Source organism: Triticum aestivum, chromosome 6A (assembly GCF_018294505.1).
Source record: "Triticum aestivum cultivar Chinese Spring chromosome 6A, IWGSC CS RefSeq v2.1, whole genome shotgun sequence".
Classification (NCBI taxonomy): domain Eukaryota; kingdom Viridiplantae; phylum Streptophyta; class Magnoliopsida; order Poales; family Poaceae; genus Triticum; species Triticum aestivum.
The window spans coordinates 556,825,625-556,897,124 of NC_057809.1; the positions used below are offsets into that span (position 1 = coordinate 556,825,625).

The 71,500-nt window shown below is 46.9% G+C and overlaps 4 protein-coding genes across 9 annotated transcripts in view; 3 read left to right on the forward strand and 1 right to left on the reverse strand.

The window, feature by feature from the left end:
* Positions 1-10,278: 10,278 nt before the first annotated feature.
* Positions 10,279-13,732, reverse strand: LOC123128466 (pterin-4-alpha-carbinolamine dehydratase 2, mitochondrial). 6 transcript variants are annotated; one of them, XM_044548474.1, is made up of 7 exons: positions 13,539-13,732; positions 13,311-13,432; positions 13,100-13,223; positions 12,257-12,325; positions 11,791-11,851; positions 11,523-11,685; positions 10,279-10,590 (listed from the first exon to the last, which is right to left on the reverse strand). In XM_044548474.1, exons 1-5 carry the CDS (start codon positions 13,642-13,644, stop codon positions 11,829-11,831), a joined length of 444 nt encoding a protein of 147 aa, XP_044404409.1. In that variant the 5' UTR covers positions 13,645-13,732; the 3' UTR covers positions 10,279-10,590; positions 11,523-11,685; positions 11,791-11,828. The 6 variants fall into 6 exon arrangements, with proteins under 6 accessions (XP_044404409.1, XP_044404408.1, XP_044404407.1 ...); XM_044548473.1 differs by having other exon boundaries at positions 10,279-10,601; XM_044548472.1 differs by lacking the exon at positions 11,791-11,851 and having other exon boundaries at positions 10,279-10,601; positions 13,311-13,396.
* Positions 13,733-13,848: 116 nt separating this feature from the next.
* Positions 13,849-16,686, forward strand: LOC123128465 (lysine-specific histone demethylase 1 homolog 1-like). The gene has a single exon (XM_044548468.1). The coding sequence runs from the start codon at positions 13,972-13,974 to the stop codon at positions 16,438-16,440; it is 2,469 nt and encodes an 822-aa protein (XP_044404403.1). The 5' UTR covers positions 13,849-13,971; the 3' UTR covers positions 16,441-16,686.
* Positions 16,687-62,713: 46,027 nt separating this feature from the next.
* Positions 62,714-68,328, forward strand: LOC123128467 (probable pectin methyltransferase QUA2). Its single transcript, XM_044548475.1, has 8 exons — positions 62,714-63,722; positions 63,814-63,943; positions 64,773-65,013; positions 65,419-65,641; positions 65,733-65,902; positions 66,026-66,329; positions 66,907-67,045; positions 67,639-68,328. The coding sequence occupies exons 1-8, from the start codon at positions 63,097-63,099 to the stop codon at positions 67,786-67,788; spliced, it is 1,983 nt and encodes a 660-aa protein (XP_044404410.1). The 5' UTR covers positions 62,714-63,096; the 3' UTR covers positions 67,789-68,328.
* Positions 68,329-70,033: 1,705 nt separating this feature from the next.
* Positions 70,034-71,500, forward strand: part of LOC123128468 (5'-adenylylsulfate reductase-like 3) — a 2,687-nt gene continuing 1,220 nt past the window's right edge. The window contains exons 1-2 of the mRNA XM_044548476.1: positions 70,034-70,402; positions 71,342-71,500. The exon at positions 71,342-71,500 is cut by the window's right edge and continues 29 nt beyond it. Of these exons, the coding sequence (XP_044404411.1) occupies positions 70,217-70,402; positions 71,342-71,500 (345 nt within the window). The 5' untranslated portion in view covers positions 70,034-70,216. The remainder of the gene's footprint in view (positions 70,403-71,341) is intronic.

The following is a 71,500-nucleotide window of genomic DNA, read 5'->3' on the forward strand; positions in this document are numbered from 1 at the left end:
TTGGCGTGGAAGGCAAGCTTGGTGACCGACAATGAAGATTCCTTCTTATGTAACCGACTCTATGTAACCCTAGATCCCCCCCTGGTGTCTATATAAACCGAAGGGGTTAGTCTGAAAAGGATATACTCATTACCATAGTCATACAGGCTAGGCTTCTAGGGTTTAGCCATTACGATCTCGTGGTAAATCAACTCTTGTAATACTCATATTCATCAAGATCAATCAAGCCGGAAGTAGGGTATTGCCTTCATAGAGAGGGCCCAAACCTGGGTAAAACATCGTGTCCCCCGTCTCCTGTTACCATCAATCCTAGACGCACAGTTCGGGACCCCCTACCTGAGATCCGCCGGTTTTGACACCGAGAGGGCACAACCCACGAGGGCGTGCCAGGAGGCCCAGGCGCGCACTGGTGGGTTGTGCCCACCTCGGGTGCCCCCCAGACCACCTCTTTGCTCTATAAATACCCCAATATTCCAGAAACCCTTGAGGGAGCGACAAAATATTCATCCAGCCGCCGCAGAGTCTAAAACCACCAGATCCAATCTAGACACCATCTCAGTTGGGGTTCACCACCTCCATTGGTGCCTCTCCAATGATGCGTGAGTAGTTCTTTGTAGACCTTCGGGTCCGTAGTTAGTAGCTAGATGGCTTCATCTCTCTCTCTTGATTCTCAATACCATGGTCTCTTGGAGATCCATATGATGCGGTGTGTTTGTTGGAATCTGATGAACTTTGAGTTTATGATCAGTTATATCTTTTTGTATCCATGAAAGTTATTTGAGTTTCTTTGATCTTTTATATGCATGATTGCTTATAGCCTCGTATTTCTTCTCTGATATTTGGGTTTTGTTTGGCCAACTTGATCTATTTATCTTGCAATGGGAAGATATGCTTTGTAGTGGGTTCGATCTTACGGTGCTTGATCCCAGTGACAGAAAGGGAAACGACATGTATGTATTGTTGCTACTAAGGATAAAACGATGGGGTCTATCTCTACATAGATAGATCTTGTCTACATCATGTCATTGTTCTTATTGCATTACTTCGTTCCTCCATGAACTTAATACACTAGATGCATGCTGGATAGCGGTCGATGTGTGGAGTAATAGTAGTAGATGTAGGCAGGAGTCGGTCTACTAATCTTGGACATGATGCCTATATAATGATCATTGCCTGGATATCGTCATAATTATTTGAAGTTCTATTAATTGCCCAACAATAATTTGTTTACCCACCGTTTGCTATTTTTCTCGAGAGAAGCCACTAGTGAAACCTACGGCCCCCGGGTCTTCTTTCTCATATATTTGCCTTTGTGATCTACTTTTCTCTTGCATTTATTTTCATATCTATTAAAACAAAAATACAAAAATACCTTGCAGCAATTTTTCTTTATTTATTTTATTTAGCGTTCGATCTATCAATTTACTACAAATTTACCTCATGTCTGTTTGCCTATCTTGAGGCGCCGTACCCCGAAAGGGATTGACAACCCCTTTAACACGTCAGGTTGCGAGGATTTGTTATGTGTGTGTAGGGGTTGTTTACGTTGTGTTGCTTGGTTCTCCTACTGGTTCGATAACCTTGGTTTCATATCTGAGGGAAATACCTACCGCCGCTGTGCTGCATCATCCCTTCCTCTTTGGGGAAATACCGATGTAGCTTCAAGCGACATCAAACATCCCGCAACTAGCTCATTAGTCACTTTGTTTGCAAGGCTTCTTATGATGTGCATTACCGAGAGGGACCAGAGATATAACTCCGATACTCGGAGTGACAAATCCTAATCTTGATACATGCCAACCCAACAAACACCTTCGGAGATATCTGTAGAGCATCTTTATAATCACCCAGTTAAGTTGTGACGTTTGATAGCACAGAAGGTATTCCTCCGGTATCCGGGAGTTGCATAATCTCATAGTCAAAGGAATATGTATTTGACATGAAGAAAGCAATAGCAATAAAACTGAACGATCATTATGCTAAGCTAATAGATGGGTCTTGTCCATCACATCATTCTCCTAATGATGTGATCCCGTTCATCAAATGACAACACATGTTTATGGTTAGGAAACTTTACCATGTTTGATGAACGAGTTAGTCTATGAGAGGCTTACTAGGGACACGATGTTTTGTCTATGTATCCACATATGTATCAAGTTTCCGGTTAATACAATTCTAGCATGAATAATAAGCATTTATCATGATATAAGGAAATATAAAATAACAACTTTATTATTGCCTCTAGGGCATATTTCCTTCATTATACTTATTTTAGGTAAATCGAACGTTAAGTATGCGTAGAGTTGTATCGATGGTCGACAGAACTTGGAGGGGATATTAGTTCTACCTTTAGCTCCTCATTGGGTTCGACACTCTTATTTATAGAAATACTAAAATTTATCCCCTATACTTGTGGGTTATTAGTTAGGTTGTGCTGCGTTAGATAGGTCTTGGGCCGGCTTGGCTTGAATAGGTTTTCTCCTCCTTTTTATTTTTTGTTTCATTTTTCCTTTTAAAGTTTAAATTTGATTTACAAACCAAATTCAATCCAAATCTTTTTTGGTAAAACTCTACAATGGTCCAATTAATATCTGGGGCTCAGGGAACTCAGTTCAAATTATTTTGACCCTACTTGTTGGATATTTTGAATATTCCCTAAAATGATTTAGGGTTCAATTTATTCCCTAAATTAAGTTAGGGTTTCAAATAATGTTTGGGGCTTAGGAAAAAAATATTTGGGGCTCAAATTATGTTTCCTTTTCCCTTTTAAAGTTTAAATTTGATTTATAAACGAAATTCAATCCAAATCTTTTTTGGTAAAATTCTACAATGGTCCAATTAATATTTGGGACTTAGGGAACTCATTTCAAATTATTTTCACCCTAGTTGTTGGATATCGTGAATATTCCCTAAAATGAATTAGGGTTCAATGTATTCCCTAGATTAATTTAGGGTTTCAAATAATGTTTGGGGCTTAGGAAAAACTATTTCTGGCCAAAGATATTGAAGAAAAGGCCGCACGTATTTTGTAAGCTCAAATTTGGCATTTTAAATAATCATCTCTAGAAATGATTTTAGGTTTTTGAATGATTTCAAAATTACTTTGAGCTACAAATAATAGTCAATTCAATCAACTCCTAGTCAAAACTAGCTAAAGGCAAGAAATCACGGGACAAAATGGAAAAAGAAAGTAATTAATTAACCCTAATTTAATATTTCACATTTCTAGATTTTGGGACGCAACAACTTTGGGTCGAGTCAATTTTTTCCCTGTAAAGAGAATCACAAAACTAAAGCTGCTGGAAAATCACAATACGCACGCAAATTCTTCAGGCGCAGAAGATGCACCCCAAATGATGTCAGGCATCAAGTATCAAAGCATATATGCAAAGGGGGTGATAGCAACAGACAGATTCATAGATAAGCTAATCCTCGCCGCTAATTAACAATCCAGAACTAATCCAATCCAGATGGATAGGGCTCGCAACATGGACTCTGAAAGGAACTGTCGCCAGTTCGGCCGCCGGGCCCAGCCCCCAAAAGCTGGCGTTGTTTTCCCTCTCCATCCATCCATCGATCGTGCATTAACAAACGCAGCTGAATCGGCCGTCCCCATCAATGACGAGCCCCGGCAAATCTCCTTTTCCCTGCGAGCACTGACCTCGTCTCTCTCTTTCTAACAGCAAGCGAGCGACCACGGGCTGATATCGGTCTCGTGGGATTTGGAGACGCAGCAGAGGGACGACGACGACGCACTCCAAACCAACTCCGACTCCAAAGCGACTAAAATCCAACGCGCATCCGGCTCAGGTTTTTGTTGGGCCGCACGATCGCCTCCATCGTCGTCCTCGCGTCATCAGTGCGTCCTGGCTGGCCGGGCAGCGAATGTCGCGCGGGAGCGTAGCATCCTGCGCTGGCTCGCCCGTTTGGCGCCTTCTCCCGCTTTCTTTTCTCAGCCTGGCGTCCCTGTCGACCAGCCCACGAAGTTCGTTGCGGTACGTTACGGGCTCGCAGCTAGCGTCCGCCCGTTTAATATGCTCTCTCTGCGTAGTTTAATCGCTGGTGTGGTGAGGCCGCGTGCTGGCTGGCGTGCGGTGGCGCCCGGCCGGAATCGAAGGCGAAGCCGTGCCCGGCCGAGGCCGTGCTAGCTGCGTGCCTGCGTGCGCCTCGTCCCACTGTCATCCCTACAAGATTTGTACGCCCGCGAAAGCGAATCTCTACAAGATTTTGTACCGGCGCGCGAGCGGTACAGATGATTTTGCTGGCGGCCAGCGGCAGATCTGTGCAGGTATCTAGCGCTACCATCATACTGCCGGCTAGCCGGACAGCTGGCTGTAGCGTGGTGCGTACCAGATCGCGGGCAGCGCATCCTCCGTAGTGGATTTTGAGCCTGTTTGCCTTTTTTTTAATTCGGAAAATAAAATTAAATTTTAAAAGAATTTTAAAAGAAAAATAACTGTCTTGTGTGCATCTTCCAAATTACCATGTCTAGCTTCAAGGGACTAAAATCATCTACTCCCTCGGTGAAGAAATATAAGTGATCTAAACACTCTTCTTTTTTTACACAGGGAGTACATCCGGATCCCATATCAGCGCCGCACACCACTGCCTGGTCATTGTCCGGATGAAAAGATGCCACCCAGTCGGACGCCCCATATCCGGCCCAAACGCCCGGACTAACTAGCACTCCACATATTCAGCCAGGGCGGATATTGAGACGCTCAAACACGCCCGACACATCGGATCCGACCCACTCTGATCCACCCAACCCCGCATAAAATGGACCCTATTCGCACTCGAAACCCTAACCGCATTCCACTCCACTCCTCTCTGCCCACAAGCTCCCATCGATGATCTCCCGCATTCTCCGTCATGGAAGGCAGTGAATCTGAATCCTACACCTCCCGACCTGTTGACCCGGAGCTCGTTCCATGCGGCCCCAAAGAGAAGATGGTTGTCCCGCCTTGCATTTTGCCGTTCCCGGGAGGAGTCTGCCGGACGGCACGGTCGGACTCCATCTGGTGGAAATCCATTGCGTCCTTCCAAATGGTGCATGGATCCGGCGCGAGACATGTCTACGCTGACTCATCGAAGGCAGTGCGGCCTGTCTGGCATCCGAATGTCATGGCAGATGCGCAACCGCTTCGTTGGCGTGCCGACGTGGAGTTGAATGATTGGGCATCATTGGACGCAAGTATGACACGGGGTGCCACCGTGCGAGGCAGTGGGCGTGGGAGGCCGCGACAGCCCTCGTGGAAGACGCTGGCGAAGCGGAGTCGCACTCTTTGACGCCGCATGTGGTGCCCGGCAACCCCTGGCGCCACAACCGCGTCGTGGTGGGCATGGTCGGCTCCGACCACGATGGATCCATCATCGACCTCAGATCCACCAGTGACGTGCAGGGCACAGGCTCCGCCGAGTAAGTAGAGCATGGGAGACGACGACGCCATGAGTCCCGTGAGCCGGTGTGTGTCCATGTCCTACTCTACCTTGCCAGTGGCCGCACCAACTCTTCGAGGGGTGCAGCTAGCCACCAGACATGGGCACGACGGAGCCGGATGAGCTCCACTTAAGATTAGGTTTCATGTACATGCAAATGCATGGATTTGATGATTCGTAATTGAGGTATCTGGTTGTGGAAAAGATTTTTAGTTTGTTGCTCGTTTGCTGTCTCGGGCGCGTCCATATTTACCTTTTGCTAGTTGGGGGCGGAATTTGCTAGTTGTGGCTGTAGATGCTTTAAAGAAGCGCTTGTGGGAGGCAACCCATATTTAGAGCATCTCCAATAGCATGTGTATATTTGAATGTCTATATATTCATATAGACAATGGTCTAAAAGGATTCCCTTATATACACGTCCAGTTTTGCATCAGAATGTCTATATACATGGACCATGACAGGTGGGCCGTCGCTGGGGAGAGGAAGAAATCATGACTGCAGCTGAGTTTAGATGACGCCTTCACAATGTCCAGGCGTGGACATTGTCGAGGTCGATTTAGAGGATGTGTATATTTGGACGACCATATAGACAAACTGTTGGACGTCTGTTTTGGGCTTACATCGTGGAAAACGAGTATAGACATCCATATAGACAATCTATTGGAGATGCGCTTACCTTTTGTTTTTGTTTGAATAAAGTGGAAACTTTCTATGCTAATATAGCAAAGTTGATTTCTTGGTCCACATCTTATTTTCTTCGAATAAAGTACCAGGTTATGTAATTAGTTTAAATGTCTAGACTATGTTGATAGTGTTGTTCAGTTTTATGTTGTTTGATGTTCTTTCAGAAAATGGTATAAATTCCACGAGTATGATTTCTACTTGGAACTTTTACTGAACAGAGCCACTTATGTCTAGTATTTATCCTAATTTTTTAAAGTTTTTAAACAATGAAAGTGTCCTAATTAGAAGGGGAGCCTTGGCGTAGTGGTAAAGCTGCTGCCTTGTGACCATGAGGTCATGGGTTCAAGTCCTGGAAACAGCCTCTTACAGAAATGTAGGGAGACTGCGTACTATAGACCCAAAGTGGTCGGACCCTTCCCTGGACCCTGTGCAAGCGGGAGCTACATGCACCAGGTTGCCCTAAAGTGTCCTAATTAATTATGTTTTTACCTGCTGGGTTGTTTTGACAAATTCTAGTGTGACTTGTATTTGCTATAGAATTGCATAGTTTTCTGTTCCTCCTTGACGAAGAGAGCTCATTATTATGTAATTTACTGTAGTTGTTATACCATGCTGCCATGATTTGATTACAAAACGTGAAGCTATTTTATAGTATTATTTATGGACTAACTCAGACTCACTGTTTTGTTTAAGTTTTGTTTGGATTTTAACTTCTTTAGGGGTGCTATCACAATCAAGTTCTGTCCAGTGCTTCCTCGGTGACCTCCGGTGCCTGATGGCATATATATACCCCAAGAACACCCCTTATTTTTTGACTGATTTTTTGTGCCGGCGTCACTCCATGTTCCAAGGTGATCTTTATTTTTAGCCTTTATCTGACACTCTACTTAAGGGGGGAGGTTCTCTGTCTTCGACCTCTACATCAATCATTGTTGCTCTGATGCGGGAGTAGTCCCCTTTCAAGACTGAGGGTTTGTGGTAGTACCTATGTGTCATGTACCTCTCTTTCTTGATCATATCGGTTGCCACTATGATTAGGATCTAGGACATTGATGATTAGTTGATTTTTATGATATACGATCTTGTAATGAGTATGGACCAAATCTTGTTCATGTTATGTTTTTTTACTTTGGGAGTTAATAAGATTACATGATGCATATCTAAGACTAAGTATGATGGCATATTGTAATAGTTCTTTTATGTATACTGCCTACTACCTAAATCATGGTGTTGATATCGTTAAAAAAATGTAAAAAATGGTCTTAGATTTTGGGACGGAGGAAGTAATAATTATGGTGTAGTGTAATCATTCCTTTTGAAATTTTGATGCAAGCAGGCCAGGATTGTTGATGGAACTAGTGAACTTCGAATACCTCCAGGCACCCAACCTGGTGAATGGTGATGTATTGGTCCTAGCGAAGAAAGGGGTTCCATCGTTGAAATAGGCCATCTATAGTTCTATACGTGGTGATCATCTATTCGTTGTGAAGGTTTCTATACCCAAACGTGTAAGGTGAAAACACACTTTCCCTCTTGAGCCTTTTTCAATATACACTTGTACTTTCTCCGTCCGAAAATACTTGTCATCAAAATGGATGAAAAGGGATGTATCCGACGGAGGGAGTACTCTGCAGCCACAGAAGCACTCGGCCCTTATCTCTGAATTTCTACTATACAGTGGGCGTGAAAAGGAGTTACTTGAGGAAACTTGCATCGTTGAAAAATGGTGGTTTTGCCCATGCGCCTGTTCCTTTTTATTGTACTGAACCTATTAATGATTATACTGATTTTTTATTGACTTGGTTCTGCAATCAATTGCATTTACGTTATCTCGTGTACTATGTCCTCATGTTGACCAAGTTCTCTGTCGAATTCTTTCAGATCCATTGTCAACGGGGCATCCAAGTGGCTGAAGGACAACCTGTAGCCCCTGCAAATATTCACCGCGCAATGCATTCTCTTCAACGCCAGTTATGGTGTTATCCAATCTGCAATTCTTCAATTCATCGGGATTCGACGAGCTGTTGCATGCATGTGTTCTGTTGGAGGCTCATCTTTTACGGGCAGTGAAGTGGCAACGGAGAGGTTTAGTGTCAACTAATTTTATTGACGCATATTTCTTTTGTTTTGAGATACCCTTGTAAAGCATGGATTTTGCTGTAGGCGCACTCATATTTCCTAGAGCATGTAACAGTCGTCTGATTCACGGCCGCTGATATCAAGCTCGATGAAGCTTACATTCTTTACCAAGTGAATATCCTCGTCGCTCCAAATTCAGAATAAACAGGCATCCGCATCTTCAAGTGCAGTTTTTTGCAATAGAACACAAGATTTCCGGACAGAATACAACTTTTTTGCATTCTGTTCTTGTTCGTCTTACAAGGCGTCTTGAGTTGCAAAATGAAAGTGAATAAAGACACATGATATTATCTGAACTTGAAGGTGGTACAAGCCCTAGTCCCGTGTGGAAGTGGAGCTGAGCTTGAGCAAGATGAGGACGGCGGCTGCCATGGGCAGGGACACCATGAGCAGCGACTCCACGATGTTGGGCCGCGTGATGTCTGGGAGCAGCACGCTGCCGTACTTTACAGCCGCCGCGCCGCCGACGGACCCGAGCCCCGGCGTCAGGAGGTAGCCGGAGTCATCCTGGTTGAACGACACACGTGAACCAGAGGGAAATCGATTCAGAAACCAAGCAAAATTCGGCTAGAGCTTAAAGGTGAACCTATATTGATTTGCCAATTTGCTACGCAGTACAGTGTAAATATATTGCGGCAGCAAGCCAAGGAAACTGGTAAGAGATTGTGCGAATGTAGTGCTACCAGCATTCCAGGGCGGAATGGCTGCCGAACCTGATGCTTGCCTCGGCTTGTGTCATGGGAAATTTCAGAAGAGTTATATGATTTTCCAGAGTACTAAAGTTGACATCAGTTGGGTTTATACCACGAAAACAGAAGTCTGGGTAACTGAAGGACAGCCATCTTTGTTGTGCAAGAATTTTATTACAGACTCTTACTGTCCTGTTCGAGAACTGAGACATAGTAATTGATAAAAAGAATCAAATGCTACCATGAGTTATTAGATAAACCAACAGAAAATCCAAAGCCTAAAAATCAGACAAAGTCACACACACACACACACGAGCAGATCGCTTCATGTATTGTACAAAGAACAATGTCCTAAGAAACCATACCTACAACCCATCGAGCTTGCTACAAAGGAAATCCCAAGGACAACCTGTATGCACTCATACGCAAGCGTCAATTCCGGTGTTTCCAATTTTAATGATAGGCTAATCAAAATGAGAGGCCAAGCAGTGCTTGGTAATCACAGTGAGAAGTCTAATTAAAAAATGTTAAGTGCAAGAGAGGCAAGGTGACTAATTAAACAGTGGCCCATATCTAATATAAATAGAGAGCCCAGTTGGCATCAACTTCGATAGGAGTAGTACCCGGAGACAGACCATTAGCCACAAATCGTTAAGAAGATTTGCAGAATGAAACATGTTATCTGCACACAAACCAAAGCCCTTGCTTCATATACTTTCTCATCTTCTTTTTCAGAGCCTTGAGTGTCATGTCCCTATCTTCAACATTAACTGATAGAAGCTTTATCTCAGCCTGCATCTTCTTTACCATCAGCAATCAAACTCAGTCCATCTTGTCGTGAATACATTTCAAACATTCAGTAGCAGCATTCTACACAACCTCATCAATATCCCCAGATGGACTGTCATGGATCTTCATGGGTTCTGACATCACGGACCAGTGCATACTACTGACAACAATAGAACTGCAGCTACTACTGACACCCGAGCAGCATTTTTATACATGGCCAAAAGTCCAAAGAACAGTAAGATCCACTCACATGAACCCTAGATCGACATTACAGAAGTAAGGAATTTATAAGCGGCCAATAGCTCGTGTTTACCTTGTTCATTGGTGGCACCGTGGTAGGGATTTTCCCTGTTCCTGTCCCAGGCGCGGCGGAGAAGAGCTCCCTCCGTGCGCTCATGGTCCAGTGCACCAAATACAAAACAATAGAGTATGCAGCCAGATGCTCAAAGCAGCGGACAGTTTGATACCGAAAGCAATGGATCAAGTAATTGAACCCATGAGCATCTGGCCAAATAAGCATTGTCTAGTAGATATCAAGTTCAGGAAGGCAGTTCTATAGATCAGGATTAGGAATACATTCCGCAGGTCAAAAGACCATTCATAATACACATTGGGGAAGAAGGACCATACATAATGATAGCAAGGCCTTTATTTATACAAAAGACCAACGATAATCAGGTAGCAGTATACATAGGTAAGTGTGCAATGCCCCATTGCTCCTCACGGCGAACAAATACAGAAAGCTTACTGGCATGACTCATTAACAATAAAATAATATCAGAAATCCTCCTTGAACTTCTCATGAAGAACCAATAGCATCGCCAAACCATCATTTATCCCAGAATATATACTGGACGAATCCTACACACAAGTCAATTGTTATAACCAATGAATAGGAAATGCCGGATACAGCTGAGTTGTTATAACCAATGAATAGGAAACGCTTCTTCATCATACTAACTCTAACAAACTCAATGTTTGTGGTAGTTTATCATTTTTTTGGGCAACTTTTCCGTGTATAATTTTCATGAAGGTTACTATTGTATGAGAAATAAAAAAATGCAACCAGGGACTTCAACCTTGGTGAATATGACTCTCCTTTCTCCTTACAAATTCAGAAATGTGGCTATTCTTTTTTGTGTTAATCCTACGACTCATCTTACTTGAAGCTAGCTCACAATAATTTATTTTCATTCATAAATTCCTAAACGCAAATTATCCTTTCTCCCTGACATGCTTAGTCATGGTCGACCCTACCCATTGAGGCCAAGTCCATGTAATCTTTGCCTGCAAGATCGGATTCTGAAATATTTGAGTTCAGATAGGCCCTTCTCACCACTTCCGTTCTTGCCCATCAGCATGAAAGGTAATCTATGTAGGATCCAGGTCAACTACTGCATCAATTTTTTTGTGGTATATCCTATCCAAAATGCTCTAGTAACAAAACTCAGTCGTGTGTTGTTTCTTCAAACTGTGTTGGATTGTAAAATTTAGTTCGTTAGGAAAATCTCTACTAGTTGTAGTGATATTTTTGGGTCAAACTTCAAATCCAAAATGCTATCATAATGCAAAACAGATCCTAAAAAGGCTACAATGTTTTGGTGGCACGCTACATCATATATCTATGCAATTGCATACACAGTAAGCAAGCCGCCTTCAAACTACGGAATATATTCAGAAGAACAGAAAAGTATTGGTGACAAATCGTATCATCAGAGAAATGCATCACCCAGGACAGATAGATATGATCACAGGCGAAGTGAAACTCAACGGCCGAAGTACCTGCTTTTGGAGCGGCATATGCAATTGTGACAAAATACAAAAGGATATCTTTTGATTCACGAGAGCTACTCCTGGGCAGTAGCTTTTTTCTTGCTCAAAAGGTCTCCTAGCTTGAGTTCATTGATCTTTGCAGCAAGGATGAAATCATTATCTGTTAAACCACCTGTTACCACAATAAACAAATAATTATAAACAAACGTGCCTGTGAGTCCTTTATTGTGCTTTTATGTTTTTTTAGCACCAGTTGACGATGAATGAACTGTTATACTTGGTATTTTCACTCCGTATTGTATGGCTCGTTCCTCTTCATTTAAGTTGATTGGATTTCCCTATACGAAAATAAGTTTTATCACGACAATGGCCAACTGCCAATAGGCATCAAGCGCCTACCTACCAATTTTGCATGATCAAAAGACCTCTAATTAGTTCACATCATATCATTGTCAACCTGTCAGAGTTCATAAAACAGCAAATGAATAACTAGTACTAGTAAACCATCGCTGTTCGGAATAGAATGCAACAAAACAATTGGTTTTCCAGGTCCAAGGGATTTAATAATCTACTATAACAATGCTGCTCCGTTATTCTCGGAAATCAACAGAGGTGACTATTATTACAATTTCAAAAAGTAGTGAAATAAGTACTCCAGTTTTAAAAAAGAGATTTTAACTAAAGATAATACGTGAAATCCTAGAGTTAAATCTGAAGTCAAAATAACCATATGGAATACTTACTGACTGAGTGAGTCCACACATCAATTTTCACATTATTCCAACCAACAAGATGAAGATCTGGGTGGTGACCTGGAAAAGCATATCCATTTAAAGTTTTAAACATAATTTGCCAAGATTGTTACTGAAACAAAAAAAAAGTGCCAAGAAATTCGTTGGATTCTGGGTGAAATACAAAGTTTCTTGGCCAATTTCAGGGGTATTTTCCTTTAGAAATGTAGAAATACGATCTCTCATCATGCTAAATATAACTGCAAGACCAAATGCAACACATAGGTAGCAAAGTTTGAACAAAAGTAGTTTGATTATGACACCATGGATATATGAGGGGAAATATATCTTCTGAAAGCTTGGAGTCGTCCGTTGATAACATAACAGTTTAGGAGGTGCCACGTTTGGTGAGGACTGGGTAGCTATGCTGTCTATTATGTGGAGTCCAGTTAACAACACATACAATTAATATCACTGTGAAGAAGTGAAGATACTGGCATACTGAACATATATACTAGTTAGCAGCATTTACTTGTTGCGGTCTGTATGTGCCAAATGATATTGTTAAATATTGCAGTGGGGATTTAGGACTGTAGGACAGGAAGTGAATAACTCCTCTTTGATAATACTCCATCCGTATCAAAATACAACACGTTTTTTGATACTCCCTTTGTATCAAAAAGCGTCTTGTGTTTTGATACATAGGAGTAGTAAGCAGTACATCGACTTGCTGTGGCCTGTATGTGCCAATGATATTGTTAAATTCCAATGCGGTGAGAACAGGGGAGTTTAGAAAACTGAATTCTGAACAACGAGACAACGTGAATATGAAGAACAGAGCGAAAGAAAGGAGACCTTCTTCCTCGGCAACAGCAGCAACAAGCTGAAAGAACTCAAGCCCTTTGGCAAAGTTCTTCACCTTCCATGCCCTGTGCAATTTCGGAATGCCACCCTCATTTTTCACCTCCCAACCAGCCACCTGTTTTCAAGGGAGGTCAGTCGACATAGCTGGTCTTAATCAAGTTTTTTTTCTTTACTATAGCAAAGCATGAGAAGAAAAGAAAACCTGCTCTAGCAACGTTTTAGCAGAATCTTCTGACATGGCTTGTAAATCCTTTGAATTGCATGAGACACAGCTCCTTTTTGATAATTCTGCAAAAAAAAAAACGCATGCTTCTTTTGACAGGACTGCATAGTGATCCGTGGCCTCAAGCTCAGAAGCACACATCTGGGGAGGCCTAGATCGAGAGAGATTTAGAAAACGAACGGGGCAGCGGCGGCGGCGCGCGCTCACCGACTTTAGCCGCGGCCTCGTCCCCCGTCGCCTGCGAGGCGGAGCGGCCAGTGGGGGCGGACGCGCTGGGTGCCGCCTGGTCGCGGAGTAGGGTGCGCCCCTCCATCCCTGAGCTCCGGGGAGACAGCGGCGCGGTGCCGTGGCACTCCAGGTGAAGCTTCTATGTTCAGAGTTTTATTTTTTTGAGACACGTGTTCAGAGTTGAGGGAACGGTTGCGTCTACTAGGCACGGAAACGGAGAGACGTAAAGTACGCTTTCATCCATGTTTTACGGAAATACGAGTAGTACATTCCATAGGGCCAGCCACCTCTTCCCTCCCGAGTCCCGACTCTGCATTCGCCCCGTACAGTTCTGGCCCTAAACCAACCCCTGAACCCTCCCAATTCCCAAATCTAGTCGCCGACCTCGCCGCATCCTTCGCCGGAGACCCCAATGGAGGAAGGCAACGGGGCGCAGCCACCGCCCTTGCCTCCGCCCGAAGCCGCGGGGCATCTAGCTCTCGTCCCCATGGAGCAGGACGAGGACCAGGCAGCCGCGGCGGAGCCCATGGAGGACGGCGCGGCCGGGGGAGACGCCGCGGAGCCCATGGAGGAGGACGCGCCCACGTCCTCCCCGACCCCGTCCGCCCCCTCCACCACCGCGGCCGTCGACGACTCCACCGTCGCGCGGAAGCGCCGCCGCCGCAAGAAGCAGTTCCCCGGCATGATCCCCACGGCCGGCGTCCGCGTCCTCCGCGCCTCCTCCTCGTCGGGGGCCACCGCGGCGCATCTCGCCGGCATCCCGCGCCGCCGTGGCCGCCCGCCGACCAACTCCTCCCTCCGCCTGGCGCGGGAGCTGGATTCCGAGGCCACCATCGCGCTCGCGGCGGGGTTCCCCGCCGATACCCTCTCCGAGGACGAGGTCGCCGCCGCCGTCATCCCGCTTATCGGTGGCGCCGACCAGGCCAACTACCTCGTCGTGCGCAACCATATTCTCGCGCTCTGGCGCTCTAATCCCCTCTCCCCCGTCGCGGCCAACGCCGCGCTCGCATCCCTCCGCGCCGAGCACGCGCCCCTCGTCGCCGCCGCACACTCCTTCCTATCGGACCATGCCTACATCAATTTCGGCCTCGCCCCCTCCATTGTCTCCCTACCACCAATCCCCCCTCCCTCCCATCCTCCCCCTTCTGTCCTCATCGTGGGTGCTGGCTTTGCTGGCCTCGCCGCCGCACGCCACCTTATGTCCCTTGGCTTCAAGGTTGCCATTGTCGAAGGCCGACTCCGCCCAGGTGGCCGTGTGTTTACTAAGACAATGCGGTCCTCTGCAGCAGACTATCCTGACATTGCTGCTTCTGCTGATCTGGGAGGCAGTGTGCTCACTGGTATTAATGGGAACCCCCTTGGTGTCATAGCACGGCAGCTTGGGTTCCCACTTCACAAGGTGCGGGACAAGTGCCCGCTGTATCTTCCGGATGGCCGCCCAGTCGACCCTGACATGGATGATCGTGTTGAGGCTGCCTTTAACCAGCTTCTTGACAAGGTTTGCCAGCTGCGGCAGGTTATCGCAGATAGTGTTCCACACGGTGTGGATGTGTCACTTGGCATGGCACTCGAGGCATTCCGGGCAGCGCATGGTGTTGCCGCTGAGCCAGAGGAACGGATGCTTCTTGATTGGCATCTGGCCAACCTGGAGTATGCCAATGCCGCTCCTCTTGCTGATCTCTCCATGGCCTTCTGGGACCAGGATGATCCATACGAAATGGGTGGCGACCACTGCTTTATACCTGGTGGCAATTCCCAATTTGTCCGAGCACTTGCTGATGGCGTCCCGATATTCTATGGACAGAATGTGCGAAGGATACAGTATGGGTGTGATGGTGTGTTGGTCTACACTGATAAGCAGACATTCCGTGGTGATATGGCGCTCTGCACTGTTCCCCTTGGTGTGCTTAAGAAGGGGGACATTGATTTTGTGCCAGAGCTGCCAGTTCAGAAACGAGAGGCCATTCAGAGATTGGGTTTTGGGCTTCTTAATAAGGTTGTGATGTTATTCCCTTTTGACTTCTGGGATGGTAGGATTGATACATTTGGGCATTTGACTGAGGACTCTAGTCAACGAGGTGAATTCTTCCTGTTCTATAGCTATTCTTCAGTCTCAGGAGGTCCACTGCTTGTTGCCCTTGTTGCTGGGGAATCTGCTATCAGTTTTGAGAAGAAGTCACCAATGGAAAATGTCGAGAGGGTGTTAGACACACTTAAAAAAATCTTTTCACCCATGGGGATCGAGGTACCAAACCCACTGCAGGCAATATGTACTCGATGGGGCACTGACAGGTTTTCATATGGATCATATTCACATGTGGCTATTGGGTCTTCCGGTGATGATTATGATATTTTGGCTGAGAGTGTTGGTGATAGAATCTTCTTTGCCGGGGAGGCAACAAATAGGCGGTACCCTGCAACGATGCATGGAGCTCTGCTTAGTGGGTACAGAGAGGCTGCCAATATTGTAAGAGCCGCTAGAAAGAGAGCAAAAAAGGTTGACTTATCTGAGAAAATAGTTGTCAGTTATGAAGCCAAAGATATTGTTCAAGATGACAACATTGATTTGGATGATCTCTTCCGTACCCCTGATGTTGCTTTCGGTGGCTTCTCAGTTCTGCATGACCCATCTACATCTGAACCTGATTCAGCATCATTGCTGCGTGTTGGAATTGGTGCCAGAAAGTTAGGCTCTGGTTCACTTTTCCTGTACGGCCTAATAATGCGGAAGAATGTAACTGAGCTAGCTGCAATGGAAGGCGACGAGCAGCGGTTGAGTACACTGTACCGAGATTTTGGGACAAAACTGGTGGGATTGGATGGCTTGGGTGATGCTGGGGAAAGCCTTATATCACGGATAAAGGCTTCTTCTAAGAAGTAGCATCCAGTCAAGATGTTGGAATGGTTGACTCAGCTGTAACAGTTGTCAGCTCTGAGCATTTAGTTTGCAAGTCCAACATAGCTACTGACCTTTCAAGTAATTCATTCATTTCATTGATTGCTATATACCTCTCAATTCTCATCAAGGTGTAAGCTGTGGCATGTAATACTGGTTAAACCATGGGTAGTCATTGAAGATCATATCACCATGGGAAATAATGGAATTCTTATCAGTACTTTCTGTTCAGACTTGATACACCTCTCTGACATTTCTATGACATTGTGATGCAATATTTTTTTTTGGTGATGTAGCACTTGCTAGCATTTTCCAATTTGGGTGTGGTTATATGGTATTCCCTCTGTACTAAAATGTAAGACTTTTTTAGTTTTGCATAGGGCATAAAAAACGTCTTACATTTTGTTACGGAGGGAGTTGTTATGACTCTCGATATTGTTCGGAATATTTCTCCAAGTTGCCATTTCTTGTTTTGTTGGTGCTTTGCTTTTATTTCAGGATTCAGTCTCATTGATTTATTGTGTGTTGTTGCTTATTCTGGAAGGTGTGTTTTTATGAACTGCAAAGCATGTTAGTGTTTATTATTCATTGTCTTCAGCAAGCTGTAGGTAGAGGCTCTTCTAGGTGACAGCTCAAGAATTTGTTTGATCAGATGGTCAGTGTGATATCCATTCTTTCACCATACAACCTACTCCCTCCGTCCGGAAATACTTGTCCTAGAAATGGTTAGGACAAGTATTTCCGGACGGAGGGAGTATTAGTTTGACTATGTTTGCAGTAAATGATTTTTGAAGGAAATGCTGGAAACCTATAACTTCTCCAAGAAGCAGGTAACCAATCTTTTTCTTTTCTGAACTTGATTCTAGTAAAATGCAGTACTCCTGTTGGCTTATCCAACTGAAACTATTTATTGTAATTTTGTCAAATAGATACAACATCACTTAAATTTACTGAGCTCCCTAAAATAGAGCCTTTTGATTATCTAACTATGATTTTGTTACTACCATTTTTTGCTGAGTTTGATCCGGAACACAAGACCTGTATGTTTTGTTATATGAGATATGACAGAACATATATATGATATTGCGTGCTGGCTAACATGAGAAATGACCATGCTCTTGATCTGTGCTCAGCAGTTTGTTGTGATAAAATTACTCTCAATTCAGGGCTTTTACGATGGTAGTTAAGACAAATAGTTTTCTTGACGGTAGTTCTGATTACAATGTTTCGACTTGTTTGAATAATGTCCTGATTTTAAGGTTAACGTTCTCACTTTATCAGAATAGCACACACATTATATAACTGTGCTGGTTGGAGGCACGCTTAAGGTTCACAAGCTTGCAGTGCCACTATTAAATTTGCATCAAGTTTAAAATACCGAGCCTGTCCTGGAGCAAATTCACACCTGGTTGTTCAATTCGTAGCAAACCATTTCTGATATAAGCCCATGCTTATGTTAGGATGTTTGAAACTCAGTACATTCTTCGCTGTTGATTGCATGTTTCTGTTTGATTCACCAAGATGGTATATACATTATCGGTCAGTAATTTTTAGCTCTGTTATGTCATGCTAAAAATATTATCGGTCAGTAATTTTTAGCTCCGTTATGGCATGCTAAAAATTGCATGCTGGCTAACATGAGAAATGGCTTTGTTCTTGATCTGTACTCAGCGGTTTGTCGTGATAAAATTATTCCAATTCAGGGCCTTTACAATGGGTTAAGACAAATAATTTTCTTGACAGTAGTTCTGGTTTCAAGGTTTTGACTTGTTTGAATAATGTCCTGATTTTAAGGTTAACGTCGTCACTTTGTCAGCATAACACACATATAATAGCTGTGCTTGTTGGAGGCATGCTTAAGGTTCACAAGCTTGCAGTGCCGCTATTAAATTCCCATCAAATTAAAAATAATGAGCCTGTCTTGAAGCAAATTCACATCTGGTTGCTTATTTTGTAGCTAGCCGTTTCTAATATAAGCCCATGCTTAGTTTGAAGCTCAGTGCATTCTTTGCTGTAGATTGCATGTTTCCGCTTGATTCACCAAGATTGTACTCCCTCTGTTCCGAAATGTAAATCTTTTTAGAGATTTCACTACAAACTACATACGGATGTATATAGACATATTTTAGAGTGTAGATTCACTCATTTTGCTCTGTATGTAGACACTTGTTGAAATCTCTAAAAAGACTTATATTTAGGAACGGAGGGAGTATATATCATCTTATATTTAGGAACGGAGGGAGTATATATCATCGATCCGTAATGTTTAGCTCTGCCATGGCATGCTAAAAATTGTGTAGTTTGTTGCTTTAGCAAGAAATTGGTCTGCTTTCAGATTGGAAGCTTGAGCCAAAATATACTTCCCAGGTTTTGGGGTTTTCCTGCTGAAAACCTCCTCCTATTTTGGTCTGCTCTTATCGTTATTATGCCTTGGAACTTAAAATGTGGTTGTCCGTAGCAGTTGGAAGGAGATGACGCTCTCTTCTTGTTAGCACCTGAAAATTTCGAGGTTACTTGGAATTGTGTGACAGGCACGTGATGTTGCCTGCTTTAATTTCTCATTGCTTTCTGGTAATGAACCAAGGCATGCTTACGTGCAGTGCTGTTTTATCCCTGCAGATGTACTGCAGCATGGGTGATCATTCTAGAAAGGTACTACTAGCACCGGGTTCTTTCTTTTGAATTGACCATCCGCTCTTTCTAGTATCTACGTATATCTTAGAGGGCATGTTTGTCAGCAAGCACGGTCGCTTTTCTGTTATCAATTTGCTCCACCCTCGTGTTCTCCCTCGTATAACCTGGAGGTACATGTCTTTTCCGGTAAAAAGTTTGAGTTCGGGGCAAGACCATGAGACCGTGCATTGGCTCCGGCACTGGTCTGCAAAATATAAGACGTTTTTGCAGCTCCATTTGAGCTGAAAAAGCGTCTTATATTTTGGTACGGAGGGAGTGTTCAGCCAAAATAATACTAATATTTGTTGCGCTGATGTTGAACTGCCAGTACTACCCTGCGACAAGACAATGTCCCATTCTGAAGTCTCAGTCCATGTATACTGACCGAGTCACTGAGATGACTGTTTGTGCAATCAGAAAAGAAAAAGGATGAATGTTCGTCGTTGTGCATTGTTCACTGCTGTTCGCTGATTTTACCCACTGGCAAGCGACCAAACTCAGAGTACTTTCTCGCGATCTGCCTGCAGGTGGAGAAGCCTCTCCCGTGTTAGGCCCGAGCCAACCGCGATTGGGTTTCAGCTGCTGCCGTGGCAGGCGTGATCATCATGCAACATCCAACGCGTTGGTGCAATCTTGGCCGCATCCCACATGCATGCGCCCAACCGCAACGGATAATAAAGTGGCCATCCACCAGCCTACTGTTTGACATTGACGCCCGTGTTCGAAAATCCTAGCTGTTCTCTTTTGTCCATCTTGTATCTACTAGTGCTCGACACTCAGGCAGCCCTCAGATAATCCGACCCGTGATCTAGTATATGGCATCCAACGCGGCGGCAGATAGATTTGGGCACCGTGCGTTCTTGGCCGCATCCACCGTGCCGTGCTGCAGCGCTCGGGTAGATTCGCGGCAAAATCCGATCCGGCATTTCCCAGACGGGACGACGCGCCGTGCACTGCTCCTGATTCAACTGCTCGACAGAAACCAAGACGGGAAGAAATCGTTTTGCAGCTCCGAACAAGCAGGGATGGGACGAGTCCGGACGCCTGATTGCGTTCAGCTTAGGCCAACTCCCAGTGCACGGCCCCAAATGAACATTTGTTTGTCCGGACTCTATTTGTTTAGATAGAGCAATAAGGTCGTGTCCGGACCTGTCCTGAAATGCGGTGGTCGTGCGCTCAGTGCGCGGACACATCCTTTGGCCCTTTCCTGTCCATCTTCTTTTTCAAATGCCAACTTTCAAAACCATGCCCTAGTTCAGGCCAACGGCCCTAGGTCACGCCGGCAACGCAACCAACGGCCTACACGTCCTCGTCGGCAACACAGTCAACGGCCCGCACATCCTCGCCGGCAACACAGCCAGCGGCCGACAACAAAGCCAGCCTACAAAAATGAATAGTTTTGTCGCCGGTAACACAGCCAGCGGGCGGCAACACATCCAGCCCAAAAATGAATAGGTTTCTTGCCAGCAACACAGCCAGCGGCCCAGCGGTCGGCACCCATGCCAGCCTTCAAAAACAACGACCACGGTCGATCAGACGACCTAGTTCAGGTCGTCGGCGTCGAACATTCCCTTCTGCCTAGCCTCGAACCAGCTTCTCGCTCATTTTTGTCAAGTCCACGCTCATGATCGCAAGGGTCACCTCCTTTGCTTTGGTCGCGGCATTGGTGGCCTCGATGTTGAGCTGCCTTTGCCTGGCTGTGACATTGGCGGCCTCGATGTCGAGCTGCCTTTGCCGGGACGTCTCCTCCATCTCAAGCTTCTTCCTTTGGAGCTCTAGGTATTGCTTCATTTGCTCGTCCTTGCTTTGTCACTTCTTCTCGTTCCTCACGTCCTTTTAACATGCTGTGCAAAATCTCATGCAAGGCCATGGATGACGCATCACGTTTCATCCACCTTGGAGTTGGTCTTGCCCCTCGGCCTCTTCAACGCCTCACTATCTCCACTTTCGGCCAACGCGACTGTCTTTTTGCCTCTCTTCCTTTGAAGTTCACGGTATTGATCCTTGAACTTAGGGCAATTGTTGATGATCGTCCAACAATGTGTAAGAGTGAATGGCTTGTCATTGTCCCGGGCCTTGAATGCTTCCAAAGATTGAAATGCCTACACCACATGATCAACAATAATTGAACATGCAAACATATACAAGGCCAAAGTCTTATGGCCGTAGCAACGAAAGAACTAGGATGAGGAGAGCATACCATGACCCCATGTCAAGACCACTCACGGGTCGTGCTTCAACGGGGTCGTGCTTCAATGCTCTCAAGTGCGGCACAATACTTGTTGCATTCTTGTTGAATGAACAACCACCTTTTTTGAATCGAGGTGATGCCACAGTCGCTCGTAATTTGGCAGGGCTCGAACATCTTTCTTTCATGGAATATTTTTTGGACGAGAGTCCAAAAAACAAAGCCCTTTTGTTGCGCGCCGGTCCTCGGATCTTGGCTAATCTCCATCCAACATTGGCAAATAAACTTGTCCTCGTCTTGTGAATATGAACCCGTGTGAATGTTCTTCCTTTTTTGTACTTCCGCTCTTTGGGTGAGTTCGTCGATGAACAATGGCTCGCCCTCAATATCAATATCAATGCCTTCTTCATCAACATCACCTTCGCAATAGATGTCATCATCTTCATGCCACGAGTCACCATGGTCGTAGTTAGCATGGTCGTGGGCCTCTTCATCAGCAACGTACTGGGTGCGGCCATCCTGACTTTGGGTCTCGTCGGGACTGTAGGCACCGCCATGCCCACCCTCGTAGATCACATTCTCCATGAACTAGTTGTAGAAGGGGTCGTTGACTGTTGACATTGGTGTTGGCATTTCGTCGAACAGGACGCCGGGTGACGACATGGTGCCCGTAAACGGTGCTCGTGCTTGCTTTCTTTGCATCTCGACGGACGGGCGGCCGCCGCTGCTGGACCCCGGCGTGACGTTGAGGTCGATGACGGCCGAGGGGCGCGGGATGGACGGCGCGATCACGCCAATGTCCGGCGACCCTGAAAACGGGGTCTGGCCATCGTGCCTTGGCGGGGGAAAGTCGGGCGACATAGGCGTGGTCTGCGACGTCGGCGACGGGTAGTGGTGAGGCCTAGCGACCGACGACCGTGTGCTCGCCGGGCCGATGACCGCACCAGAGAAACATGCCGAACGGCAAAGGCCAAGCATGGGGAGGGCGTGCGCTTTGTTGATGATGGTCTCCTTCTCCTCGACCTCGGCCTTTGCCGCCTGTCCGCGCGCTGTCCGTTTCACCCCCAAAAAAGCCTAAACTTGGGTCAGAAATGGGTCGAAAGCGGACAGAAAACGGACAAAAATCCGTTCGCGCCCGCGTGCAACGCACCCGGGCCAGAATATGATCGCGCGCTAGAGTTGGCCTTAGTACTACTCTACCGTGGAGTAACAAGTAGGAGTAGGTACTACCAAGTGTAGGGCAGCGATTGTTACTTTTTCGCTTGTGAATTTTTCATTACTAGATTTAAGCACTGTAGTAATAGAGAAGCAAATAAAATTACCCATAAACTTGCTAAGTTAGCTGAATTTCTTCAACTTTTGACTGGTTTGAGGAGCCTTTGAGTGAAATTGTACTCCTCCTCATAAATCGATGTAATTGTTATTGAAATGAATAAAGATCTGTTTTTTTTTCAAAAAAAAAAGTGTAGAGCAGCGATGGACAGACATACGGATGTTGTGTCGGTGCGGCCTGCTACGTCGTCGTCGTCGTAGTACTGTGCGGCCAGCGAGAGGACCAGTGTCGGGGAGAATTATTTGGGATGTAGTAATACGAATGTAGTCTCACCGGCATGGGATGGATGGATGGTCCAACCTTGGTAGGGTTCGTGTCGCACACTTTACAATTAATGCCACGATGCCTGTTCCATCCGCCTCTAGCAACGTTTCAGTTTTATTAGTTTCTGCATTCGTCTGAATTTGTGGCAGCACATGCGTATCCGATGCTAGATGGCGATGACCGTGAATTTTGTGATAGAGAGATGAGCTCGCACATGTGATGTTTCAGCTAGTACTTGCCGCAGTCGATCCCGGTTGACCGACCCACTCGCATAGACTTGCTACCGAGCACTACAGGCTTTCCATGGCTGAAAAGGCACAGAGGCTGGCCAGATCGGCCGGAGGACAGCGCCGTACGTAGCCTAGCTTTTATGGAAGCATCACTGCCCCACTGACCTTGGGCTATGCCATTCACGGCCACGGCTCGTTTTCAGTTGATCAACCACCTTCCTCACCAAAAGGTGGCATACTCCCAAACGAAAATGGCAGCAACTACTACCCAAGCTAGTGTGTTAGCGACGAGCCCACTACACCCACGACCGGAGACGGGCGTCACGGTGATGGTCGGTCCGGCACACTGTCACTGAGCCGGGGAAGGCTGGTTGGGTGCGGCCGTGCGGACGCATCGCACGATCGAGACCGTGATCACGGCTCCTAAGCACTCGATCAGCGGGGGTTGCCCACCACGGGGTGGCCGGAATGTTCGGCCGATGGATGGTGCCCGTACCACCACCGCAGGCCAACACTTTTGCGTCTTTGCGTATGCATGCACGGGAATGGTTTTGCCGCCGCTGGCCGCTCGTGTCTCCGACCGCGGGCGCCCGGGCCAGCTAGCTAGTACGCGCTTTCTGCCCGGGTTTTTTTTTTTGAATAAAGACACCCAAAGGACATCTTAAATCTGATTATCATCGAGGAAAACAAAGGCCCGGGTTGAAAAAGCGAGGATCGATCGATCGATCGGGATCCGCACAGGCGCATCCGCAATCGCATCCGGACTTTATCCAACTCCCGAATATATACTGTTGGTTCCGTTCCAGATTCGCAAGAGAATTGCTGGGCAATAGTATATCGAGAAAGAAGAACTTCAAAAAAAAAAAGTATATCGAGAAAGAAGATTCATGGTGTGAAAATACCTCTTATATTTCGGGACAGCGGGGTATATATAAAGAAACGACATGATTTTGACAATGCATTTCGTATTTGAGAAATTCCGCTACTGCAAGAGAAAATGTCGTCCTAGCCATCGATTGCTAAACGGAAGAATCCTACTATGTAAACATAGTATGATGACATGATTTTTTTTCAAAAGGACATGATTGTGAAACAATATACTTTTTATATATGTAATATTCACCACTTTCAGATAAAGGTATTTCTACCACGAAAAAAAAAGACCCTAATAAGTGTCACATGTGTGGCATGAACACATGGCAACTTCGAACGTTTTTGCTGGCAAGTTTAGTGACGTGAGGGTAATTTTAGTTGTCAAGCATATCAATTTTCTTTTCGGATGGCAAGTTTCCCTGTTTTTAGTTTGTTTTTTCTTTTCAGATGGCAACTTTAGTTGTAAAAAACGCCAGGGCCAAATTGCTTCGTGCCATACACGTGGCACTTACCATTTGGGAAAAGACATATGGATTCACCTCCCCTTTGCCTGTCGATCCGACGGTCGGTGGCGGGGAGGGAAATTCGGATGCCTCAGCTTCAGCTAATAGACAGGTTAGAGCTTTAGTCCTCGCAGGAGCGGCGCTCGGACGAATGACAACGCTTCTTCTTCAAGTCAGTCTTCCGGGCTTTGATCCTCCTCAAGTTTGTCCATCAAGGCGGATTAAAAGGAGCCCTGTCTTAGATTTCTGCCACTTCTTGGGGGCAGGAGTTATGGTTTATCCTTGTGCGTACACGACATCAAGATTCGATGTTATGTTCTTTAGACCGATTTAAGGGTTCAAGGGCGCTGGTCCTTAGGGGCATGTGTGTCGGTGTCAAAACCGGCGGACCTCGGGTAGGGGGTCCCGAACTGTGCGTCTAGGCCGGATGGTAACAAGAGGCAGGGAACACGATGTTTTACTCAGGTTCGGGCCCTCTTGATGGAGGTAAAACCCTACGTCCTGCTTGATTAATATTAATGATATGGGTAGTACAAGAGTAGATCTACCACGAGATCAAGGAGGCTAAACCCTAGAACCTAGCCTATGATATGATTGTTGTATATATTGTATATCTATCGACTAGCCTGGCCTCGGTTTATATAATGCACCGGAGGCCTAGGATAACAAGAGTCCTAGCCGAATACGCCGGCGGGGAGAAGTCCTTGTCTTGATCGCCAAGTCTTGTGGAATCTTCCTTGTATGCGGCAGCCGTCCGAACTGGCCCATGAGTATACGGCCACGGGGGTCCTCGGCCCAATCTAATAGATTGGGAGACGGCGTGGTGAGTACCCCCTAGTCCAGGACACCGTTAGTAGCCCCCTGAACCGGTCTTCAAGTTAGGGACGCTCCTCGATTCTTCCGAACTGTTCTTCATCTTCGGTTGCCGGTCTTGAAAACTGGTTCAACAAATCTTCTTTATCTTCGATCTTGAGGATCGCCGAAATGCATTCGACGAGTTTACACGTCGGGTATCCGAGGAGCCCCTTTAAGTTTCCGGCCTTTATCAATGCCTTGTTTATTTTTATGCCACACCTCGGGTTTGAAGTTGTTCCCGGGAGGCAGGGTCCTCTTGCGTCCGAGCTCCAACGCCGGACTGCATTCGAGGTATCTTTTGCAGCCGAGCACCAACGCCGGACCGCTTCCTAGCTCTAGCGCCGGAATGTATCCGAGCTCCAACGCCGGACTATGTATCCGAGCTCCAACGTCGGACTGTATATCCGAGCTCCAACGCCGAAATATATCCGAGCTCCGACGCCGGACTGTGTCCAGGCTCCAATGCTGGACTATATCCGAGGTGTCATATCACCTTGGTTCAAAAAAGTTGAAGGATTTTAGCCGAGCTTAATGCCGGTAATGCCCTCTATGGAGCCAGCCACTAGCGCCCGAGCTTTATGCCGGACTGCTTTCGAGGTGGTGCACCACCCCGACTATGGGCCGTTTTTTTGTCAATATTTTTTATTGGTGCAATTTATTCTCTGCAAAGATATATAGCCAGTAGCCCTCAAGGTGTGTATCGGTCTAAAACCCGAGATGCACATGAAGGATGACATAAGACCGCTGATCCCAGTAGCTGCTGAGACTCAGGTTGATTTGCAAAATCGGCCTGAGGATCAAGTCCTAGCTCGGCAGAATACTTCGGGACACAAAAGCGGCATGCTCAGTCCTCAAGACTCAGGTTGGGTGCGGCCGACCAACCCGAGGATCAAAATCTCCTCGTAAACTATATTGCACATAAAATTTTCTGCATTGGACAAGCAATGCAGTAGCCCCCGAGACACTGGTCGGGTGGCAACACCAGATCAGGGGATCGATGTGCCCCTTTAATATTTGCAAAAAATAAGCCCGAAGCCCACTAGCCCCCGAGCCTTAATGCGGGCACAGGTGGCCGAATTAAGGATCAATATCCATAGTAAAATCACAAATTATGTGTAATGACTCTATGTATCCAAGTACTTTACGTCATTAATGCTCGGATCCGCATTGTACAAAACTTTGTTGACCGACCATCGGCTTCCACCTCCTTGGCCAGTAGCCGAGGAGTGTTTGTCCTACTTTATAAAGCCTTTATGAGGGCAAAGATTTACGACAAACAAGGCAATCTGGCCACACGGTTTTATAAACAAAGGTACACAGAGATATATGTTATATTACTGTTTAACAGAAGAAATGTATTCCAAAGAAAATAGTCCCGCTATCGGTTCCTTTCTTTGGGTTGTCATGCTAAGCATGATCATGAAACCTCAGCTCGAATGTAAGAGCAAAATATCGAGGATTTAGTTTGGGAGGCCAGTTAATAGCCCCCGGTAGTGTTCGGCGACAGTCGAGGTCAAGCCGTAAACACTTCAGCCAATGTTATGAATGGCCCGTCATAGTCATCGGATCGCTGACCAGTTTACGCTTATTGTGACAGTCAGTTTTCAGCTTTCTCCACTAAGGTGCTTAACCATGTGAGCTGGAAGCACAATCGTAGTGGTTCTCCCTTTGCACGCCTAGCCGAACAAAACGGAACGTAGGAAGCAAGTGCAGGAGCCGGGCAACCCAACTATGACCGAAGACACAATTCGAAACCGATGCATATATAGCAATATCTGAGAATGTTTTTGCCGAATCCCTAAAGGTATCCGGCGTTGCACTGCGAGACTAATGCTGGAAAAGCACAAATAGTTTAAAAGTTCCAAAAGGCTTGGAAAACCAAGAAACGTTAGTAAAAACATGATGTCCGAACAAGATCAAGTGTTCGGTGCCAATCCGAAAATTGGTCTTAGAAAAAAAGAGTGCTTCTGTCGTCCTTTAACATGACACATCCTATCTCAAGACTTCGAGCGGGTCAGCCTACGGCTTCAACCTCCTATCCCGAGGGCGGAGTACTTCTCATTAGGCCAGTTTAGCAAACTAAACTCTAGCGGCTTTGAGAGAGAAATTAGGCTCCCCGGCTAGTGACCGCACACTCGCGTCGAAAAAAGGAGTGATAAATAATAATAATAGAACTTTGCAACGACTGAGAAGAAGAACACTTATTATAAAGCGGCTCAAATAAACTTAAGAGCCCCCAAGTGACTTGGGTAGAAGAATGATTGCATGTACCGAAGTACTTATATCATATCTATGTTCAACCAAACTTTAAACGCATCTTAACCGACCGTCGGCTTCTCCCTCTTCGGTTAAGGACCAAAAAGTGTTATGTACTCCATCGGTCGAGAATATCGACGGTGTTTCCAATAACCAGGCAATCAGGCCATAAGGCTGTAACACACAAAGCGCGCTCAGGGAACTTATGCTATATTACTGCGAAGAGTAAGAAGCATCTTTGAAGAAAATAGTACCCCCACCGATACCTTTCTTCGGTGCTCATTGTTATTATGAGACTTGTGCAATAGATTTTTTGTACTCATGAGTTCCGTTGTGTGCCGACCATCATTGAATAACTATAAGAGTGCTAGCTTTCGGCTTCACCCAGTCTGAGGTCCGGCTCGGGTGACCCGATCGTGACAATCGCAGAGGTGCTCCCTTTACTCCCTAGTCGAACAATCGGGAACGTAGGGGTAAACACAGGAGCGAGGCAACCCAGCTTGCAAATCGCTTAAGTCAATATGGTGCATATTGTGGCGTAATACACGAACAAGGAATGAAGCCGTACAAGTATAATCATATGCAACAGGAAAAGCTTCATAAAGGAAGCCCCCAAGTAAACGGGGTATTTGAATTTATGCGTCACAAACAAAGTTTGGACAAGGAAATTTTTTAGAAGCAACTTTTTTCCAAAAAAGTATAATGCTTGGTTGAACCGAACGCAAGTTAGAAATTAAAGCTTTGAGCATGAAAGCGACTTAGCTGGTTAATATGTTCGGTATTGATGACGCGGTCAGAGCTTGATGCGGGGCAAGGTTCCATCCCTCAAGCCGGTCCCAAGGTGGCGGAGCGGAGAGCTTGACACGCCGAAGTGGTGACATAGCACGATCAATGCAGACCGGCAGAGTGACGCCGAAATCCCCGGATCATTTTCCTGTGCACAAAAAATAGTGCAAACCGGAGATAATAGTAATAATGATAATTAAAAAAATCATTGCATAATAAATAATTTATACAAAGTGAGTAATAAAAAAATATAGCCTGGCACCGAAGTCAATGTCGATGCAGGGCGTCGGCGTGATGCGGTAAAGGCGTGGCAAAGCCTGAATTCATAGGTCGGTCCGGGCTTCGAGTGCGGCGTTCGCCGGACTACGTACGGAAACTGACCGAACCACCATGCGACTGTCGTTAATGCGGCCACCATTTGATAGACCTATGTACATATGACGGACAAATCAGAGTAATAATTCCTTGGGAAAAATGAACCCAAATAAGCAAAAAATACTGGGATTAATAGCACCTGGTTTATTTGTTGTAGCAATCCGAAGGAAGATTATTCCTAAAATTGGGACCCGCTCCGCACACCCATTGCCTGATGGGCGATAAGACGACGGCATAGCAATGCTGGTAAAGGTTGACTCGCCAAGGCAAAGCCCTCGGCCCAGCTAACGTGACGGAGTTGGTCGGCTAGTGACGCCGAAGTGTCCGGAGTAGGTTGATGAAGAGATGGCGAAGCCCACGGTCCAGCCGAGATGTCGAAGCCTCGATGTCAGCCGATGAGTCGAAGTAGGTCGGCGTGATGGACACCAGCTTGAAGAAGCAATAGTGCGGCCCTGTCGATGCAGGTCGTGACGTGGTCGATGCCGGCTTGATGAAGCGACTGTGCGGCGATGCCGGTATGCCCGCTCCGTGTAATCCGTGGGGCGGCGATGTTGGTGATGATTTATCCTTCGCGATGCCGGGCTCTTGTTCGGCTTGCCGAGATGATGATCCGAAGAAGTTGAGCTCGGTTCAACAAAGTGACGCCGTGTCTAGCGCAGGTCGGCATCCATGGAGTAATATTGCCGGACTGGTTTGACACCAGCATGATGTTGAAGATCATGTTCAAAAGATCTTACAGTTAGTGGGATGTGTTCGGGAACAAAACACAATACCCCATACAAAACTTCCTTCAAAAGGGATGTCCGAAATCCTGTTCATAAAAAAGATGAACTCGGGTCGGATTCGTTTTCGCGCAGAAAACAGATCCGAAAAGTGATGCACTAATCGGAAGGTTCCCGGAGTTTGGACGGTCGGATCGAGCCGAAATTTTGAGAGGTGGTAGATAATGGAATTCCGCAGCCGATCAACGATTGGATCTTCCAAAGGACGTCTGAACTAGAAGCTGGACACCATGCCCTAAACTCATCCAAATTCCCGTCCAGATTTGACAGGGCTCCGGTATATCATGGATTGCCAGAGATTCCTCCATCGGAACCCGACGAAATTTTCCAGGGTTGTTGTAGACTCAATTCCGCACAATTCCACCAAAGCGATCGTCAAAGCGATACTCTAGGAGGTGGTGGTGGCAGATACGAGTTCGCTGTCTAGAAAAACAGCACGGTCGCTTGAGGGCAATGTTGACGTTGAGCCCCCGAGCTCCATAGATGATTCCTCCGTGATCTTGATAGAGATCGGAGTTGATGTTTGATGAAGGCCCTCGTCCGGACATGGTGATCCGAACACGGGGCACAATTCTTGGTCGAACCAAGGTGACCAGTCGAGCTGGTGACGAAGATGCCGAAGTCGCAGTTGATCTGCAGGCGAGCCATAGATCCTTTTGTCGATCACATAGCGGAACCCTCAATGAAAGCACCAATGTCAGTGTCAAAACCGGCGGATCTCGGGTAGGGGGTCCCGAACTGTGCGTCTAGGCCAGATGGTAACAAGAGGCAGGGAACACGATGTTTTACCCAGGTTCAGGCCCTCTTGATGGAGGTAAAACCCTACGTCCTGCTTGATTAATATTAATGATATGGGTAGTACAAGAGTAGATCTACCACGAGATCAAGGAGGCTAAACCCTAGAAGCTAGCCTATGGTATGATTGTTGTATATATTGTATATCTATCGACTAGCCTGGCCTCAGTTTATATAATGCACCGGAGGCCTAGGATAACAAGAGTCCTAGCCGAATACGCCGGTGGGGAGAAGTCCTTGTCTTGATCGTCAAGTCTTGTGGAATCTTCCTTGTATGCGGCAGCCGTCTGAACTGGCCCATGAGTATAAGGCCACGGGGGTCCTCGGCCCAATCTAATAGATCGGGAGACGACGTGGTGAGTACCCCCTAGTCCAGGACACCGTCAATGTGCATAAAGACTTTTCAGATGCACTAGTAGAAAAAGGGTCAAACGTGAAGCACATTAGTGCCGGTTTGAATTTGAGCCGGCACTAATGTGTGCATTAGTGCCGGTTCCAATGGCTAGCCGGCCGCTCTCATTAGTACCGGTTTGTGGCGAACCTTTAGCACCGGTTCGTGCCACGAACCGGTACTAAAGTGAGTGGTGGCAGGATGTTGTCAGTCTGGGGCCCCTCCAGCACCTTTAGGGTGTGTTTGGTTCCAGTCACGGGCCAGAATGTCATGGGTCGGACCCATTCCTGGGCCTCATTCCAGCGTTCGTAGGCCAACCAAAGCAGAACCAAGTCCTCCCCGCTTAGCGAATATTCGCCTCAGATCCGGAATGCGCCAAGACCTCCAAATCGAGGAAACCACGCGGAACGGCTCTTCCTTCCTCCCTCTCCTCTGCGCCGCCGCCCCAACCCTATCGCTGCTCTCCTCCTTCCCTCCATGCACAGGTGCGCTGCCACCCCTCTTCCTCCCTCCCTCTCCTCTGCGCCGTCGTTCCTCTCCCTCTCTGCGCCGCCGGCCATCTCCCTCTCTGCTCTGACGCCCCTCTCCAGCTCTCGTGCGCCGCTGTCCCTCTCCCTCTCTGCGCGCCGGCCCTCTCCTTCTCTGTGGCGCCGGTCCTCTCCCTCTCTGCGCCGCCGCCCCTCTGCAGCTATTCCGCGACGCCGGCCATGTCCCTCACATTCGCGCGCCACTGTCTCATCTCCCTCGCTCTCCCTCGATCCATTTTCTCACCCCCTCACTCGATCTGCAGGTTAGAAGGGGAAGAAGGCAGGGTCTCATCTCCCTCGCTCTCCCTCGATCCATTTTCTCTCCTCTCTGTTGAAGGTACAAACTCATCTTCCTCTCCCCTTGTATATGTTGATCTCCATATAATTTTTTTGCTCAAATTGTTGTTGTGTAGTACATATTTTTGTTCAATTTGCTGTTGTCCAGTACATCTTTGCAATACGTGGTGATGTGTAATAATTTTGATAGCATGCATCAATCGTAGATGGTCAAGAAGATGAACAAAAGAAAAAGGATGGTTAGGGGAGCCGATGCTTCGTACATGAACTAGACGTGTGTGGCTGTCAAGTATTACTTGGACATGTATGGCTCTATTGCACTTTGCTTGCTTTTGGAGAGCTTCTTATGTGAACTACACATGTATGACTGTCAAATGTGTTTAACTATGTGCACCATGTTGAAATCTGTGTTTTATGTGTTGTCATTTATATGTTAACTTGTCAATATATACTGTTATGTTGTCTTTCTTGAAAATACAAATGATATGCTGCCAAAATTTAGAAATTTATGTCATTCCATTTTCCATTCCGTGCTTCCAACCAAACACCGAAACAGAACCAACCCATTCCTCTCTTTTGCTCTTACCAAACACATGAATGGAATGGACCCGTTCCTCTGGAATGGAGCCATTCCATTCCATGACAGTTGGTTCCCCAACCAAACACACCCTTAGTACCGGGTCGTATCACGAACCGGTACTAAAGGTCGTCCTACATAGACCCTTCGTCCACCCGAGCTCGCTCTGTTCTTCCCCTTTCCCCTCTCCTCTCTGTTTTTTCCCCTCTTCCTCTCAAGCTCATCAGACATTTTGCCCAATATTTGTCAAGATTTGAAGGCCCCCATCCATTCAAATGATCACAAAGGTTAGCAACTTTGTCCTTTCATCTCTCATTGCTAGATTAGCTCGTGCAATGCTTTATATAGTGATTGATTTTTGAGTTTAGTAATTTTGGAGGAATCATATATATGTGCTAGTATTTGATTTATATGTAATTTGAGGTCAAAAATAACACTTAGTTTGCATATGTAGGTGTGGTTTACTTAGTACCTTCTAAATCTCCGTCGTAACCACCGTCGATCGCTCGCAACGTCCCGTCACCGGCACCACCTTGTGGTGAGCCTCTTGTTCATGAAGTTTTATGTAAAAAATTGATGTTTGTGTGATTTGGATATATAGTTACTCGTATAATTATCTTACCCATACGTTGTTTGTTATACATAGTGCCATGGTTTTGATATCCATCCCCGTCGGCCCTCATCCCCGTCGGCTGAGGCAAACAAGCGGGCGGATGGTTTTATGCCTTGTCCATGTGCTGGCTATAAGAATGGTCACAATTACTCTACGTCAAGAACCATTCACGTCCACCTGTTTGAGTCCGGTTTCATGCCCCACTATAATGTTTGGACCAAGCATGGAGAAAGAGGGGTTATGATGGAAGACAATGAAGAAGAAGAGGACGACGACAGCTATCCTGGCCATGGGTTCCCTGAATACGATGATACAACAATGAGGGAAGAAGCTGAGCCGGTAATGCGGGAAGAAGCCGAGCCGGCAATGCGGGAAGAAGGTGAAGAAGAGGCATCGGATGAGCCCGTTGATGATCTAGGTCAGGCCATTGCCGATGCAAAGAGAAACTGTGCAAGTGATTTGGAGAAGAAGAAGTTGCAGCGCATGTTAGAGGATCACAAAAAATTGTTGTACCCGAATTGCGTAGGTGACAAGAAAAAGCTGGGCACCACACTGGAATTGCTATAATGGAAGGCAGAGAATGGTGTATCTGACAAGGGATTTGGAAAGTTGCTGGTAATGATAAAGAATATGCTTCCAAAGGACAACGAATTGCCTGAGAGTACGTACGAAGCAAAGAAGGTTGTCTGCCCTCTAGGGTTAGAGGTGCAGAAGATACATGCATGCCCTAATGATTGCATCCTCTACCGCGGTGAGTACGAGGATTTGAACGCTTGCCCAGTATGCGGTGCATTGCGCTATAAGATCAGCCGCGATGACCCTGGTGATGTCGACGGCGAGCGTCCCAGGAAGAAGATTCCTGCCAAGGTGATGTGGTATGCTCCTATAATACCACGGTTGAAACGTTTGTTCCAAAACAAAGAGCATGCCAAGGCGATGCGGTGGCACAGAGAAGACCGTAAGAAAGACGGAAAGTTGAGAGTATCCGCTGACGGGTCATAGTGGAGAAAAATCGAAAGAAAGTACGGGAAGGAGTTTGCAGATGACGCAAGGAACATATGGTTTGGTCTAAGCGCAGATGGCATTAATCCTTTTGGGGAGAAGAGCAGCAACCATAGCACCTGGCCTGTGACTCTATGTTTGTATAACCTTCCTCCTTGGTTGTGCATGAAGCGGAAGTTCATTATGATGCTAGTGCTCATTCAAGGCCCTGAGCAACCCGGCAACGACATTGATGTGTACCTAAGGCCATTAGTTGAAGAACTCTTACAACTGTGGAATGGAATATGTGTACGTGTGTGGGATGAGCACATGGGGGAAGAATTTGACCTAAAGGCGTTGCTGTTCGTGACCATCAATGATTGGCCTGCTCTCAGTAACCTTTTAGGACAGACAAACAAGGGATACCGCGCTTGCACGCACTGTTTGGACGATACCGACAGTATATATTTGGCTAATTGTAAGAAGAATGTGTACCTGGGACATCGTCGATTTCTTGCGAGCAGACATCCCGTAAGAAAGAAAGACAAGCATTTCAAAGGTGAGGCGGATCACCGGACGAAGCCTCGCCACCGTACTGGTGCTGATGTACATGATATGGTCAAGGATTTGAAGGTGGTCTTTGGAAAGGGTCCTGGTGGACAACCTGTTCCGAATGACGCTGACGGACGCGCACCCATGTGGAAGAAGAAATCTACATTTTGGGACCTGCCCTATTGGAAAGACCTAGAGGTCCGCTCCGCAATCGACGTGATGCACGTGACGAAGAATCTTTGTGTGACCCTGCTTGGCTTCTTGGGCGTGTATGGGAAGACAAAAGATACACCTGAGGCACGGGAGGACCAGCAACGTATGCACGGAAAAGACGGCATACATCAGGGTCATGCAAGCTACGCTCTTACCAAAGAAGAGAAGGAAATCTTCTTTGAATGCCTGGTCAATATTAAGGTACCGTCTGGCTTCTCGTCAAATATAAAGGGAATAATAAACATGGCAGAGAAAAAGTTCCAGAACCTAAAGTCTCATGACTGCCACGTGATTATGACGCAACTGCTTCTAGTTGCATTGAGGGGGCTTCTACCGAAAAACGTTCGATTAGCCATTGTGAAGCTATGTGCATTCCTCAATGCAATCTCCCAGAAGGTAATCAATCCAGAAATCATACCAAGGTTAGAGAATGATTCGGTGCAATGTCTTGTCAGTTTCGAGTTGGCATTCCCACCATCCTTCTTCAACATCATGACGCACGTCCTAGTTCACCTATGTTAAGAGATTAACATTTTGGGTCCTGTATTTCTACATAATATGTTCCCCTTTGAGAGGTTCATGGGAGTCTTAAAGAAATATGTTCATAACCGTGCTAGGCCAGAAGGAAGCATCTCCAAGGGCCATGAAAATGAGGAGGTCATTGAGTTTTGTATTGACTTTATTCCTGACCTTAAGCCGATTGGTGTTCCTGAATCGCGGCATAAGGGCAGACTGGATGGAAAAGGACGCTAGGAGGGGAACAAATAATATGTATGGACGGACATTCTCTCACTGAAGCACACTACACAGTTCTACAGAATTCCGCCTTGGTGGCTCCGTATATGGATGAACACAATAATTTGCTACGCTCCAAACACCCGGAGCGGTCTGATGACTGGATTACACGTGAACAAACCAGGAGTTTCGCCAGCTGGTTGCAGACACGTACCATGCATGATGCCTCTATTGAAGATGACCTGTACTTGCTGTCCCAATTACCATCTTCGAATATAATGACTTTCAAAGAGTACGAGATAAATGGTAATACATTTTACACGATCGCCCAAGATAAGAAGAGCACCAACCAAAACAGTGGTGTCCGCTTTGATGCAGAAACCAAGATGGAAAAGGAAACATATTATGGTTATATACAGGACATATGGGAACTTGACTATCGATGTGGTTTGAAGGTCCCTTTGTTTCGGTGCAAATGGGTCAATATGACACGAGGCGGGGTAACGGAAGACCCGCAGTACGGAATGACAACAGTGGATCTCAACAATCTTGCGTATGCAGATGAACCATTCGTCCTAGCCAATGATGTGGCACAGGTTCTCTATGTGAGGGCCATGTCTACCAAGTCGAGAAAAAGAAAAGATAAGGAAGCGAATGCATCGTACGATGAGCCAAAGCGGCACATAGTTCTTTCTGGGAAGAGAAACATCGTGGGAGTGGGTGACAAGACAGGCATGTCAGAAGATTATGAAAAGTTTGATGAAATTGCTCCATTCACAGTGAATATTGACCCGAGCATCCAGTTAAATGATGAAGATTTTCCATGGCTACGGCGAAAAGGGACACACGCGAAGAAAAAGTTTCACACCCAAAGATCTGGGATGTGATCGGCTTCACTATCATCACTTTCTTTTGTGTTTCACACCCACGAGGGAATCTTTGTAATAGTTAGGGTAGCTAGTTATGTGTTTTGGCATTTGAAACGCGAAGAAATTTTATGTGCAAGCAAATTGTTTCATGCATTTACTGATTTTTTCAGCTAAATGACCCTGAAATTGAAAAGCATTTCAAATGAACTCAGAAAAGGTTGAAAGTTGGCATGGTATCATAATTTCACCCACATAGCATGTGCAAAAAAGTAGAGAGGGTTACCGCAAAAACTAGATGCACTTCGTGTACAAAATGGACAATCTCTTTCAAAGTATCAGGGTTTCGGACGAAAACTCATCCGTTACAAAGGCATTTCATTTTTTAAATAACCTAAGCATTACCAAATTGAATATAATGATAAAACACACTAATATTAAACATAAGAAAAAAGATCACTAAAAAAACTATTTTCAAAGTTAAGTTATTCACAAACTAGTGATTCACACAAATTTCAAATAATTCAAAATTTAAACTATTCAAATTTGTAAACTACCGGTACTAACAGAAATTTTGTAATTTTTTGTACCTAAAGCAAAAATATTCACAAACAAACTCTTAATACAGCAAAAAACAACTCTAAAATAAATAAAACAAAAATAAATAAAGCAAAAAAATAAGAAAAAGAAGCCCACCTACTGGACCACAGCGGCCTGCATACGACTAGAAACCCAAATTCTAGTTGGGCCAGGATGCAGGCCCGCTAGCCCAGTAGGCCCAACAGGGCATCGCAGAAGAGGTAGGCCCAGAAGGCCTGCTTAAGAGAGGAGCTCGAGACAACAGCGACGGCGGGGCTTATAAGCAGGTGCGAGTGCCCCTCGGCTAGCGAGGTGGGACTAAACTTTTGCGCCCCTCGCCTGGCAGCGCACACCCTTTAGTATCGGGTCGTGGCTCCAACCGGTACTAAAGGGGGGGTCTTTAGTACCGGTTGGAGCCACCACCCGGTACTAAAGGGGTGTCGTTCCCGCCGCTTGGTGGTGGCTCCAACCGGTACTAAATGTTGTTCTATATAAGAAAACACTTCAAAAAAAATTGTCAGTTTCTCATCTCTCCCTGCTTCTTTCTCCTCTGCCCCGTCGCCGCCGCCCCCGTCGTCGTCCGTCGCCGTCCGTCGCCGTCCCCGTCCCCGTCGCCGCGCCGCGCCCTGCCCCGTCCTCCCGTCGTCCCCGCCTGACCCGTCCTCCCGTACATTGTCCCCGCCCGGTCCGTCCCCGTCCCCATCGTCGCCGCCCCGTCTCCGTCTTCGTCACCGTCCCCGTCGCCGCCCACCGTCGTCGCGCCTCGCCGATGAGCTGTGCCCCGGCCGCCAACCACACACACACACACACATTTTTATAGAATTGTTAGCAATCTTTCTGTTTTTTAGTTATAGAATTATTAGAAATGTTAGTTTTAGTTATAGAAATGTTAGTTATATAGAAATGTTAGTTATATAGAAATATTAGAAATGTTAATTATATAGAAATGTTTTTTAGTTATAGAAATATTAGAAATGTTAGTTTTAGTTATAGAAATATTAGAAATGTTAGTTTTAGTTATAGAAATATTAGAAATGTTAGTTTTAGTTATAAAATTTAGAATTTGCATATATGAAATCACAATCCATCATTTAAAAAATGTTACTTTACTTTTGCGGCATATAGTATTTGTTGTCGACGATGCCCGGCCCGCATCCTCGCCGTCGACCCGTTCGCGACGACGTCCTGCTTCAGAGGACCCATGTCCGGGACTGGGCTCCGCCGGGCTGGCACTGGGAGGTGCTACCTTCAGGGGCGCGACTCTTGGTGAGGAACCTGGCCCCGGGTCCCGTCGTCGACCCTCATCTCCTTTGGTGGCGTTCGCGTGGGCCACTTTCGGTGCGGAGGGAGCCGGCCCCGCCGGAGGTGGTACGTCGCCGTGTCAGGGAGGAGGACGAGCACGTCCATCGCTACATGGCTGCTATGGACGTCAGATTCTCCAATACCTGGCAGGTTCTTTTGAGAGATCACCCGAGCTATGATCCCGTGATGGTTCCTTCTCTTTGGGTGTCCACCGCTCGCACCTCAGGAACCGCGAGTGGCCTAGATTACTCTGTGGTATTCGATCTTTATTAGCTTGCTAGCTAGCTAGCTAGCTAGCTAGTGATGTATTCGATATTATATCTATTATTCGAGACGATGTATTCGAGATTATATCTATTATTCGAGATGGTGTATTCGAGATTATATCTATTATTCGAGACGACGTATTCGAGATTATATTCGATGATGCTTATTATGTACTATGATTGATTCAGTTTTTCCTTATTAATTGATTGCATCCATGCATTGTAATTTGAATATATTTCTTTTGGATTAGTTGAACAAAACCTATGGCGGACAATACCGGCAGAGAGGGAGAAGAGGCCCTGTTCAATATCATACGCAATCCTCGTAGGCGAGATGATGATCAGAATGAAGAAGATTATGACGGCTCCGAATATCTAAACAACACCGGGGAGGGTGATATGATATTCGATCGCGACGACCGAATTGATGAAGTAATGAACAATGAACATGACGAAGAAAATGTTGATCTTGAAACAACAAAGACCGGCGAGGTATATATATTTATATAAGCAGGCATCTGGTGATCATCACATGTTTTAAATGACTTGAAGATATATTAACGAATCGATCTTTCTTCTTTCAGCCATCCGGATCGAGCAAATCTTCAGGCAACAGGAAACGTGGCCCGAACAAAAAGTTGAAGGAGGGCGTAAAGTACAATATCGAGGCCATCAGACCTAATGGCGAACCATTAGCGCCTAAGAAGATTGAGGACAAGTTCATTCGTCAGTGCGGAGTTCTTGTGAAGGACCAACTCCCGATCTCCCTTCAAGAATGGAGAGAGCCAGCAAAGCCACGTCCAGGAGTTACTTTTGTCGACGACGGACAAAAACTTCTGCTTTGGGAAACGCTCATGGAACATTTCACCCTACCAGATCATTTCACAGATGCAGATATGGAGAAAGTCAAGGACGCTGCTCTTAGGAAGATGGCGGTTGCATTCAAGAACCATGGGATTCATGAATGGGCCAAGTACGTCAACGGAGGAAGGAAGACTCCAGTATTCGAGGGCACGCTAGAGAACCAAAGTGCTCATTGGGACGATTTCGTGAAATTCAAGGATTCGGAATTATCTAAGGAACGGTCGAGAATAAACAAGGCCAATGCCGCAAAAAGGATAAGTTCCATAAGCTGGGGCCAGGTGGCTATGCGGTGGGAATGCCTAAGTGGGATAAGTCTGAGAAAGAGATGCTGGATGTATGTGTCACTCCAGAAACATTGAGCTGGCCCCCCAGGTGCGGGACTTGGTTCTATGCGCATGGGGGGAGTTGGACCCGAAGACAGGCAAAGTTTCGAAGAAGGCATGTCTGGACGGAGCCGAAGATAAGCTACTTGTTGCAATAGAAGAGGCTCGATCGGGGTTGTTCGAGCCCAACAGAGAGAACGACGAGCTTACGCGTGCCCTGGGAAATCCTGAACACCCGGGAAGAACACGAGGCATGGGCGCTATTCCGTGGTATGAGGATGAGGGAGTCCTGAATTAGGGGGTGTCCGGATGGCCGGACTATACCTTCAGCCGGACTCCTGGACTATGAAGATACAAGATTGAAGACTTCGTCCCGTGTCCGGAAGGGACTTTCCTTGGCGTGGAAGGCAAGCTTGGCGATACGGATATGTAGATCTCCTACCATTGTAGCCAACTTTGTGTAACCCTAACCCTCTCCGGTGTCTATATAAACCGGAGGGTTTTAGTCCATAGGACAACATAAACAACAACAATCATACCATAGGCTAGCTTCTAGGGTTTAGCCTCTCCGATCTCGTGGTAGATCTACTCTTGTACTACCCATATCATCAATATTAATCAAGCAGGACGTAGGGTTTTACCTCCATCAAGAGGGCCCGAACCTGGGTAAAACTTCGTGTCCCCTGCCTCCTGTTACCATCCGGCCTAGACACACAGTTCGGGACCCCCTACCCGAGATCCGCCGGTTTTGACACCGACATTGGTGCTTTCATTGAGAGTTCCTCTGTGTCATCGCCGTCAGGCTCGATGGCTCCTACGATCATCAATAGCGATGCAGTCCAGGGTGAGACCTTCCTCCCCGGACAGATCTTCGTCTTCGGCGGCTTCACACTGCGGGCCAATTCACTTGGCCATCTGGAGCAGATCGAAAGCTACGCCCCTGGCCGTCAGGTCAGATTTGGAAGTTTAAACTACACGGCTGACATCCGCGGGGACTTGATCTTCGACAGATTCGAGCCACTGCCGAGCGCGCCGCACTGTCCCGACGAGCATGATCTAGCTCTGCCGCCGAACAGTGCCCTGGAGGCCGCACCCGCATCGACTTCGACCCTTAATTCGGAGCCAACTGCGCCGATCGAGGATGGGCGGTTGGACGCCGCCTCGGGGGCTGCGATCCCAATGGCAATCGAGCCGAACACCAGCCCCGCACTCCGTGAGACTCGTGATTCCAAGGAGTCGGACTCCTCTCCGGACTCCGAACCATTCGCGCCTCTGCCGATCGAATCCGATTGATCATGGAGTTTACTGCCGCGGACATCTTTCAGCACTCGCCCTTCGGTGATATTATGAAATCACTAAAGTCTCTATCTTTATCAGGAGAGCCCTGGCCGGACTACAGTCAGCAAGATTGGGATACGGACGATGAAGAAATTCAAAACCCACCCACCACCCACTTTGTAGCCACTGTCAACGATTTAACCGATATGCTCGACTTCGACTCCGAAGACATCGACGGTATGGACGCCGATGAAGGAGACGATGAAGAACCAGCGCCTATTGGGCCCTGGAACGCCACCTCGTCATATGACATATACATGGTGGACGCACCAAAAGATGACGACGGAGAGCGGAAGGACGCACTGAAGGCTTGTTCCCTCGAAAAGTAGTCAAAGCGGCGACGCAAGCGCCGCCCCAAATCCTGCCTTGACAGAAATAGCGATCACACAGACCCAACGCTGGAGCAGGGCGAACCGCTGCTGGACAACGACAATCCGGATAATCAAACCGAACAAACAAATTCTATTAAGGATAATGGTCCGGACGACATAACGCCGGACAGGCACCCGGAGCAGCAGAATGCCCGTAAAAGGCTTGTTGCCACCGCGAGGAGTCTGAAAAAGCAGAAGCAAAGGCTCAAGGCTGCGCAAGACACACTCCAAATCAGATGGAGTAAAATACTCAACACAGCAGCGATGTGCGACAATCGCCCCTCCAAGAGCTACCCAAAGCAGAAGCTGCTACCTGAATTCGATGAGGAGGCCTCAGACCCCCCACAACCAAATATCAAAGCAGCCACCTGGTCGGATAGACGACCCCTCTATCAACACAGAGCGACATACAACGCCACTCACAATACAACACGCGACCCATGCGAGGGCTCGCACCCAAAGGACGGCGCAACAAGATCCATCTATGGACCACGCAAGCGTGCCCCAGCATACAATGCAACACAACAAACATCCGAACAACGCGGTACACCCAGATACAGGGGTGTCGCACACCCCCTATGTTTCACCGATGAGGTGTTGGACCATGAATTTCCAGAAGGATTCAAACCCGTAAACATAGAGACATACGACGGAACAACAGACCCTGGGGTCTGGATTGAGGACTACATCCTTCATATCCATATGGCTCGAGGAGATGATCTCCACGCCATCAAGTACTTACCCCTCAAGCTCAAAGGGCTAGCTCGTCACTGGCTTAAAGGCCTCCCCGAAAGATCCATTGGAAGTTGGGAAGAACTCGAAGACGCCTTTCGGGCAAATTTTCAAGGGACTTATGTCCGACCTCCGGATGCGGACGATTTGAGTCATATAACTCAACAGCCCGGAGAGTCAGCCCGAAAGCTTTGGAACAGGTTTCTTACTAAAAAGAACCAGATTGTCGACTATCCGGACGCCGAAGCCTTGGCAGCTTTCAAGCATAGCGTCCATGACGAACGGCTCGCCAGACACCTCGGCCAAAATAAGTCGAGAACGATGGCCGCATTAACAAACCTCATGACCCGCTTTTACACGGGTGAGGACAACTGGCTAGCCAGATGCAGCACCAGCGACCCCAGTACATCTGAAGTTAGAGATGGAAACGGGAAATCACGATGCAACAGCAATAACAAATGCCGGAATAAAGAAGACAGCACGAAGGGCACGGAAGTAAATGCCGGATTCAAAAGCTCTTGGCCAGGCCAAAAGCCGCCCCCTAAAGGCACCAGGGATGAATTGTCCAGCCTCAACAAAATTCTGGACCAAGTATGTCAGATCCATAGTACCCCTGGTAAACCTGCTAATCATACCCACAGGGAATGTTGGGTCTTCAAGCAGTCCGGCAAACTCAACGCCGTACACAAGGGGGAGGATACACCAAGTGAAGACGAGGACGAGCCTCCCAAGCAAGACACGGGGGAACAAAAGAAATTTCCACCAGAAGTCAAAACAGTAAACGTGTTACACGTGATCAAGGGGAAAACAATGCGGCACTCCCAGGAAAATATACCCAAGTGCCTGTCACCGCGAGGTCCTGCCACTGGTCGTCTCAACCGATCACTTTCGACCATTGCGATTACTCAGCAAGTATCCGACACGCAGGATGGGCTGCCCTGGTATTAGACCCAGTAATTGGCGGATATCACTTCACACGAGTCTTGATGGACGGCAGCAGCAGCCTAAACCTAATATATCAGGATACAATCCTCAGGATGGGGTTAGACCCAACACAAATTCGCCATAGCAACACTACCTTTAAAGGAGTAACGCCAGGCCTAGGGGCTCGTTGTACGGGCTCCCTCCTACTACAAGTTATATTCGGCTCCGCTGATAACTTCCATCGCGAGCATTTAACCTTCCACATCGCTCCGTTTCAAAGTGGCTATCAAGCACTGCTCGGACGCGAAGCTTTCGCTCGCTTTAATGCAATACCACACTATGCCTCCCTCACACTCAAGATGCCCGGTCCACGTTGCATCATTTCAGTGCACGGAAATATCAAGCGATCTCTGCGCGCCGAAGAGAGTGAGGCTGCCTTGGCAGACGCACACTAAAGGCGCCCGGACCAGTGAAAGCGTCCAATAGGTCGTCAAGACCCCAGACACAATTAATCGAGTCCGGCGCCGCTGCTTATACCAAATAAATGGTCACACCCCTATTTGTCAATACAAGGGGCTCAACGCGCGCAGACAAGCGGCAATTTCTTCTCATCTTGAATTATACATGGTTTCTTTAAAAAAAAACTATCTTTTTGCGACAACTTTCTCACCTAAATTCCTCTATTTTACAGACGATCATCGTGCTACACCCGTCCAGGATACGGCACAACGGAGACACAGGCGCAGACGTGCAGCAGGGACCCGCTCCAAGGATTCTTTTTAGATTAAGACCCTGTGTAAACCTTTTTTATTGTCTCTTGTTGATACATATCCACTGTTGAGAAGGATGCTGACGTCTTGGCATGTGGCCACACCAAAATAATGCACGTACCTGGACACAAGGGGCTTCTTACAAAGGCCATTACTTAGGCCCGGTTTATACCACAAAGACCGAATACCTTAGGGAGTGTTCGGCGTCGCGAGTTTGGCCCTATATGCTTCAGCTCCGAATCATTGTCTTTGGTCAAATGTTGGGTTTGCCCGGCTCCTGTGTTTTGGTGCCTTACGTTCCGCTTTACCGGCTAAGGTAGCACCAGGAGAACTACTAAGATTGTGCCCTGGTTCATCCGGACGAGCACCTCAGTAGAGAAAGGTGAAAACTGACTGTCATGATGTAGCGTGAGACTGGTCAACCACTCGATGACCTGTTGGAATGTTAGAATTCCTCCGCCTTAACGAAGGGCCATTTTCCGGCCAGGCATGTACGCACCCCGGGATCGGGAGAGTGCGGAGCCACCAGGGGCTATCTAGTAGCCCCACTGTCAAACTCCTATGGCTAAGTGAAAGTGCTAAAGCATTATAGTCTGGTTGCCTCGCTCGCTCCGCTATCACCTCCTTAATAGGACCAAGACGTTGGGTTAAGTGTGAACGCGTGTTTTTGCAAGCACCTCCGCATTATATGTGTGGGGGTTGAAGCCGACGACTGCAATCTTTCAGGTTATACACATGTATACATAAACGGCCGCCCAGGAGGCATCATACTACTTTCACGCAAAAGTATAAAAATAGCCTTATAAAAATCTATAAAAGCATTTCGCTTACAATGAGATTACATATCACTCAAACATAATATTTTTTGAGCACTGGGCTCTATCAAACGAGCACCCTCAAGAACTTCTTCAAAGTAGTGCTCAGCAGCCCTTCGACCTATGGCCGAATCCCGTGCTGCAACAATGGTAGCATCCATCTCCGCCCAGTATGCTTTAACACGGGAAAAGGCCATCCGTGCGCCCTCTATGCACGCCGACCTCTTCATCGCATTAATGCGTGGCACCACGTCAAGGAACTGCTGCACCAAGCTGAAATAGCTGTTCGGTTTTAACCTTTTCGGCCATAGCTGATCCACAACAGACCTCATGGAGAGTCCGAACAACCTACTTAGTTCGGCCCATTCGGCTAATTGGTCAGTCAATGAAAGAGGATGCTCGGGGGAATGGAATTGTCTCCAAAACAGCTGGTCTACTTCACGGTCCGTCTGACCCTGGAAGTACTTGGCCGCATCGGCAACGCTCGCTGCCAAATCCATATACACATCCTCCGAACTCCACAACCGATCCAGAGGGGCATACCGTGGATCTCTGAACTTCCTCCGCAACATAAAGGATTTCCCAGCTACAATATCTCCGGCTTCCTGCAGCTCCTCCTTCTTTGCCCTCATAGCAGAGCGGAGGTCTTTTCTCGTCGCAGCAGCCTTCTCAAGGTCCGATGCCTCCACCTGGTTTTCCTTTTCAAGAACCCGGCAACGGTCGGTGGCGGCTTTTAATTCTATGGCCATCTTGGCCATCTTATCTCGGCTCTCGCCATGCGCGGCCTTCTCGGCTTGCAACTCTTCGGCCGCCTTCAAAGCAGCCGCATTACCCAACCTCGCTTGTTCCTTGGCTCGGGCAAGTTCTGCCCGCAAGGCTTCAACAGTGGCAGCTCCATCTGCAGTCACAACATATTAAAGATACTGGCATCATGTTGCTCTTCCTACGTGGCGTTTACGAGATAATGACACTTACCCTGTGCCTCGTCAAGCCTTTTGTTAACAAGCTCGATGTCGGCGTCTGCCGCATCCAACTGCCGTTCTAAATGGGCAAACTCGCTAGTCCGGCTAGCCACCGGAGCTTCCATCACCTGCACATAGAGGCAGTATGGTTATTACCTGGGAATATGATCCTCTGTTCATCGTTGTTTCCGACGACAACCAGAGTCTCAGGGGCTACTATCTACACAGGGCACACCTAGCATGTGCAGGACTATCATACATTATTTTACGTACCTCAAAGCTTGTTAGTAGACTCATAAAAGCTTCATGCAATCCGCTTTCGGCGGACACGATTCTCTCCACCACCGTATTCATCAGCATACGGTGTTCATCTGAGATGGCCGCTTGCCCCACCAACTCCCTCAGAACATCCGATCACACACTAGACGGTGCCGGACTCTTTTGTCTGCTCTCTTCGGGATCCAGACACTGGGAGCTCCGGGGGTCAATGGGATTATCTTCTGGCCTCACCGTATTCGGAGAGGCCCTCCGCGACGACACTTCGGGGTCGCCCGCTTCCGGAGCAGAGGAGTCCGGAGGAGGCGTTTCGCTCTCCATCATCTCTGGAAGAAGATCCCCCGAAGACGAGCTCATTTGAGAGGGGCTAAGGCCCGAACTGCAAAAGATATATGCGGTGGTTATTTCCTCAGAAGAAAAGATGGCATACCTGTGCTATTACAGTATTTCGGGTCACTTACGACTCGCTGGAGAATTGATCCCCCGCGGACTTTGTGCAACAGAAGCACCCCAAGGTAGGACCCTCTGTGGGAGACTTCTTCTCCCGTTTGGAAGCTTCGGCTTCCGAATCCCCGGGCGCAGTCCTTTTCCTCCTCCGGTCGTCTTCCTTCATGGAGATGCTCGCTCCCTCGGTTAGAATGGGCAGCGTTGGGGGCCCGTGTCCGCCCGTATTATCCTCCCCGGTATCTTCCTTCAAGGGCTTCGAGCAGGGTGCAAGCTGGAGCATCTTTTCCAGTACCGGATTTTCCAAACCCTCAGGGAGGGGGGCCGAACACCGAATCAACTTTGCCTTTGTTAGCCAGTCCTGGTCAAAAAGCGAACTCTCAGAGATAACTTCGTAACAAATGAGAGATAGTATGTTCGGCCGGAAGATTCCGTACCTGTTCAGCGGCGCGGTTACTGCTCAGGCCCACGTCCTCGATGATTTCCGGACACTCTACCTGAGGTCCGAAGAATGACTTGTACATCTCCTCGTGCGTCAGGCCGAGGAAATTTTGAATGACACGCAGTCCCTCGGGATTGAACTCCCACAAGCGAAGGGGTCGGCGTTTGCAAGGCTGGACTTGACGAACCAGCATAATTTGTATTACCGCAACCAAACTGAAATCTCCATTAAAGAGATCTCGAATACGGCTTTGCAGTATAGGCACGTCCTTGGCTGGACCCCAGCTCAGTCCTCTGCTAATCCATGACATCAGTTGTGGTGGAGGGCCCGAGCAGAAAACGGGGGCGGCCGCCCACTTGGCACTTCTAGGAGTCGTGATGCAGAACCACTCCTGTTGCCACAATTCAGACACCTCTGGAATGGAACCTTTAGGCCATGAAGTTCCCGTCATCTTGCGTATTGAGGCACCTCCACACACCGCATGTTGCCCCTCGATCATCTTCAGCTTTACTTCAAAGGTCTTGAGCCATACGCCAAAGTGGGGGGTAACCCGGAGGAAGGCCTCGCACACGACAATAAATGTCGTGATATGAAGAAAGGAGTCCGGAGCTAGATCATGGAAATCTAGCCCGTAATAAAACATCAAGCCCCTAATGAAAGGATCCAGAGCAAGGCCTAGACCTCGGAGGAAGTGGGAGACGAACACGACGCTCTCGTTGGGTTCGGGGGAGGGGACGGCCTGCCCCCGGGGAGGCAGCCGATGCAAAATCTCGGCGGTCAGATATCTGGCCTCCCTCAACTTTTTGATGTCTTCTTCCGTGACGGAGGAAGGCACCCATTGGCCTTGAAGGCTAGATTCGGACATGACTGAAGGTTCGGAGCACCTGACCTGAACTTTGGGCGTTTGAGCTTGAGGTGGGGGAAGGATTCGATTGAGCACGGGAGGGAAAAATAAAAGCCTTGTCCCTTTATAAAGAGGGAGAATATCAAGCGTCCTTTCCGTGTCCGTTTGGACTTGCCTATAATCTAGGAGTCCTAGAAGCGGTTGGGTTACCCACGCCCGTATTGATGAGAATCCCGGAATAAGGGGACACGATCTCTGCTTTAAAAAGACGTGCCAAGGAAACCGCCTCGCATGACGCGCTGAGGTGGGATAATGAAACGACTCTGATAAAGGCTTAGCCGTGGTGTGTCACACTATGAAATACGTCAGCAGATTAGATTTGTGTAAATATTATTCTCTCTATGGCAATATGTGGAAACTTATTTTGCAGAGCCGGACACTATCTTTGTGTTCAAAATCTTCTGTGAAGTACTTGGAGGAGGAACCCACCTTGCAATGCCGAAGACAATCTGCGCGCTGGACTCGTCGTCATTGAAGCCTGGTTCAGGGGCTACTGAGGGAGTCCTGGATTAGGGGGTGTCCGGATGGCCGGACTCCTGGACTATGAAGATACAAGATTGAAGACTTCGTCCCGTGTCCGGAAGGGACTTTCCCTTGCGTGGAAGGCAAGCTTGGCGATACGGATATGTAGATCTCCTACCATTGTAACCGACTTTGTGTAACCCTAACCCTCTCCAGTGTCTATATAAACCGGAGGGTTTTAGTCCGTAGGACAACATAAACAACAACAATCATACCATAGGCTAGCTTCTAGGGTTTAGCCTCTCTGATCTCGTGGTAGATCTACTCTTGTACTACCCATATCATCAATATTAATCAAGCAGGACGTAGGGTTTTACCTCCATCAAGAGGGCCCGAACCTGGGTAAAACTTCGTGTCCCCTGCCTCCTATTACCATCCGGCCTAGACGCACAGTTCGGGACCCTCTACCCGAGATCCGCCGGTTTTGACACCGACAGAGGGGTTTTCGGACTGGAACGCCAACTACAGAACACGTGCGAGAAAGAAGATTGCAGAGGAGAAGAAGAGGAAGATGGAGGAGGAGCAGAGGAAGCTAGACTATGAACACCTTCAAGGCCTAGAATCAGCGCACGCGGACTTGGCAGTCAAATTCCAGCGGCAGCAGGAGCAGATCGACTCACTTAGCCAGCAAAAGGGGTCTCAGCAGCTAGCGGATGATCCACCATTGGATAGCACCGTCCCATCCATGCCGAGAAGCAGCATGGGTTCCGCCCCGGGCGATGCATTGCTGGATAGCTACCCAGTGGATGACATCATGGAGAACACTAACTGCGAGCTACACTTCAAAATGAAGAACATATCCATGAAGGTGGCGGACGCCCTTGCTTTTACAAATCCCCCCAAGGCAACCTTCCATTGCAACCCGATTCCAGCAGGCTATGCTCGTGTCTTGGTTGATGAGGTGGTGGACCAATATTCGGGGCTAGAGCTTGACATTCCTGGAGGTGACGATGAGCACACACTAGGAGAGACCAACCATCGTATCATCCTATGGAGAAAGGATTGCATCATCTTTCGAAGGCCACCGACACCGCGTCATCCGACTCCTCGTCGCAGTCCGCCACCGAGTCAGCAGAGTCCCGCTCCTCCAAGTCCACCAACGCATCAGGCCACTCCTCCTCCAAGTCCGGCACAGCTTCAGGCCACTCCTCCTCCAAGTCCGGCACAGCTTCAGGCCACTCCTCCTCCTCCAAGTCTGGCAAAGTGTCAGGCCACTCCTCCTCCAAGTCCGGCACAGCTTCAGGCCACTCCTCCTCCAAGTCCGGCACAGCTTCAGGCCACTCCTCCTCCAACTCAGCCACGTCAGCCATCTTCGCCGCCTCAGCAATCACAAAAGAGAGCCGCCTCAGCTATGGTGCGTAGCGGTACAAGTCGAGGTAGTACTGGAGGTACAGGCGGAGGCAAGCGATTTCAATATGGTCCAAGCCTCGCGCCTCTTCCGCAGAGGCCTTACGACAAGTCCGAGGAGGAAAACCTAGCCATATCGAAGGCTGAGGTGGAAGCCCATTTTGCACCGAAACCGCCACCGCCACCAAGGGAGAAAGTGCCTGTGGAAAAGATTGACCACTTCATTCGTATGGCTAGAGCACCAGCTCCCAAGCCTGTTGACACAGACTATGAGCGTCACGTCAATAAGTTAAATCGAGCACGTCTATAGAAAGAGGCGAGCTCGAGCTCGAGCAAATCAACTGGCAAAAGGAGCGGTAAAACCGTTCCCCAGCTGGGAGAACAGGCGGCGCAATCAATCCCCCCGCTTGTTGTGCCAACAACACATGAGAGTAGGCGCGCCCAATATTATTGTGGGCAAACCGTTAACGTTCCCGGGGTGGGCGATGTGGTAATAACCGAGGAGCATATTGCGCAGGCTGAATCGATCAGGATCACTATTGGACAACTCCTCGATATCGAGCCCATGTCTCCGACTAGAGAGGAGGAAATAAAACAGAAATATGCCCGGGGCCAACCTTCGGTCGAGCTAGAGGAGGTCAATAAGCTCCCAACGAGAATGTATGAATTGCATCAATGGTACATGGACATTACCAAGATTTCCAATCGAGAGTCCCTCATGGTGAATGTCAACAAGGATCATTACTACCATGAGAAAGCTGTGACCGTTGAGTATTCAGAACTATTTCAGCTATACAATAAAGACGCACTCGACAAATCTATCGTCAGTTGCTATTGTCTGTAAGTGATTTATTTCTGTAATTTAAGTCTCAAGCTAGCTGTAGTGATCATTTTGATCAATCATTACCTGTAATTATCCTCACTATATTATTTTCTGTGGTATTATGCAGGATGAAGATTTATGAAATGAAAAAAGATGGACGCTATGGCATTGGGTTCGTTGACCCAAATACCATTAATGAATACACATGGAAAATAGATCCATATCACGAAAAAAGTGTAGAGGAAAGCATGCTACAGTTCTTCAAGGAACTCAAATACAATGAAGATATACTACTTCCTTACAACTTCCAGTGAGTCACACTGTCTTGTACTACAAATTCTATTTTTCCCTACTAGCTAACTACATGTTTTTGCTTACATATGCCCGCTTAATTAAGACATGCAAACGTGTGTGCATGCAGATTTCACTGGATCTTGTTAATCATTAAAGTTGATGAAGGAACAGTTGAAGTACTAGACTCACTACTTAAGAAAGCAAGTGACTACACCATCGTGAAGGGGATAATCAACAGGTAATTTCAATCATTATTAACTATATCTCGACCTATTTAATTAGTTCGTCATTTCCTGATAACAACTATTTAATAACCCATTTATTCATTTTCTTTATCGGCGGGCAGGGCATGGGCAAAGTTCATCAGGGCCACTCCGGGCCCATGGAAACAAAATCTGAAATGATATCGACCCAAGGTAAGTAATTAAGTAGTACTAGATAGCTGCCATCTCTTTAATTATCATGCTTGATTAATTATTATCTGATCAAATTCCATTCTCGTAAAGGCCCTGAAGCAGGCGCCGGGGAATGATCTATGTGCATACTACGTTTGCGAGAACATTCGCATGATGGCGTCCGAAAGGAGCAAATCTCAAAGATAGGAGTGGGTACGATATCGATTGTTAGAACACTATTCACAATTTTTACACCATTATCGATATCTAGTCACACAACTAATACACATGCATATTGATCTCCTTCTTAACAGTTCAAAGAGGTGCAGGACAAGCTCCTAGCACAGGACCGCATAGAAGCAATTCAAGAGGAAATAGCGGGATTTTTGCTCGACTAGGTCATAGATCTCAAAGGAGAATACTATTACCCGCTACTGGCCCCATGAACCACTTCCAATTGTTATCGTGCTCCGAAGGCACCAATTAGGTAGGCTAATGCCACTGGCTCCGAAGGCACTAATTAGGAGAAATTGTATATATATATATATATATCATCGAATGTATATATATATATATATATATTATGATCGGTTCTACTAGAAATTCTATTTATATATATGCATAACGTGTACAATATGTAGTATCGTAAAATACTAGCAAACGAAAAATAATTAAATGGAAAACACAAAATTAAATGAAAAAAAAATCATAAACCCAAAATCCCCCCAACATTTTAATACCGGTTGGTGACACCAACCGGTACTAAAGGGCTCCCTGCCCCCGATGCTGGCTCGTGCCACGTGGTTGCCCTTTTGCACCGGTTCGTGCTGAACCGGTACTAAAGGGGGGGGGGCCTTTAGTGCCTACACTTTAGCACCGATTACCAAACCGACAATAAAGTGTTGGAAATATGCCCTAGAGGCAATAATAAAATGGTTATTATTATATTTCTTTGTTCATGATAATTGTCTATTGTTCATGCTATAATTGTGTTATCCGGAAATCGTAATACATGTGTGAATACATAGACCACAACACGTCCCTAGTGAGCCTCTAGTTGACTAGCTCGTTGATCAAAAGATAGTCATGGTTTCCTGACTATGGACATTGGATGTCATTGATAACGGGATCACATCATTAGGAGAATGATGTGATGGACAAGACCCAATCCTAAGCATAGCTCAAAGGTCGTGTAGTTCGTTTGCTATAGCTTTTCCGAATGTCAAGTATCATTTCCTTAGACCATGAGATTGTGCAACTCCCGGATACCGTAGGAGTGCTTTGGGTGTGCCAAACGTCACAACGTAACTGGGTGACTATAAAGGTACACTACAGGTATCTCCGAAAGTGTCTGTTGGGTCGGCACGAATCGAGACTGGGATTTGTCACTCCGTATGACGGAGAGGCATCTCTGGGCCAACTCGATAATGCGTCATCATAATGAGCTCAATTTGACCAAGTGGTTGATCACAGGATCATGCATTACGGTACGAGTAAAGTGACTTGCGGGTAACGAGATTGAATGAGGTATTGGGATACCGACGATTGAGTCTCGGGCAAGTAACGTACCGATTGACAAAGGGAATTGTATACAGATTGATTGAATCCTCGACATCGCGGTTCATCCGATGAGATCATCGAGGAGCATGTGGGAGCCAACATGGGTATCCAGATCCCGATGTTGGTTATTGACCGGAGAGTCGTCATGGTCATGTCTGCGTGTCTCCCGAACCCGTAGGGTCTACACACTTAAGGTTCTGTGATGCTAGGGTTGTTGAGATATTAGTATACGGTAACCCAAAAGTTGTTCGGAGTCCCGGATGAGATCTCGGACGTCACGAGGAGTTCTGGAATGGTCTGGAGGTGAAGATTTATATATAGGAAGTCAAGTTTCGGCCATCGGGAAGGTTTTCGGGGTAATCGGTATTGTACCGGGACCACCGGAAGGGTCCCGGGGGTCCACCGGGTGGGGCTACCTATCCCGGAGGGCCCCACGGGCTGAAGTGGGAGGGGAACCAGCCCCTAGTGGGCCGGTGTGCCCCCCCATGGGCCTCCCCCTGCGCCTAGGGTTGGAAACCCTAGGGGTGGGGGCGCCCCACTTGCCTTGGGGGGCAAGCCAACCCCTTGGCCGCCGCCCCCCCTTGGAGATGGCATCTCCTAGGGCCGGCGCCCCCCTAGGGGTCCTATAAATAGTGGGGGAGAGGGAGGGCAGCCGCACCCTAGCCCCTAGCCTCTCCCTCTCCCTCCCGTGACACTCCTCCATCTCCCTGTGCTTGGCGGAGCCCTGCCGAGATCACCGTTGCTTCCACCACCACGCCGTCGTGCTGCTGGATCTTCATCAACCTCTCCCCCCCCTTGCTGGATCAAGTTGGAGGAGACTTCTTCCTAACCGTATGTGTGTTGAACGCGGAGGTGCCGTCCGTTCGGCGCTAGGTCATCGGTGATTTGGATCACGACGAGTACGACTCCATCAACCCTGTTCTCTTGAACACTTCCGCGCGCGATCTACAAGGGTATGTAGATGCACTCCTCTCTCCCTCGTTGCTAGATGACTCCATAGATTGATCTTGGCGATGCGTAGAAAATTTTAAAATTCTGCTACGTTCCCCAACAGTGGCATCATGAGCTAGGTCTATGCGTAGTTTCTATGCACGAGTAGAACACAAAGTAGTTGTGGGCGTGGATATTGTCAATTTGTTTGCCGTTACTAGTCTTATCTTGATTCGGCGGCATCGTGGGATGAAGCGGCCCGGACCGACCTTACACGTACGCTTACGTGAGACTGGTTCCACCGATTGACATGCACTAGTTGCATAAGGTGGCTGGCGGGTGTCTGTCTCTCCCACTTTAGTCGGATCGGATTCGATGAAAAGGGTCCTTGTGAAGGGTAAATAGAAATTGGCATATCACGTTGTGGTTTTGGCGTAGGTAAGAAACTTTTTTGCTAGAAACCTATAGCAGCCACATAAAAACTTGCAACAACAATTAGAGGACGTCTAACTTGTTTTTGTAGCATGTGCCGTGTGATGTGATATGGCCAAAAGGATGTGATGAATGTTATATGTGATGTATGAGATTGATCATGTTCTTGTAATAGGAATCACGACTTTCATGTCGATGAGTATGACAACCGGCAGGATCCATAGGAGTTGTCTTTATTTATTTATGACCTGCGTGTCAACATAAACGTCATGTAATTATTTTACTTTATTGCTAAAGCATTAGCCATAGTAGTAGAAGTAATAGATGACGAGACAACTTCAACAAGACACGATGATGGAGATCATGATGATGGAGATCATGGTGTCATGCCGGTGACAACGATGATCATGGAGCCCCGAAGATGGAGATCAAAAGGAGCAAATGATATTGGCCATATCATGTCACTATTTGATTGCATGTGATGTTTATCATGTTTTACATCTTATTTGCTTAGAACGACGGTAGCTTAAACAAGATGATCCCTCGTAATAATTTCAAGAAAGTGTCCCCCCTAACTGTGCACCGTGGCGAAGGTTCGTTGTTTCGAAGCACCACGTGATGATCGGGTGTGATAGATTCTAACGTTTGAATACAACGGGTGTAAGCCAGATTTACACACGCAATACACTTAGGTTGACTTGACGAGCCTAGCATGTACAGACATGGCCTCCGAACACAGAAGACCGAAAGGTTGAGCATGAGTCGTATAGAAGATACGATCAACATGAAGACTTTCACCGATGTTGGCTAGTCCGTCTCACGTGATGATCGGACATGGCCTAGTTAACTCGGATCATGTTTCACTTAGATAACTAGAGGGATGTCTATCTGAGTGAGAGTTCATTGAGTAATTTGATTAGATGAACTTAATTATCATGAACTTAGTCTAAAATCTTTACAGTATGTCTTGTAGATCAAATGGCCCACGTTGTCCTCAACTTCAACGCATTCCTAGAGAAAACCAAGCTGAAAGATGATTGCAGCAACTATACGGACTGGGTCCGGAACCTGAGGATCATCCTCATAGCTGCCAAGAAAGATTATGTCCTAGAAGCACCGCTAGGTGACGCACCCATCCCAGAGAACCAAGACGTTATGAACGCTTGGCAGTCACATGCTGATGATTACTCCCTCGTTCAGTGCGGCATGCTTTACAGCTTAGAACCGGGGCTCCAAAAGCGTTTTGAGAGACACGGAGCATATGAGATGTTCGAAGAGCTAAAAATGGTTTTCCAAGCTCATGCCCGGGTCGAGAGATATGAAGTCTCCGACAAGTCCTTCAGTTGTAAGATGGAGGAAAATAGTTCTGTCAGTGAGCACATACTCAAAATGTCTGGGTTGCATAACCGCTTGACTCAACTGGGAGTTAATCTCCCGGATGACGCGGTCATTGACATAATCCTTCAGTCGCTTCCACCGAGCTACAAGAGCTTTGTGATGAACTTCAATATGCAGGGGATGGAAAAGACTATTCCTAAGGTATATTCAATGCTGAAATCAGCAGAGGTGGAAATCAAAAAGGAACAACAAGTGTTGATGGTGAATAAAACCACTAAGTTCAAGAAAGACAAGGGTAAGAAGAACTTCAAGAAGGACGGCAAGGGAGTTGCCGCGCCCGGTAAGCAAGCTGCCGGGGAGAAGCCAAAGAATGGACCCAAGCCCGAGACTAAGTGTTTTTATTGCAAGGGAAGTGGTCACTGGAAGCGGAACTGCCCCAAATACTTAGCGGACAAGAAGGCCGACAACACTAAAGGTATATGTGATATACATGTAATTGATGTGTACCTTACCAGTACTCGTAGTAGCTCCTGGGTGTTTGATACCGGTGCGGTTGCTCACATTTGTAACTCAAAGCAGGAGCTGTGGAATAAGCGGAGACTGGCGAAGGACGAGGTGACGATGCGCGTCGGGAATGGTTCCAAGGTCGATGTGATCGCCGTCGGCACGCTACCTCTACATTTACCTACGGGATTAGTTTTAAACCTCAATAATTGTTATTTAGTGCCAGCTTTGAGCATGAACATTGTACCAGGATCTCGTTTAATACGAGATGGTTAAATCCAAGAATAATGGTTGTTCTATTTATATGAGAGATATGTTTTATGGTCATGCCCCGCTGGTCAATGATTTATTCTTATTTAATCTCGAACGTGATGCTACACATATTCATAGCGTGAATACCAAAAGATGTAAGGTTGATAATGATAGTCCCACATACTTGTGGCACTGCCGCCTTGGTCACATAGGTGTCAAACGCATGAAGAAGCTCCATGCAGATGGACTTTTGGAGTCTCTTGATTACGAATCATTTGACACGTGCGAACCATGCCTCATGGGTAAAATGACCAAGACTCCGTTCTCAGGAACAATGGAGCGAGCAACCAACTTATTGGAAATCATACATACTGATGTGTGCGGTCCAATGAGTGTTGAGGCTCGCGGTGGCTATCGTTATGTTCTCACCCTCACTGATGACTTGAGTAGATATGGGTATGTCTACTTAATGAAACACAAGTCTGAGACCTTTGAAAAGTTCAAGGAATTTCAGAGCGAGGTTGAGAATCAAAGTGACAGGAAAATCAAGTTCTTGCGATCAGATCGTGGGGGAGAATACTTGAGTCACGAATTTGGCACACACTTAAGAAAATGTGGAATAGTTTCACAACTCACGCCGCCTGGAACACCTCAGCGTAATGGTGTGTCCGAACGTCGTAATCGCACTCTATTGGATATGGTGCGATCTATGCTGTCTCTTACCGATCTACCGCTGTCATTTTGGGGCTATGCTTTAGAGACCACCGCATTCACTTTAAATAGGGCTCCGTCGAAATCCGTTGAGACGACACCGTATGAATTATGGTTTGGGAAGAAACTTAAGCTGTCGTTTCTAAAAGTTTGGGGATGCGATGCTTATGTCAAGAAACTTCAACCTGAAAAGCTCGAACCCAAATCGGAAAATGCGTCTTCATAGGATACCCTAAAGAAACTATTGGGTATACCTTCTACCTCAGATCCGAAGGCAAGATCTTTGTTGCCAAGAATGGGTCCTTTCTAGAGAGAGAGTTTCTCTCGAAAGAAATAAGTGGGAGGAAAGTAGAACTTGATGAAGTATTACCTCTTGAACCGGTAAGTGGCGCAGCTCAAGAAAATGTTCCTGAGGTGCCTGCACCGACTAGAGAAGAAGTTGATGATGATGATCATGAAACTTCAGATCAAGTTGCTACTGAACTTCGTAGGTCCACGAGGACACGTTCCACACCAGAGTGGTACGGCAACCCTGTCTTGGAAATCATGTTGTTAGACAACGGTGAACCTTCGAACTATGAAGAAGCGATGGCGGGCCCAGATTCCGACAAATGGCTGGAAGCCATGAAATCCGAGATAGGATCCATGTATGAAAATGAAGTATGGACTTTGACTGACTTGCCCGATGATCGGCGAGCCATAGAAAATAAATGGATCTTTAAGAAGAAGACACACGCGGATGGTAACGTAACCATCTATAAAGCTCGGCTTGTCGCTAAGAGTTATCGACACGTTCAAGGGGTTGACTACAATGAGACTTTCTCACCCGTAGCGAAGCTGAAGTCCGTTCGAATCATGTTAGCAATTGCCGCATTCTATGATTATGAGATATGGCAAATGGACGTCAAAACAGCATTCCTTAATGGTTTCCTTAAGGAAGAATTGTATATGATGCAGCCGGAAGGTTTTGTCGATCCTAAGAATGCTGACAAGGTGTGCAAGCTCCAACGCTCGATTTATGGGCTGGTGCGGGAGGAAAGTAGAACTTGATGAAGTATTACCTCTTGAACCGGTAAGTGGCGCAGCTCAAGAAAATGTTCCTGAGGTGCCTGCACCGACTAGAGAAGAAGTTGATGATGATGATCATGAAACTTCAGATCAAGTTGCTACTGAACTTCGTAGGTCCACGAGGACACGTTCCGCACCAGAGTGGTACGGCAACCCTGTCTTGGAAATCATGTTGTTAGACAACGGTGAACCTTCGAACTATGAAGAAGCGATGGCGGGCCCAGATTCCGACAAATGGCTGGAAGCCATGAAATCCGAGATAGGATCCATGTATGAAAATGAAGTATGGACTTTGACTGACTTGCCCGATGATCGGCGAGCCATAGAAAATAAATGGATCTTTAAGAAGAAGACACACGCGGATGGTAACGTAACCATCTATAAAGCTCGGCTTGTCGCTAAGAGTTATCGACAAGTTCAAGGGGTTGACTACAATGAGACTTTCTCACCCGTAGCGAAGCTGAAGTCCGTTCGAATCATGTTAGCAATTGCCGCATTCTATGATTATGAGATATGGCAAATGGACGTCAAAACAGCATTCCTTAATGGTTTCCTTAAGGAAGAATTGTATATGATGCAGCCGGAAGGTTTTGTCGATCCTAAGAATGTTGACAAGGTGTGCAAGCTCCAACGCTCGATTTATGGGCTGGTGCAAGCATCTTGGAGTTGGAACATTCGTTTTGATGAGATGATCAAAGCGTTTGGGTTTACGCAGACTTATGGAGAAGCCTGCATTTACAAGAAAGTGAGTGGGAGCTCTGTAGCATTTCTCATATTGTATGTGGATGACATACTGTTGATGGGAAATGATATAGAATTCTTGGAAAGCATAAAGGCCTACTTGAACAAGTGATTTTCAATGAAGGATCTTGGAGAAGCTGCTTATATATTAGGCATCAAGATCTATAGAGATAGATCGAGACGCCTCATTGGTCTTTCACAGAGTACGTACCTTGACAAGATATTGAAGAAGTTCAAAATGGATCAGTCAAAGAAGGGGTTCTTGCCTGTATTGCAAGGTACGAGATTGAGCACGGCTCAATGCCCGACCACGGCAGAAGATAGAGAAAAGATGAGTGCCGTCCCCTATGCCTCGGCCATAGGGTCTATCATGTATGCTATCCTGTGTACCAGACCTGATGTAAACCTTGTCGTAAGTTTGGTAGGAAGGTACCAAAGTAATCCCGGCATGGAACACTGGACAGCGGTCAAGAATATCCTGAAGTACCTGAAGAGGACTAAGGATATGTTTCTTGTTTATGGAGGTGACGAAGAGCTCGTCGTAAAGGGTTACGTCGATGCTAGCTTCGACATAGATCTGGATGACTCTAAGTCACAAACTGGATACATGTATATTTTGAATGGTGAGGCAGTAAGCTGGTGCAGTTGCAAGCAAAGCGTTGTGGCAGGATCTACATGTGAAGCGGAGTACATGGCAGCCTCGGAGGCAGCACAAGATGCAATCTGGGTGAAGGAGTTCATTATCGACCTAGGAGTCATACCCAATGCGTCGGGCCCGATGACTCTCTTCTGTGACAACACTGGAGCTATTGCCCTTGCCAAGGAGCCCAGGTTTCACAGGAAGACCAGGCATATCAAACGTCGCTTCAACTCCATTCGTGAAAGTGTTCAAAATGGAGACATAGATATTTGTAAAGTACATACAGACCTGAATGTGGCAGATCCGTTGACTAAACCTCTCCCTAGAGCAAAACACGATCAACAGCAGAACTGCATGGGTGTTCGATTCATCACTATGTAACTAGACTATTGACTCTAGTGCAAGTGGGAGATTGTTGGAAATATGCCCTAGAGGCAATAATAAAATGGTTATTATTATATTTCTTTGTTCATGATAATTGTCTATTGTTCATGCTATAATTGTGTTATCAGGAAATCGTAATACATGTGTGAATACATAGACCACAACACGTCCCTAGTGAGCCTCTAGTTGACTAGCTCATTGATCAAAAGATAGTCATGGTTTCCTGACTATGGACATTGGATGTCATTGATAACGGGATCACATCATTAGGAGAATGATGTGATGGACAAGACCCAATCCTAAGCATAGCTCAAAGGTCGTGTAGTTCGTTTGCTATAGCTTTTCCAAATGTCAAGTATCATTTCCTTAGACCATGAGATTGTGCAACTCCCGGATACCGTAGGAGTGCTCTGGGTGTGCCAAACGTCACAACGTAACTGGGTGACTATAAAGGTACACTACAAGTATCTCCAAAAGTGTCTGTTGGGTTGGCACGAATCGAGACTGGGATTTGTCACTCCATATGACGGAGAGGTATCTCTGGGCCCACTCGGTAATGCATCATCATAATGAGCTCAATGTGACCAAGTGGTTGATCACGGGATCATGCATTACGGTACGAGTAAAGTGACTTGCCGGTAACGAGATTGAACGAGGTATTGGGATACCGACGATCGAGTCTCGGGCAAGTAACGTACCGATTGACAAAGGGAATTGTATACAGATTGATTGAATCCTTGACATCGTGGTTCATCCGATGATATCATCGAGGAGCATGTGGGAGCCAACATGGGTATCCAGATCCCGTTGTTGGTTATTGACCGGAGAGTCGTCACGGTCATGTCTGCGTGTCTCCCGAACCCGTAGGGTCTACACACTTAAGGTTCGGTGACGCTAGGGTTGTTGAGATATTAGTATATGGTAACCCTAAAGTTGTTCGGAGTCCCGGATGAGACCCCTAACGTCACTAGGAGTTCCGGAATGGTCCGGAGGTGAAGATTTATATATATGAAGTCAAGTTTCGGCCATCGGGAAGGTTTTCGGGGTAATCGGTATTGTACCAGGGCCACCGGAAGGGTCCCGGGGGTCCACCGGGTGGGGCCACCTATCCCGGAGGGCCCCATGGGCTGAAGTGGGAGGGGAACCATCGCCTAGTGGGCTGGTGCGCCCCCCCATGGGCCTCCCCCTGCGCCTAGGGTTGGAAACCCTAGGGGTGGGGGGCGCCCCACTTGCCTTGGGGGGCAAGCCAACCCCTTGGCCGCCCCCCTTGGAGATGGCATCTCCTAGGGCCGGCGCCCCCCTAGGGGTCCTATAAATAGTGGGGGGGGGAGGGAGGGTAGCCGCACCCTAGCCCCTGGCCTCTCCCTCTCCCTCCCGTGACACTCCTCCATCTCCCTGTGCTTGGCGAATCCCTGCCGAGATCACCGTTGCTTCCACCACCACGCCGTCGTGCTGCTGGATTTTCATCAACCTCTCCTTCCTCCTTGCTGGATCAAGTTGGAGGAGACGTCTTCCTAACCATATGTGTGTTGAACGCGGAGGTGCCGTCCGTTCGGCGCTAGGTCATCGGTGATTTGGATCACGACGAGTACGACTCCATCAACCCCGTTTTCTTGAACGCTTTTGCGCGCGATCTACAAGGGTATGTAGATGCACTCCTCTCTCCCTCATTGCTAGATGACTCCATAGATTGATCTTGGTGATGCGTAGAAAATTTTAAAATTCTGCTACGTTCCCCAACATAAAGGGCCTTACGAACCGGTGCTATTGCCCGGTTCTGCACTAGTGATGTCATCAGCTTGGTCAGAAATACTATAGTATGGATGTGGCGGCAACGGTGTTTCGATGTCTCGTTTTGGCAGTTGTAGTTGGCGCTCGGTGTTCCAGGGATCTTGATGTAATTTTTATTATGTTTGAGGTGCTTTTAACTTCTAGTGAACTTTTAGATATGTATCAATATGTTTTTTTGGTATTTGATATGTCTTACACTTTCTCAAAAACATAAATGAAAGATACTCCTAATAAAAGTCATATTTCTGATTACATCAATTGATATTTGTAACGAAAAATAAAATGGATAAAACAATTAACAAGCACCTAAAAAGGCAGCATGAGTGATATTAGTCATTGAATCATCCATGACTAACGGATCTCACGTCTAGTGTCGTCAAAGAGCACATGGAGGTGTGTCTGATATGACTAACGTATCTCGCGGAATTGGTTGGTGTTTGTCTTCGATTGATTTGCTAGGATTCAGTCTTTGTTTGTCCGTGTTCGTATGTCTACATATTGGATCCTTTCGATCTACGACTCCTTTCCTCGAGGACAATTGTTGTTCTAGTGCGCTCGTCATGTATCTTAACACGACGACTTTTCAATCGCCTACTACAACAAGATTTGCCCCGCTCCTATGACGGAAAGACGATGACGACGATGGCCTCCGCCTCGCGTTAGCGCTTGTGATTGTCGCATGGTGATTCTATGGACTTGAATGTAGTTTCTGTTAATTCCAGTGTTCTCTTTGTACTGCCCGGACAGATGATGCATAGATTAAAATTTTCAAAGAAAAAACATTGATGAGTTGATGAGTAACAACGGTTGGGCTTATATTGATTTAGAAGCATCTTAGGCATTGTACAATGATAGGTGCTTAGGAAAATGCTTAATAAAATAAATCAAGTTTTTCTTAAGCACCGATGCTTATTTCTACAGGAGAGGTGCTTAATTAAGCGTCTATTATCTACAAATAAACACCGATGCTTAGAGAAAAGCTGATTTATTTCTTTAAACACCTATGTTAAGCACCTTGCATTGTACAAAGCCTTACAACTCCTCGTATTTACATTTCTCCAACCAAGAACAAGACGTTAGAACAACGCAGAGTAGCTGCAACATGTTTCCCTCAGCCACTTCGCTCCGGCGCCATCTTTCTAAAATATAAAACCCCAGGCCCCGGGATTACACACGACATGTGGCGACAACAGTACTCGATTTGGGATCTAATGACCGGCACGATCATCACTAACTTATTCGACCAGTAGACTACAAAAAATTCCCACAGTATAATAATCCCAGCAAATCCAGGAAAAATAGAAGAAAACTCACATTCTGTAGCATCACGAGACTGTCGACCGGGCGGACACACGTCAAACAAAAACTCATCATCCGGTACATCTCCTCTAATCCTCCTCCCCTCCGCGGGGCCCGCGCCGCATTCACTTTTCTGTTCCATCCCCACCGGCCTCGCCACCCCGCTCTCCCACCGACGGCGGGCCCGGCCCCGGCCGTCACCGTCGCGCGCCAGCGCCGTGGACCGCGCCTTTATTTATACCGGTGCCGTCGACGGAGCAACCCGCTGTTACACACGCAGTAACAGAAGATACGGATTGGGAGCGCGCAGTCCCGTCCCGTTCCGTGGAGGCCGAGAGGGGAGGAGATCCGGCGCGGAACGGCCGAGGACGCGCTGCTTTGGTGGCGTGGTACGCTCGCTGGTGGTACCACCGCCACTGCTGCGCCTTCTCTCGCCCCATTTACTCGCCGTGCGACCGCCATTGATTGGCTGACTGATTGATTGAAGGGGTGTTGAGGCCGTGGCAGGCGGTGGAGCGGGAGTGGGAGTGGTGGAGTGCGGCGCTATTGCGGAATTGGGAGCGGGAGCGGGAGTCGGTGGTGGTCTGATGCGGCGCGGGCTGGGGCAGTGAGATCCGCAGCAGCAGCGCAGCCATGTCGCGGCCGCTGTACCGGGGGTTCTCGGGGGGCGGCGGCGGGAAGGACCGCTGCGCCGACGAGGGCCGCCACTACGACCCCAAGCAGCCCGGCGAGAACGGCATTGGCGCGGCCACCCCCGCGCGGGGGAGGAAGCGGCGCCTCGCGGCCGCGGCGGCGAGGATCGGGGTCCTCGTGCTCGCCGCGGCGGCGCTCGTGGGGTCGGTGGCGTGGGCCGGGTCGCTCTACACGGGGCGCGGGGCCGCCGCGGCGATGGCGGCCGCCTCGGCGCACCGCGGCTACCGGCGGCTGCAGGAGCAGCTGGTCACCGACCTGCTCGACATCGGCGTGCTCGCCGGCGGCGGGCTCCGCTCGCGGGAGGCGGAGGCGTGCGCGGCCGAGTACGAGAACCACGTGCCCTGCTACTACAACGGCTCGGACGCCGTCGACGTCTCGGATCTGGGCGGCGGCGTCGTCATCAGCTACGAGCGCCAGTGCGCGCGGGAGGGCAGGGCCACCTGCCTCGTCGCGCCGCCGCGGGCCTACCGCACCCCCGTGCGCTGGCCCAGCAGCAAGGACTTCATCTGGAAGGACAACGTGCGGATTAGCGGCCATGAATTCTCCTCGGGGAGCCTCTTCAAGAGGTACATGACCCGCAATTTGTTACTACTGTATTTGGGAAATGTTGAGTTGGTGGCTTCGTTTGTGAATTCGCTTATCTCCGATTGTTCGTAGGATGATGGTGGAAGAGGACCAGATCTCCTTCCCGTCGGACGCACATTTGTCTGACGGCGTGGAGGATTACGCGCATCGGATTGCCGAGATGATTGGCCTGCGGAACGAGTTCAATTTCAATGAGGCCGGGGTGAGCTGCTGCCAAATTCCTCTCTGTGTTTAACGGTCTGTAGTGTCACAGGTGGTGACTGGAATTACCTAGCAGAACTAAACCAGTGACATTTCTGTTTATGAGGTTTACCCTTGGTAAATTACTGAATTTACCTCGTTGAAAAGGCACACTTGATAGTGCTCCCTGTCAACAGCTTAATACTTCTTCCTCGCAAAAAAAACAAAACAAAACAGCTTAATACTTCTGATAAGTTCTGCTAAAATTTCCCATCTGATTTTCTTGTATTTGTAGAGGTTGCATAAAGATAACTCTCACTGTAATCTTTTTAATCTGAAATCATGGAGCAAGCTCAAGTACAAAAATTCTGACAAGTAACAAAATGGACGAGCTCACTGTAATCTTCAGTATTTTTTTAGATAGTTGCACTAACTGATTTTTTATTGTGGGATTTGTGTCCAGCGGCACCGGTCCATTGTGGCCTTTCCATTAAACATACCTTTACAGATTTTGCATGGTCAGTGGTCTGGAAAGTGCTGGTCAGTTTCCACTTAATCTGGCCTTTGAAAATCATGTATAGTCAATGCGTTGGAAAGTTTATATCAGGGTTTCTTGTACTGTGCTGCGAATTTTTTCTTGGTGGGCCAGTAGGACAGCCACTACGATCCATAATGTTGAACGTAGTGGAGATATCTTGGGTTGTACTTTTCTTGGCAAGTTCATATGATGTTTCCACTGTTGCTATTTGCTACTTCAGCTCATAGTTCATCTGCTAGTCTGATATTATAGTTTTTGGGATAATTGTTGAGTTTATGACAGTTCTGATTTCTCAGTGGCATGTAATTTTCAGGTGAGGACAGTCCTTGATATAGAATGTGGATTTGGTACCTTGGGGGCACATTTATTTGAGAGAGACCTCTTGACTATGTGCATTGCTAACTATGAGTCATCGGGCAGTCAAGTGCAAATCACACTAGAGAGAGGAATTCCTGCACTGATTGGTTCATTTGCATCAAAGCAGCTTCCATATCCCTATCTTTCATTTGACATGGTGCACTGTGCAAGATGCAATGTTGAATGGGACAAAAACGGTATGCATGGAGTATTCCCTTGGTTCTTTTCAGTGTCTTAACTCTCATTGATCGAAATAATTTCAGCTAGTCACCAGTTCAAGCTAATCCATCAACAGATGACTTGCACGTTTACCACCTTTTAAGATATGTGTACCCAAAGATGATGTAAATTTGTTGCTTTGTACTAATGTTCAAGGACATACCATCATGTACCAAAAGTGAAAAATCATACTTTCCTTGTGAATGAATTCTGCCCTATCTTATTTCAGGATTGTTTGCCACTACCAACAGGCATACGCAGAATTAAGTTAACAAAAATCCATGTGTAGATTTACCATAAATATGTACTTAGAATCTTTTTGTACCTCATGAAAATTTAACATTAACTCTCTTGCTGTATGTTACTTTACTCTCTTGCTGCAGATGGTGTTTTCTTGGTTGAAGTAGACAGGCTCTTGAGGCCTGGTGGATACTTTGTTTGGACAACAAGTCTGAATACACACAGGGCCTTACGTGACAAAGAAAATCAAAAGAAATGGACAACCATCCGCGCCTTGGCTAATAACCTCTGTTGGGAGATGTTGTCACAACAAGATGAGACAAATGTGTGGAAAAAGACAAATAAAAGGGATTGTTACAGTTCAAGGTATTGAATTCTTTTATAACATGTTTCCGTCTTTCTCATGTATTGAATCTAAGGTTTGGAGGAATGATGATTTTGCACTCCTGTGTTATAGGAAATCCGAACCTATGCTTTGTGCTAAAAGTCATGATCCCGAATCACCATACTACAAACCACTAAATCCCTGTATAGCAGGAACAAGAAGTAAGCGTTGGATCCCCATTGAACATCGCACAGCATGGCCTTCTCAGGCTAGATTGAACTCAACAGAGCTTGATATACATGGTAAGTATCAGCATACACAATGGAAGTAGAAAGGTCACAAACAGATGGATGACACTGCTTAGATATGAGCATTTTTATTGAAAATGTTGTCTGTCTTCCAATTAAAACCTTCAAAATTGCCAGGTGTGAATTCAGAAGACTTTGGTGAGGATACTTCCACCTGGGACTCCATGGTGCGAAACTACTGGTCTTTATTGTCTCCACTTATATTTTCTGATCATCCAAAGAGACCTGGTGATGAGGAGCCACATCCACCATTTAACATGCTTAGGAATGTTCTGGATATGAATGCTCACTTTGGTGGATTTAATGCTGCTTTACTCAAGTCTGGAAAATCTGTATGGGTGATGAATGTTGTTCCTACAAATGCCCCGAACTATCTGCCACTTATTTTTGACCGTGGACTTATTGGGGTTCAACACGACTGGTAAGTATTTGCCCCTGAGTTTTTCCTTTCTGACCCCCCCCCCCCCCCCCCTTGTTTCAGGTGTATATCGAGTAATCGCCAACTTTCTATCATACTAAAAATCCACATTGTACGCCACATGTGCATGCGTATACAAGGCACAGCCATGACTCATAATTTTTATCGAATTACATCTTTTTAGCATGCTTATGCAAATTACATTTTTGTACAAGAATTATGTCTTTATCAGATGGGGATCACCACAATGTAAAATGTTACTCCCTCTGCCCCATAATGTAGTGCGTATAGATTTTCAGAAAAGTCAAACTAAGCAAACTTTGACCGAGTTTACACTATTTTTATATAGAATTCCAAACATATACAACATGAAAATATAATTGATGATGTATCCAATGATATGCATTTGGTGTTTAAATGTACATATTTTTGTCCATAAACATGGTCAAAGTTTGTAATGTTTGACTTTTGAAAAAATCTGTACGCACTACATTATGGAACGGCGGGAGTACCTTTTATAGTTCTTTCCTTGTGGATCTTCTGATCACTTTAACTGATAGAATGTCAAACATTTGTTCAGGTGTGAAGCATTTCCAACTTACCCGAGAACATATGATATGGTACATGCTGATGGCTTTCTATCACTTGAAAAGCGCCAAAAACGTAGATGTTCTACTCTTGACATATTCTTGGAAGTTGATCGCATCCTAAGACCAGAGGTAACCAAGTTTTGCTAATTTTACATTTATACTGATATAGGAACTGGATCGTTCAGTCATGAAACCCATATGTAGGTTCCTGTGGATTCTGATCAGTGGGCAATAACGGTGTCCTGTTGTGTGTTGGTGGTTCTAAAAGTAAAATAAAAAACGATTCATATGGCTCCATTCTAACAATTGTTGCTGCTTAACTATGCCATATGCAAGGAAGTTTAGTTTGGGATATCCACAAGATACATTAACTTTGCTTTAATTCCAAAAACTCCATTCTTCATTGCCTGGTCATTCACTATGGCCAAATTGCAAGAGTTATGTTTTTTCTATCTATAGGCTATGTGAACTCTACTATTGAAGAAGCGGCATTCAGTATTGCGTAAACTTAGGTCTGATGCACAAACATTCTCATTTACCTGATTTTAAGAAATTGTCTTTGTAAAGTACTCTGTGTAGTTTTGAATCAGGCTGTCTCTTGGACAAGTCTTGCACTCGCATATATCTATAACTTATATATAAATCAGTGCTTGCATTGACCATTAGATGATGAGTGTTCAATGTATTGTCTAAAATTATGTATTTATTTTATGCCTATGCAGGGCTGGATTATAATACGTGACACAGCCCCTCTTATTGAAGCTGCAAGATCTGTTGCTGCTCAGCTCAGATGGGATGCCCGTATATTGGATCTTGACATAGCTAGCGATGAAAAACTGTTGGTCTGTCAGAAGCCCTTTCTGAAAAAATAATGAGCATACCAGACACTGACACACGATTCAGAAATTGGAATTATTCTTTACCCCCAAAATACTGTTACACGTATTGTCCGAGAACAACTGGGAACAAATTTCAGTTGAAACACTGGAGGAATGGGTCAGCTAACTCGTCATGAATCATCATGGGTCGCAAGGTGCCATGAGACTGATCGGGCAAGTGCATGCTGCAGAGGACGACAGGCTTGGTGGCTAAGCTTTCCAGGCCAAGGTTTTACTGCCAAGAGACACGGTGATGAAGGCGGCAAAGTTAATTTTGTAGCAAAACCATATGTTTAATAAAGGGATGATGCTGCGGCGTACATAATCGCGGCCAATGTGTCACATAGGTATAATTCCATTTTTCTCCCTCTCCCTCATTGCATTCTCCTCCTCTGTAATGGTGCTCATTCATTTTTGTATCTTGTATGTAAAATTTGTTGGTATCTATACTGGCCACCCCCAGATTACAATATTTGTGAAATGAAGGTCAATATTTGAGATGAATGATAGGAAAGAGCAAAACGAAATTCTTCATATTAGATGTTTCCAATTCCACCTACATTTCTATTTGTGTCGATTTTGTGCATGTTCCACAGCATGGTATCTGTATTATTCAGGAACTACCTGCATTGGACAGCTACATATGGAACTTGCAGTTTTTCTTACAGATTCTAGTGCAAAATTCCCTGCAGCTATTTTGCACGCCGTTTTTGTGTGTGATTAGTTGCCCATAGACCATAGCCGAAGCTGCTTAGCTTTAGCTGCATGGGTGTTGCTGTACGATTTGAGCCCTCCCATGATTATACTTAGTACGCAGGGTGGAACGTCTAACTCATATCATAGTGTTCTCCAGCTGCCACGGACACCACATCATCAGCAAAGACAAACCGATGGCGATACGCCACCATAAATCCAAACGAATTGACACTGCCGATGCCATTGGCCCTTGATTCCATCCAATGTTTCTTTCATTCCTTGGCATCACAGGGTCAAACCCTGCGAAGGACGGACAAATTATCTCCTCGCAAGTCGTACTCCTGGGCTGGCAGAGCAACTCCCAAAGCAAATTCGGTTGCCGCTGTTTGTCCTGTGGCTGAAAGTTGAAACCGCTGGTGTTCCCGCAAAAAAAAAGAAAAAAAAGAAAAAGAAACCGCTGGTGTTAACAAAAGAAAGACTCGTCGCCTCCCGCTCTTGAAGCAAAATCGATCCACGCTTGTTTCTATCGGCCAGTTGGCTGGCACAATCTTGTTCGCGAGTGTGGTGACAGTGACGGGCCGTCTGAGGCCGGAGATGATTGGCCCATCCGCTCACTCACGCACTCGGTCACAGCCTCTCGCAGGGTTCGGCTCCACCCGCAGGCGCAACGAAATATTCCATCCACCATCTGGTACTGGCAGTACGAAATCTTAATAAGCAAGTCAATCCGGTCCGTTGCAGTTTATAGACCCAACGATAAGATTCTTTTGTGCACCAACAGAAAAGGTAATATTCCTTTTGGGGTCGATGCCGGAGCAAATCAATTTTTGTTCTCCACAAGTTTTGCCATAAGACGAGAGTAGCGGCAGCAAGTTGCGCATACATATATTCTCCTACGTCCAATTATCCGTGACACTGACCCAAAGCAAACCTTCTGCGTCAAAGACCTTTTCTTTTAAGGCTAGTCATAGTGGGAGTAACTTAGGTGAGTAACATAACACATTTCAAAACAATTTTGTTTATGTGACATAGAGTTAATGAGGAGAGAGATACTTGTGGTAACATAATATGTTACTAATTTAACATAACACACCTCGAGGTAATATGAGTCTACAGTATAATGAAGGCTTGCATGTTATCATCCATATCTTACTACCCATTACGAAGGTGATAACATAGACTAGTAATATATGTATGTTACCGGTCTAAGTTACTCCCCACTATGACCAGCCTAAAAGACGACAATATCTCACTGACAGGGTGGTCCCATAGTGACGGGTCATTGCGGGCCCACCGCGGCCTTCTTCATAGGTCCACGTGTGTCGTGATCGATTCTGTGGGTGTAGGCGCGTATTCATAAATATCGCGTCACCATGCCGCGGGGCTGCGAGACCAACCCCGTCACCGCGTGGCGGGCCCCGCACGTCATCCTCCGGATCCCGCGTCCCGGGGGCCAGCTCGCCCGGGCATCTCGTCCGTCCGATCGCGATCGGACTGCGGCCCGGCGCCCGCACCCGATAAAGCGACCCGCCTCGGCCTCACAACGCAAAGGGCTCCCAATCCCGCACGCCCAAACCAACCTCCGCCCGCACCCGTCGGCGCAGCGCAACCGAAAATCCCCGCGGCCGCCGCGCTCCCCCGGCGCCGAGCGCCAGCCGGCCAGCGCATGCGAGGAGCCCCCGGAGCCCGGATCTAGGGCGGGGGGACGCGTCCGTGCCAGGGCCCCATGGGCCGGGGGTCGCCGCGGTGGGCGGCGCTGCTGCTGCTGCTCCTCCTCCTCGCCGCCGCGGGGCTCTCCTCCGCGCATCCCGGGGCGTGCCCGGTGCCCGCCGCGGCGGAGGCCGTGCTCGGGCCTCCCAGCACCTGCTCGCCGCTGGATCGCCGCCTCGGCGACCCGGTCGGCGTCATCGAGGTGAGCTATCCCGACGCTTTTTTTTTTTGATAAAATATACAGCGGCGAATAGATTATTGACGGGGTGAAAGTTGGGGGTCGTGAAATTAGGGATTTTCTAGGTCCATACATGGTGTCAAGGGTGTGGATAGGTTCTTCTATCCTGTCAATTGGTTTATGCATTTTGGCAACCTGCACTGATAAGCTGCATATGCGTTAAGCTATGAGAAATTTCTCCTTAGGACCAAGCCAGCTTTGGGGGCGTTCTTGTAATACCCCTTTCTAATCAATGGATTCGGCAGCTCTCCTGCCAACATTGAGAAAAAAAAAGGACCAAGCCAGCTTTGTGTTTGGTTTGAAATTCCCTCCTCTGCCCCCTGTGCTCCTATAATAACACGTTGTCCTGAAGTGTTACTATGTTGTATCAATTGGTTTTGTGCCATGTCCCTAAAAAGCCACTTTCATATTTGTTTGGAATTCCCTGCAACTCCTGTTCCTATAGTAACATACTCTGCTGAAGTGTTATGCAGCTTATGCTATGTGTGTTGCATTATCTGTTTTTTGTGACATGTCACTTGCAGATAATCAGGGATACTATTGTGTGCTTCTTCCAATTTGGTCGCATCTTGTATCTTGGGGTTGGTCTGACTTAGAGAAAAAGAATATAAATAAAAACTTGGATGTAGTTTTCCATCCTTGTCTTTTGTTTTTTTCTCCTAAAATGTAGAGCTCAAAATTAGAACATAAAACATATTCTCCCTAACATGGCACCACGTTACATTTAAGTGAGTTAAAAATAATCTGACAACTAGTACTATATCTAACTAATTTTGTTATTTTTTTCTTTTATTGTGATGTAGTGCCTGTTTGTCCCTCCCTTCCTTCATTAGCACAAGGATATTCCATCTGTTGTACTTGTAGAATTGAAGCCGACTCTTAAATTTCTTTAACATTATATAGGGAGATGAGGCTACATTGGCGAGGGCAGTCAATCTTCTTTACTTGAACAAAGATGAGTACATTGCTGTACTTTTCTATGCCTCGTGGTGCCCGTTTTCACAAGAGTGCAAACCTAATTTCGAGAAGTTGGCTCACTTATTCCCAACTATTCGCCATTTT

What these genes read in the sequence shown, in the direction of transcription:
- LOC123128467 (XM_044548475.1), top strand. Translation starts at nt 63,097, where the DNA reads ATGTCGCGGCCGCTGTACCGGGGGTTCTCGGGGGGCGGCGGCGGGAAG. An exon ending in TCGGGGAGCCTCTTCAAGAG is followed by an intron (nt 63,723 to 63,813) that starts GTACATGACCCG and finishes GATTGTTCGTAG; the next exon opens with GATGATGGTGGAAGAGGACC. An exon ending in TGTTGAATGGGACAAAAACG is followed by an intron (nt 65,014 to 65,418) that starts GTATGCATGGAG and finishes CTCTTGCTGCAG; the next exon opens with ATGGTGTTTTCTTGGTTGAA.
- LOC123128466 (XM_044548470.1), bottom strand. Translation starts at nt 13,644, where the DNA reads ATGGAGGGGCGCACCCTACTCCGCGACCAGGCGGCACCCAGCGCGTCC. An exon ending in CTAAAACGTTGCTAGAGCAG is followed by an intron (nt 13,224 to 13,310) that starts GTTTTCTTTTCT and finishes CCTTGAAAACAG; the next exon opens with GTGGCTGGTTGGGAGGTGAA. An exon ending in TGCTGTTGCCGAGGAAGAAG is followed by an intron (nt 12,326 to 13,099) that starts GTCTCCTTTCTT and finishes ATGCTTTTCCAG; the next exon opens with GTCACCACCCAGATCTTCAT.
- LOC123128465 (XM_044548468.1), top strand. Translation starts at nt 13,972, where the DNA reads ATGGAGGAAGGCAACGGGGCGCAGCCACCGCCCTTGCCTCCGCCCGAA.